The following is a 72,089-nucleotide window of genomic DNA, read 5'->3' as shown; positions in this document are numbered from 1 at the left end:
CGTAGGTTGCTCTGTTTTGATTTCGACTGCGAGTACGTACCTAAGTAGCAAGTACGTACCTAAGTAGCGTCGAGCTGCTTATTATTAATGAATTAATCTGGATTCTTCTGCTACAAATTCATGAATGCGTTGTTCCGAAAAAGCCCTGTTGGAGTGGTCAAAAGTTCTCCCTCAACCAGTCTCCTGATCTGGCCCACCATGCGTTTGGTGGACAGACGCGTCGCTCGCCAAGATCCGGATAAACCTCATCCCATGAACCCGGCAAGCCCTGTTAAGTCACCAAACGAACTGCTTGAGGTGACCTATGACAGATGTGTCGGTTATCCAATAAATGGTTCCGGAGCGGCGGTACCCATACCCGCCTCCCTAATTGAAATCCCTGCTTATTTCTTAGTTCTGTTCTGCACGATATCAGCCTTATAAATTTAATTTTATAGCAATGTAAATTATACTATTTTTAATTTAATCCTTTCAGGTGCGAGTATTCTGTGTACAATTCTCTCCCACTGGTCAGAGCTTCTCAGTGGCTACAACAGAAGGATTGATGCAGTATTCCCTGAACACAGGTGGAGTGTTCCAGCCGTTTGAACTTCAGCTCAATGCCACTCCTCAGATGGTGAAGGAGGCCCTCAATAAGCAGGAGTGGACGGAGGCCTTGATGGCCGCTCTGCAGCTGAATGAGATGAAAATCATTCAGGAGGCTGTTGAACGAGTATCTATCAGTGATAGTAAGTTTGCACAAACAGTTAATACTTTTGTATACCTATGGCTGCAAACCATCCCAAAATAAATCGAATCATTACAATAAATCAGTAACAATAGTAGAATTACATAGTGCTGTCGCTGTCACTTCCGTCTACTCTTATGTCGAGTCTAACTCGACATTTTAAAATATTTAAAAATGTTTAAATCTGATTTATTATATCCGAATTCTTTGTAACACAATCTAAAAACGTCAAATTCTTCATTAATTATTAATTATGAATTGGTGGCAGATAAATCAATAGTAATTAAGGACAAGCAAAGGGTTACATAAATAAAATTACACTGTTTCACATTACTTAGTATTTTCCATGCTCTGGAACAGATCTTTCCTGTTTGTTTCTTAAAAACCATCTATAAATGGAATATCACTAAATTATTATACAGGGTGTCCAGGGGTAAAGTGCGCTGACTTCGGTAGGTGATTATTTTACATGATGGTACAAGTAAAATGTATAAATAAGTTTTTTTAAATTCCAACTTTTTTTCCCATAATATTTTTCTGTAGAAGATTATTTATTTTCCCATATAAACAATTCAACTTTTCCCGCAGACACCTTGTTGTAACATCGAACTTGCAACCGATTTAGTTTTTAATACAAATAAATTAATTATTGTTTATTTATTAGTTTTTTTAATTTATTTCAGTCCAGCTTACTATTGCAAGTCTTCCCGATGAATACTTGCACCGGCTTCTCAAAGCGATTTCCACTTTGTTTGAGGACAGCCGCCACATAGAGTTATACCTGCATTGGATCAGCTATGCGACAACAATACACAATTCTCGTCTGCAGGGAATGTTCGCTATGCCCACACTTCTGGCTTTAGAAAAAACACTTTCTAGAAAATATCAACAGCTGTCTGAAATGTGAGTTCTTCCCGCACAATTAAACAGATAATATTTTGTTATTACTTGCTGACTCGATGATTGAATGCTTGTCTGTCGAATGGAGGCATCAAATGTTCATTTTTCTGAAATTGTGAAACTGGTGAAATTGACATTTGAACCCCAGATCTTAATTACAAATTTGTCTTTTTTTTTACAGCTGCGATTTTAACAAGTATACAATGCAATACATTCAGGATCTCGGGAAACGCAATCGACAGAATGAAGAACAAATGGAAGTAGATGAGCACCATTCGGGAAGTGAATCTAGTGGAAGAGGAACTGCTGATTCGGAGAGTGAAGAAGATGATGTTGATGAAGAATCTACTTGAATAGGCTACTTGCATCTTAATTAAAAAAATATATGAAAAGGCATTATGTATTGTGTAAAAAACTAAACATAAATTATATATTTTTTTACTTCTCAATCTCTATCTAGTATTTTTATTAATTTTATTAACCTGTTGTGTTTTTATTTTAAATTTTTTTACCATAATTATATCCAGGTACAACCTGGGTGAGCTTTATTGAAGGGAATTTGCTCCTCTGAGAATATTCTTAAATATAAAATACTAGGTGTGATATCTTAGATAGTAGTTTAAGAGGTTACTTATAGATGGCATTGGTAACAATAAGGCCATTCATACAAGGAGATACTTACAAGCGACTCGAGTTTGTCGTGTAGCATACATGCTGCTCGTGAGTGTCCTTCATACTATTTTGCTAGTGTTCGCACACAATGTTACGCATTGACTATTGGTTTGACGTCACTTGCACGCTGCTGATAGTACTGGTAGCACACTACACGTCTTGCATTCGCATCTACTACTCGTTTGTCAGAGATGATGTTCGAACACGATTTGAATGTTAAATTCATTCTGGAGGTAGGAAAATATCCATGTTTATATAACTATAATTTACCAGAATACATGTTGTGGATTGAGGTTCGAAAGAAAAGTCAATTTGACATCATTCTCATGTAGTTCCTTGGTGGCGACAAATGTCCTCCAATTAACATTTATTTCGTTGTTTGGATGAACCTTAAATCATCTTTATATCGTTTTTTATGCTTGTAAATATGTATGAAGACGAACAATATTATTGTCTTCGTCGCTAGAGTCCCTTGACATTGTATTAATTCCATGACTGCACTTAAAGAATGATCAAGTTCAGTATAATTCAGGCAGTGCCGTGTAAAGAAACCAGCTTTAAAGAGTAGCATATATTGGTAGGTTGCGTAACAGTCTTGTAAAAATCTTTGCGTACGAAGAACCAAAAGCTGTCTATAATGCAGGGATTGAGAGGTAAATACCATTGGAAATTATTAGATGTTGATTATTTAAAAAAATTTGCGAGACAACCCATAGATAACACTAAAAACGAATTGTTTCACAGAATTGGAAAATTCATCAAATTTCAATGTTAAAATACAAGTCATGGGGCGGTTGTTACGCCGTTTTTTATTTATTTTTATTTCAAAGAAAATTTGCATTGGATGATACATTTTGAATATTATTTCAACCGCCATGTGATGGATGCCTCTGTTATGGCGAGTGAATTTTACAGATTGAAGATTTTAATATTATTCATAATTATAGTGAGTTATACAATTCCGATTCAGTTAATATTTTATGTGATAAATAATTAATTAAACATTGACAAAATTGACTTCGATAAAAACAGAACGTAAATAGGAAACTTATAAATTTGATGAATTTTTCAAATTCTGTGAAACAACCCATCCTTGTCTAATACATAACTAATGATATCCACATAAAAAGCAATATTCTAGATAGTTATATGAATGTTTCCAATTAGTAGCATTATTTAAAGTAGGGTGATGAAGTTTACATGGGCTAAGTCTGTGTACTTAATTCGATTACAAGGCTGTCCGCTGGGAAACCTTAGAAAAACACTTCAATGTTTGTATCGATGAATATCCACTGTCATTTGTGCAGCTAACCTACAAACATCCAAAATGGTTGAAGGTATGGAAAATTTTCATTAACTTTCTTTGCAAATATTTAAAATTGAATAGTTATAAGCATTCAGATGGTGAAATAAAATACATTCTGAAGATTTTTTCATAAATTTATTGTGGTGTGTGTTGTTACATTAATTTACTTTATTAAAAAGATAAAAATCAGACGGTACTAGGTAGTAGCTCATATTAACTAATAATCTTCAATTGATTGTTAGTGTAAACTTCTGATTAGTGAAGACGTTCACTTCATACTTACATTTATCTAACGGCTTCCGTGGCCGAGTGGTTACAATCCTCGGCTACGAATTCGGAGGTCGCAAGTAAATTTTCTTTGATTACTTTTTTTCATTTTACAATTTATCAATTAAAAATAATATATTTTTACTATATTTAAAATATGTAAAACCACCGTTCAGAATTAAAATGTTGCTTCAAATAGCTTTGTTTGGTGACCAGGTCTGAATAGCCAGGTAGGTACTTCCCAACCTTCTTCTTCCCCATCACCTTCCCTTCCCCACTACCTTCCACCTCACAAAATACGCCAATTGCATATGCCGTAGTCTCACTGGCTCCAAACGGTTGAGATAGTTGAATAGTGACGTGTTTATGTATATAAATCTGTTTGGCAGTGATGGATCCAGGAGTGGCAAAGACAGGGGCCTATAAATACGAGGATACGACTCGCTATATCGGGGAATGGAACTCCCGAGGACAGAAGCACGGGATGGGACACCTGGTGTTGCCAGACGGTACTAGGTACGACGGAGCCTTTACTAATGGACTGTCTTCCGGCTTGGGTGTTATGACATTCCCCGATGGTGCCAAGTAAGTTTTAAAGTTTCTCGTACTAATAAACTGCCCTTAAACTTGCGTAGATTTCACATTTGTTTTTCATACAATAATTATTCGTTATTGATGACTTGTTAACAGATCACAACTGCTTTTGTTATCAGATTGTTTTACTGTGTGTGCATATTTTCGTTATGTCAATGTTTCTGTTTCATATTATGATTCTTAAACCTTAGTATTAAGGTATGTCAAAAAGCAGGAACCTGCCAGTGGTAGTTTAAAGGAGTTGACTGTAAATAAATTTCGTGTTATCGAGATGGGAAGTTTAGGTTAATAAATCCACCTACCCGAAGTTGGATCTGGTGATGCTAGTCCGCGTCCCACACTTTTTTTTGGTTTATGTGCTCGTTGTACGGAACGGCTATGGGAACTTTTACTTCTGTCATACTAACGAAGTGTGTTGAACAGCCAACAGCACTTGTAACTTTAAAAAAGAACTACGGTCCAAGTGAATATTTTTCACATCAACGTAAAACGGGGTTTAGAAATTAGTGCCACTTTCTAAAAGGAAATAATCCTACATCATATTCTAACTACCTCATTGTTTTATATTAGCGTGTAGAATGGCCATTGCATGGAAGTTTTTTTTTGATGTAGGTACATAATGAATTTATCAATGAAGCAATTTTAAGATGTTTAACTTCTCAAGCGCCAAAAGTACCCATTGGATAAAAAAATTGTATCCCTTGAGCGCTGGCGTATCCATATGGATTAGTTGACAGGAGCTCGGCATTCCGAAGTTCAATATAAATTAATTAAATTGAGTGGAAGAAACACACAGCATTAGCAAAAAAAAAAAAATTATGATAATTTTCCTGTAAATGTCAATTATCAAATTCTGGAGTCAAGCATAACCTCACACTGAATGTTCTAAAATTTTTTCCAAATCGGTGTTACTCAGTGTTGCCACAGTAACGTAAAATTTTAATGCCATTTTATTAAAATTCTAGACTTTCTTGGAAGACTTTATGTTGGAAAACGACTCAAGGACTTTATTTAGTCCTGGTGCGGTCACGTATTGTTGTTCCAAATAAAGGCAAACAGTCAGTGACAATAGAGTTTGAGGGGAAATGTGACACTATTAATAATTGGCCCAACCACCAGCTGATTGTAATCATGTTGTGTTTGTTTGATTAGATTTGAAGGCGAGTTCATGCAGGGGTGGTTCCACGGCCACGGGGTGTTTTGGAGAGCAGATGGAATGAAGTACGAAGGGGAATTCAGAGGAGGGAGGATTTGGGGTCTTGGTAATATTGTCTTTCTTATTTTAAATCTGATAGTTAATCCTTGAAAATTAATCCACATTTAAATCTGACATTGATGTCCAAATTGATAATAATTTACTTATCTATAAAGGATATTATAATCTATCTGTCTGAAATTTGCATAGTGTTTTTGCTGTGATAATTTCTAAGGTTCATTAGGAACTTTCAGCCCGCAAGATCATTCAATCCCAATATAAGCTGTGTAGCTGAGAAATAACCGTTTAAATAAAAAATAAGATGAGACATTATATTTTATATTATTATTCAATATTTTTTCACTGTGCAGTAAGAAAGTATTATGAAAAAGTAGGTTTTAAAACTCCGGCAAAGCCAGGTATCAAATTATTGTTATAAAAATGATTGTTAAGGTCTAAATTAACACATTAAATCTTTTGGATTGCAGGCATAGTCACATTCAGTGACGGAAGCAATGGATTCCCTAGAAACGAAGGTTTCTTCCAAGACTGTCGACTCATGAGAAAGAAACGATGTGCAGAAATAATTCAGCGTGCACAGAAAGTAGCATACATGGCCAGAGCGCAATGCCAACCTATTTAACAAACAAACATCGTATTATTTATATCTGGGATTCGTAAATCATTCCTAACTTATATAAGGTAGTTATAAATTGTTCGTCTGTTCACAAAAAGTATACCCAATTTAAGATACAAAACAAAAATATTAATTAACTATTGTATTGTTAACGAACTTATACCATGGTCTGTTACATTAAAATTTCGTAATAGTATCACCAGGCTTACCTTGCCAGGGCTCCTACCACATAGCAACTTGACGGACGTAAATATCTCGCTAACGAGGATAAAGAGAATCCGACGTACCGGCCCATAATACAGAAAAAAATGGCGAATATTATAGACCTGATGGCCCGGAACAAAGGTATTTTTTGCAATTGTCAAGGGCGTATAGCTGTAGCATTCACGTGGGAGGGTTGTTGGATTAATTTTTGTTGTGTTTTTCAGGAATGTAATCTACGAGCACTATTTTTTTTGCCTCTATATTATTTACTATACTTACTTGGTAATAGTATAACTAGGCTAATGACTTCTACGGGAGAGCACCTCGACGGGCAATATGAATCTTAGCTAGCCAGAGCAACTGACATACCGGCCCATAATAAACGCAAAAACAAGCAGAATATTTTCAGTTGCATAATATGTGATTGTTATACTAAAATCAGAAACAGTACTTGTTTTGAATGTCAGTATTTTATTTAGAAGTATTTTCAAAACATTTCTCTGGAATCGAATGTACCTAAAGCGAGAATGTTTTTTCAATATTTCTGACAGTTTACATATTTATTTATTTTCGAGTTAGCTTTATTTTTTATTTTTCACATCTTCGTGTGTGCTTTTATAAACATATACACAGCATTTTATAAACAATTTATAAACATATACACAGGTAGATTGTTTGGCAAACATAATCTTTCTTTAAATATTTCAATAAAGTGACAAAAAAGAAACATTAATAATTAATGTTTTATTCCACAGCAAATTCCGGCCTAAAGAAATATGTTTTTGAATATTCTTATTTCATTACTTATAATTGCAGCACTTTTCAAAATTATTCAAAAGGTTATAGAATTTAATAAAAATAAAAATAAAAAAACTGAAATATTGAGAAAGAATGCATCAAAAATGATCAGAACCATTGGTGTAAGTAAATCGTTTTGTAACAAGTTTATCGATTTATTTATACATGTTATCGTTTTAATTTTTTGTTACTACTATTGTTTTCAGCTATCTTTCCACAACCATGATCAAAAAGAACACTGTTTATACCACATTGGAACATGTCCAGAGACAATTAATTTTAAAATCGGAGGCAGCACGCCATTCCTGGTAAAAAAATAATATTTATTTTACAAAATTTAATAATATTTAGATATGTTGTGTTACTCATTTGCCACATCCTAGGACTAATTGATTATTATTTTGTTTTATTTGTTTACTGACATGTTATTTTTCAGAAAGCATGCGCCTCCGGGTGCAAAGAAATAGTGCTGTTAATGCTTAAAAAAGGTAAAGGAATAAAAATTTCTTATCTGGTATTTAAAAATATTTCCCTTGTGAAAATATTTTGCAGAGTTTCACAATAAGTTCTAATAGGTACGTAAATGTTGTGCTTAGATGCAGGCAATGTTTATCACTTAAATATATTTAGGTGCGGATATAAATACCACGACATCGAGAGGAGACACGCCATTATATCTTGCTGCGTGTGCCGTGATGACCAAAAATTTGATCGATTTTTCCATTTTGGATTTTCTGGTTGTAGCCGGTTAGTACTTATATTTACTTAACGTTAATTATAATTTACCGACTTGCAAACTTATCTGAGGGCATTTTAGGTCCACGGTGTAAGCTCAAGGTTCGAAAGAATATTAAACAAGGTTCGCTCATACATGGTGTAGATCGCTGATTGGTTAGAAAGTCGTAGCTTGAAGTCCGCATTTTACCGGGAGATTTGAATTGACTGCTGTATGACTTATTTATGTATTTACTAACTTACGGGAAGTTAATTGCAAGGAGAAATGTTACAATACAGCATAGGGCACCAAAACACTTATAATAATTAAAGAGAATGTCAAGTGAAGGTTTTGATGGATATGAGTCAATCATACTGTTAATAATTTACAAAATGCAGATGAGATCAAAGTCCGTCCTAAGTTTTTTCTGAAGAAGAAATAATTAATTTTACTACAAGTTCATCGTAAGAGTAATCGCCTCCTTCTAGGCCTAATTTCCATGCAATTCCCGTTAAGAAGCTATGCGGATTGTAATGATTTAGCAAACTATTTCAATATTTACCAAACTATAATGATCTGGATATGAGACAGGGAAAGTAATTTTATTCGTACGAAGAGTCTCAAAAGATGGTAGATAGAAAACGAATTTTATAAAATATATTATGATAAAACTATACTAACAGACCGAGCGATTAGTCATAATAGACCCGATATATTAAAATAGAAAATAAAACATTTTTTAACTTATTTCCACTTGTTTATTTTACCAGTACCGGTTTCATCCTATTATGGACATCTTCAGGCTGGCAATTGAAATTCTTTTGTTACAGAATTTATACAAAATTAGGTACACAATGTCAAGGTAGGTACATATGATTGGGTTATTAAATTACAATGGTTCTTTAAGGTTAATATGTCATAAATAAGAAATAATAATATAACAATGGTCACTTTCAAAAATAATAAAAAATGCTATAATTAATAATAAGTTTTCAAATGAAGCTCATACAATAAAATCAATTAAAAATAAAATTAAAGACAATAATTTAATTATCTCAAAAGCTGATAAAGGGAATAGCACAGTAATTCTACCAAAAAATATTTATATTGAAAAAGTGCAAAATGTACTAAACTCTAGTGATGTAATTTTATTGAATAAAGATCCAACCCCAAAATTTACCGCAGAAATAAATTCAATTCTTAGTACATGCAAAACACTTGTTAAAGATAAATTCCAAAAATCCTACCTCACTGTCATGAACCCCCAATGTCCACGATTGTATGGACAACCTAAAGTTCACAAATTAGATATACCAGTGAGACCCGTCGTAGCTTATAACTCAGCACCAGCCTACAAACTAGCAAAATACGCCAATAGAATCATTAAAAATACTTTAAATTTCAAACCAAAATATGGTATTAAAAATTGTTTACAACTAATACACCTGATAAAAGATATAAATATACCAAACAACGCCTCTCTAGTGTCATTTGACGTTGTTAGTCTATTCACAAGTGTACCTACAGATGAATTAAAAATAATAATCAATAACTACATGGAGAAATCCAACATAAATATTATAAAAAAGAGAGAAATTAATCAAATAATAAATGTGTGCATAAAACAAAACTTTTTTAGATTTGATAATAAATTCTATTTACAATCGAAAGGGTTGGCAATGGGTAGCCCAATCTCTCCAATTTTAGCAGAGATCATGATGGACCACTTAGAAGAGACCATTGAGAGGTTAGTGTCCTTTAAGAATGTTGTTTTCTATCGGAGATACGTGGATGACATTTTGATCGTATGGACTGGTACACAGAGGCAGCTGGATATCTTCATCAAGGAGATAAATCAAATCAATAGGTCGATTCAATTCACTATGGAGATAGGAGGAGATAGAATCAACTTTTTAGATGTAGGAATTAGGATTGTTAATAACAAGTTGGAATTTTCAATATACAGGAAGCCTACATATAGTGATAATATCATCCACAGCTCTTCGAGACATCACATCTCACACAAAATGTCGATATTCCATTGTCTAATCCATAGACTGTTACATGTACCATTGAATGATATAGATTACAATAATGAATTGAATGTTATCAAAGCTATTGCGGTGAATAATGGTTACGATAGCGGAATAATAGATAATTTAATAAAAAAGAAAAATAAAAAACTCACTATAACTTCAATTACATATGGCCTTACACCAGAAAATGAAATTGAAACAAAACAATGGTGTAAAATACCATACCTTGGGAAAGTATCAAATAAAGTTTCGAAATTGATAGACAGTGACAAGAAGTGTAAGACATCTTTTTGTAGCGTGAATTCTTTGGGTAAGATATTAATAAACAATAAGGATAAGAGAGATAAATTGGAGAACTCTGGAATTTACCAAGTGAATTGCTCGAATTGCCCTGCATGTTACGTGGGACAGACAGGAAGAGCAGTATCGACCCGTATAAAGGAGCATTTCGCATGTTGGGTAAATCGAAAGGGAGATTTATCGAACGTAGCCTTGCATTTGCTAGAGAACCAACATACTTTTGACAAGGATAGAGATGTCAAGGTTCTTCACGTTTGTGAAAAGGGACAGAAATTAGACAGATTAGAATTACTAGAAATTAATCGCCTAACGAAGAAAATTGATCGTAAATATGTCATGAATAAACAGTTGGAACATGGTGCTCAGTCACCATTAATATATCCATTGTAATTAATTTTAATAATGTTACCTTAGACTCTGAGGTAACATTTTATTCTAAGTAATTTGCGATGTATGTATTGATGATTATTGAACATTTTGATATTCATGACTTATTTACCTTAAATAACAGTTGTGTAATTTAATTATGTAATCTTCTGATCCTTTGTTACAAACGTTAAGAGTTTTGACATCTCTATCTTGATAGAAATAATTTTTGTTTTCTGGTAAATGCAAAATTATGTTCAATAGATCATAATCCCCCCCCCCCACTTTTTGATTTGCTCAACTAAGGAGGTGTTCTTTTGTACAGTTTGATTCTTCTCTTCCGGATTGTCCTGCATGGTATGCAGGAAAATTCATTATTTTATTTACTAAATTATCGATTATTCTGCTATAGTGACCATTGTTATATTATTATTTCTTAAAATTAAACAGTAACTTTGTGTTTACAAAGTTACTGTTTAATTTTAAATTATAATGTCACATCACAAAGTAACAGCTTCATATGAAGAAATATTATTTCTTATTTATGACATATTAACCTTAAAGAACCATTGTAATTTAATAACCCAATCATATGTACCTACCTTGACATTGTGTACCTAATTTTGTATAAATTCTGTAACAAAAGAATTTCAATTGCCAGCCTGAAGATGTCCATAATAGGATGAAACCGGTAGTGGTAAAATAAACAAGTGGAAATAAGTTAAAAAATGTTTTATTTTCTATTTTAATAATATATAATTCCACCAAGTATAACAGTATAATAAATAAAGTCATAAAAGACCCGATATAGTTTTACATGACAAAATTAAAAAAATAACTTATATCATTGATGTCGCTATACCAAATTCCTGTAATATTCAAAAATCTGTTAGCGAAAAATTAAGAAAATACACAGATTTAGGAAATGAAATAAAAAGAATTTGGCATTCTCAGACTATAAAAATATTACCATTCGTTATTTCGGCTACTGGCATTATACCTAGCTCTCTAATTAAAAATTTAGGCGTATTAGATCTTTCAAAAAATTATATATAAAGATGCAAAAGTCGGTCATTTTGAATACATGTAGGATAACAAAAGATTTTTTAAATATTTATGTTGAGGGATCAGTAGGATTTATAGGCCCTGTTAGAATTTCTACCGAGCCGAACCCTCTGATATGAAAATATCTGGAGTCGGTGAATTATTTTCCCATTTGATCTCTTGTGAGTTGACGTGTTGTTCTTGTATTTATTTTGCTTATATAATGCACTTACATAATGTTGATTGACTAGATCAGGGCTGTCCAAACCACGGCCCGCGGGCCGCGGTTTAGATTATTGCGGCCCATTGAACCTTTTTTTAACCGACTTCAAAAAAAAGTCCGGTTCGGTTACACCGACTACAAAGAGGTCTGTAGGTGTACCCACTGCATATAATAATACTTTATTAACTTCACTTGTATGTATGTTTGTTTGCTTGCTTGCTTGCTTGTTTGCTTGCTTGTATGTAACTCTCCTGCTGCCTTCCTCGGCCCTAGTGGTAGCCGTTTCTCAGGCTCCCTCTCCGGAATAAAAGTTACCTGTTAGAACCATAGTCGGTAATAAAGAAACTACCATTAAATAAATATAGTTTAAAGAAACTAAAAAAACACGCTTTTGTAGCATACGAAACTAAAAAGTGAAAAATAAATATAGTTTAAAAAAACTAAAAAACACGCTTTTAAATAATATCGAACTAAAAACTTCAAAATTATTTTTAAAATAAGCTTAAAGCAATAATGAATGAAAAATGATAGTATTATTGTGAAAAAGCGTCGGGCGCACGATATACGAAAAATATGGCACAAAGCGCCCACGCTTTTTAACAATAATACTATCATTTTTCATTCATTATTGCTTTAAGCTTATTTTAAAAATTATTTTGAAGTTTTTAGTTCGATATTATTTAAAAGCGTGTTTTTTAGTTTTTTTAAACTATATTTATTTTAATTAATAATTGCTTTAACTTAGTCCTTTATTTATTTCGGTAATTTTTGGATAGGGCCTGACATGCTTATTACGAATATTTTTTAGAAAAAAACTTTATATTCGCCTTAATTACTATAAAAGAACACTTTTTGCATTTCGGGCGGCGGAAAATTATGAATTTAAATTTTCAATTGCGTTAACCAAAATTCACTTCGCGAATCGATGCAGCGGCAATCAGCTGCCATTAGGTACGTCACTGTTATGTTGGTATCCCTGATACATTGATTTGTATCACAAACCATGTTACACAAACCTAGCGTAGCCGGTAAACTAGTTGAAAACTGGGATGTTTTTCTTGCCTTGACGCGAGCAGGCGTTATTAAGGGGCACTTTCCTTTGTATCACAAACCATATTGAAGATAGCAACGGTCGTATTTAGCTCTTGAATGCATCAGTGATACCAACATAACAGTGCGTTCCTAATGGCGTCGCGTTGTCGCCACATCGATTCGCGAAGTGAATTTTGGTTTTATGCAATTGAAAATCAAAATGCATAATTTTCCGCCGCCCGAAATGCAAAAAGTGTTCTTTTATAGTAATTAAGGCGAATATAAAGTTTTTTTCTAAAAATTATTCGTAATAAGCGTGTCAGGCCCTATCCAAAATTTACCTTTATTTCTTGTCACATTTTGTATGAAAGCAATTATTATTCAGATTTTAGTTCATTATCTTCTTTGTTCGAAGTTTTAAATACATTAATGAGCAAACTATTTTTCTCGCGACGAAATTCAAACGTTTTGGGTATGTTCGATCACGTCGCTCACATCACTATTGACTCGAGAATTCGGGGAATTCCCCGAACTCAAAATAGGTACCTACCGCGCATCGTTCATTGGGCATTTGTTTGTCACTTGTCATTCAACGCAATGAAAGTTTTGATTGCGCAAGGTTACTCTCAGGTTATTAAAGACTTTTACATTATTTTAAAGTTTGGTATTACGTTGTTCGCTTTGTGTTTGAGTATATTGAACTTTTCATCATGTCTACAAAGAAGAGGAAGTTAAGTGAAGAAAATCGTACATTCAATGCGAAATGGGAGTTAGACTACTTTATCTCCAACAATAACAATAAAATTCAGTGTTTGATTTGTATGCAAGTTTTATCTGTAAGTAAAGAATATAATGTTAAGCGACACTATACTTCTTTACATGAAGAAAAGTATAAAAAACATGTCGGTGAAGCAAGAAAAGTTATGGTGGCTGAGTACAAAAAAAAACTAATACAGCAAACAAGTATGTTTTCAAAAGTAAGTACTGAGAATGAACAAAGCTTGGCTGCCTCATATGAAGTTTCATTACAATTAGCCAGAGCAAAAAAACCATTTAGTGATGGAGTTTTAATAAAAAAATGCGCAGTTGAAATGGCTAAACGCTTTATGCAGCCGAAATTAGCGGAAAAGTTTGAATCTGTTGCATTATCTCATCAAACGGTGGCGCGACGAATAGAGGACATGGGTAATTATATTACAAAAAAAATATGTGATTACTTTGTAGATTGCGAATACTATTCAATATGTTTGGATGAAAGTACCGACCAGACCGATGTCAGTCAATTAATAATCTTTATACGTTGCATTTCCAAAGATTTTACAATCACGGAAGAAATGCTGGATTTAATACCATTTCATGGAACAACTAAAGGCAGTGATATATTTGAAGCGGTTAACAAAACTATAGTAGAATATGGAGGATTTCGTAAGTGTTCTTGTATTGTGACCGATGGGGCAAAAGCTATGACCGGGACAGTGACAGGATTCGCGGGACTTCTAACACAAAATGGCATTGATTGCCCGTTGTTGCATTGTATTATACATCAGGAAGCCTTGTGTGGAAAATCTTTGCGTCAAATGAATGCTATGAAAGTTGTTATAAGGATAACCAATTTGATTAGAGGTGGAAACAGGGCATTGACACATAGAAAATTTAGAGACTTTTTAAGTGAAATCGATGCAAACTATGGAGATTTACTATTGCATTCGGAAATCAGATGGCTAAGTGCTGGCCAGTGCTTGCAACGCTTTTTCGCCTTAAGAAAAGAAATACCTTTATTTCTAAAAAATGAGATATCATCTGACACTTCTGAACTACAAGATAAAATGCAAGATCCTCAGTTTCTGGCTGATCTTGCGTTTTTAACTGATATGACGCAACACTTGAATGAATTTAATTTAAAATTGCAAGGTAAAAACCTCAATATAGCCAACATGTACGGAAATGTGAATGGATTCAGAAGTAAACTGAAATTGTTCAAAACGTCTCTACAACAGCCGGCCAACTACCGCCCCATAGCGATCACATCAGTTCTGTCCAAAGTGATGGAACGTGTGATCAACGACAAACTGCTCACATACCTCGAGAAGAACAAAATTATCAACGACCGTCAATACGGATTCCGGCGGAACCGCTCGTGCGGTGATCTTCTCGCGTATGTGACGCATGTTTGGGGGCGGTGCCTGGAACGTCACGGTGAGACCCAAACGGTCGCACTAGACATATCCAAGGCCTTTGACCGGGTCTGGCACCGAGGACTTGTCAACAAATTGCATTCTTACGGACTTCCCGCATCCCTGTGTACGTGGATTGCTGACTTTTTAAGGGATAGGTCGATTCAGGCGGTTGCTGACGGTTTCACCTCTTCCTCGCACTCCATAAATGCTGGCGTCCCACAGGGATCGGTTCTGTCTCCGACTTTGTTTTTGTTGCACATCAATGACCTTTTGACATGTGCACCGATTCATTGTTACGCGGATGACAGTACAGTTCATGATAGCTTTTTGTTTGACAAGCCCCCAAAGGGCACACAAACTCCAACGGCTCGGAGGGCTTTGAAGCAGAGAATGGACGGTTATCTCGAGAGTATTTCCTCCTGGGGTAAAAATAATCTCGTCGAATTTAATGTTTCAAAGACCCAATCCTGTCTGATTACGTCTAAAAGGGATCCAAATGATAATCTAGTCTCCTTCAACGGAAGCAATCTTCCGAACAGGCCTTCCATTGATATGCTTGGTGTAACTATAAGTGACCAGCTCAGGTACGGGGGCTCCATCGAAGCCAGAGTAAAGTTGGCCTCTCAGAAGCTGGGCGTACTGTACAGGGCCCGCAGATACTTTAATAGTACACAACTGCTCACCCTGTACAAATCGCAAGTGCGCCCTACTGTCGAATTTGGCAGCCATCTCTGGTCTGGAGCCCCAAAATACCTGAAAAAAACCCTTGACTCTGTGCAGAAACGGGCGGTCCGTTTGATAGATTCCCCAATCTTAACAAACGGACTCTTTAGAGCACAGGCGTCAGGTAGGTATGCTGTCCTTGTTCTATCGGTATTACAATGGAAGATGCTCTGAGGAACTAGCGTCATTGATCCCTTCGGCACCGGTGCGTAGCCGGGATACACGCCAAACGCGCGCCCAACATTTGTACACAGTTGACACTTGTCACATGAGAACGGGTCGCTTCTACGATTCGTTCTTAAGTTCAACAGCTCGGCTGTGGAACGAACTGCCGGCCTCTGTGTTTCCTCCCTCCTACAACATGGGACTCTTCAAGACCCATGTTCACTCCTTCCTCTCCACAAAAAGACCCTCCACACAGCATCCCCAAAGATGACATAGGCCCTGAGGGAAATTATTTTCTTCAGGGCCTCCTGTGTGGAGTAAATATAAAAAAAAAAAAAAAAAAAAAAAAAAAAAAATGATTTTTCTTTTTTTTCAAGTTGTAAAGAACATTATTTAGAGATGAAAAATTTTGAAGAATGTAATTTTTTGGACCACCTCAAATACATGGACGAAATAATCGTCGAATTTGAGCGGCGTTTTGCAGATTTTAAAAAAATTGAGAGTGATATAGCTCTCTTTACTCATCCATTAACGATCGCAGTTGCGAGTGTGAAGATTGATTATCAATTGGAACTGTGTGATCTGCAATCAGACCCCTTTTACAAGGGCAGAACAGAAACAGGAATTGATTTTTTTAAGCTCCTCGCTGAACGTTTCCCGAAACTGACGAATTTCGGGCAAAAAATGGGCTCGATGATGGGCAGTACCTACCTTTGTGAAAGTGCATATTCAACAATGAAGTTTATTAAATCGAAATACAGGTCTTCATTGACAGATACTTCACAACCTGTTGAATGCCCGGAAATTCCAAGCTTTTTTGAAAAAAGCCGCGCGCAAATTACTCTCCTGCCTTTTGGTCAAACATCCGTTTAAAAACAAAGAAATTGTTTATTTTGCGATTGTTTTCTGTTTATCAGATAATGTATCTTATTATTCATATATATTACATGATAATATTGTTACAAGTTTTCCCAGAATAGCTAACTTTAACAAAAAAAAAGTGTAAAAATTTTCCCATTCGGCAAACAAATGTAAAAAAAATATATTCATAAGAAAATTAACTGATTTTTTTATTTCTACACAAACCTGAATAAACCCCTCGTGAAAAAAAATAATCCAAAGGTTTTTTCGAAGAAGTAATGCCATTGACACTTCTTTGAAAATGTAAAATATTTTCATTTATTCAAAAAAAAAATCAAACGTCAAGTGTCCACTTAAAAATTTTTTGTGTCGTATTTTATAAGTATATGATAACAATTCTTCCAGATTTCGGTAGTTTATACAACTGTTGTTACTAATAATATTATTTTGTACAAGAAACCTGTAAATAAATAATGCTAATAATAAAATTATTCATTAGGACGTAAAAATTTTGACATTTCTTACGAAGTAAATTTTCATCACTTTTCTTGGGTGAAATATTATAAAAATTACATCAAAATAATGTAGATAAAACTATCTTTCTGATGATACCTCAAATCTATTATTTCCACAATCAATTTATATAAAAAATAATGAAAGAAGTAAGAGGTTACCTTATAAAAATTCGCGACGTTTCTGCATTGTTGTCAATTCGCCCGCTATAAATGGCCGCCGGCATCCGTGTACAGATGTGTTCGAAAGAACAGGGTGACAAAAAAATCATGACTCGAGGAATAAAAATAAAATTTGCTAATATTTTTTTATTAATATTTATTTATTTATTTAAATACGTTTTTTTTTAAATTCAGATACTGTGTGGTTCAAAATAAATAAGAAAAAAAAATCATCATATTTATTTCAGTTTTAGAACAGGTACATGAAACACGTTTTTTTAATCTTTGGTCGAGAGACTGCGAAAAAAATCATTTTTCACATACATAAATTTATTATTATAATATTCAAATTTTTAGACACTGTTTCTGTCCTCCTCAAAAGTGGAAGATACAATGAATGGAAACGAAAATTCAAACAATGCAAAGATGCACAATGCACTTGTTTCAGTAAACATTTTTATTCAAATAATGCACAAATACACCCATTCAATAAATATTTAAAACCATAAATAACAACAACCAGTACCAAATTACAATCACAGATAACAAAATCCAAGTAACAAATGATAACACACATTCAACAAATAACAACCGCAACCAACATTCAAAGAACAATAACATTATAACAAACAATAACATTATGACAAACAATAACATTATAACAAACAATAACATTATAACAAACAATAACATTATAACAAACAACAACACTAATGCAAGAAATAGCGATACAATTCCTGAACTGTAATTATGGGACTGCCACTATTAGGTATGATGAATTTCCTCTTCATGGCAATTTTTAAAATTTTGTATAAAAAAAAGAATCTAAATGGAAAAAAACGATTTGAAAAAATAAATTATAAATGTTCTAGAGTGTGGTATTGTTTAAAACACCCCCCAATGCAAAGGAAAACATCGCACGCTACGCAAATCGTAGAAACATCCTTGCGTATTTTACGATGTGAACATAGTAAGCACCTTCTGCGAATGCGTCGATTCTTACTGTCCATCTTTGGGGTTTCATCTGGAAAATGGTCAAGAGAACGATTTAATCTAAGAGTGGCTCCGACGATGGAAGCGCTCGGTGCGGGTTTAATCAAAGAGGGATAGTGTCGCTCTACAAGCTCAGATGCCAATTTCATCCTGAATGCGCGGTGCAATATTGGCTTCCCTGGGTCTTCTTGGTGAAGCTGCCTAAATATCACCATGCTATTCAGGATGCTGACATTGAGCAGGCGACGAAATACCTTAATGTACCATTTGTAACCCCGCGTTCTCTCCATGCGGTAAGTGGATAACAGCGAATCTTTGGTATCCACTCCCCCCATGAAGCGATTGTACTGGACCACAGATAGAGGCATTTGGTATTTCTCTTACCCTCTTTTACCCTCAACCGTGTCGCTGTTGTGGTAGGTAGACACCATGGTGACAATTTTAATGTCATTCCAGGCAACGACTGACATGTCACCATAGTGTCTACCAATGATAGTAAGCCGTGGCACACTCTTCTTCATGCTTTTAATGATTTGAGGTACCATCTTTCGGCGGCGATTGAGGGTACCGATAAGATCGGTATTCCTTTGTTTCAGGTACCTAGTCAATGGCATGCTATTATAAAAATTGTCCATGTAGAGGCAGTACCCTTTGTCAAAGAGCCCCTCCATGAGTTTGAGTACAACTTTTGAAGTTTTACCCGAAAACCCAAGATGGTTCTCTTCGACTTCTGTATTCTTCCCCGCATACATAATAAAGCGGTACAAGTACCCTGTTGACGATTCGCACAGCTCATAGGTTTTAATGCCGAACCGAGCCGCCTTAGTGCGAATGCACTGCTTGAAACCTAGGCGACCCTTCCAGAGCAACAGGGACTCGTCTATGCTAATATCTTCGTAGGGAGTATACAGACTGGAAAACTTTTCATTCATTATATCCAATAGTGGTTTAACTTTTGCAAGCTTGTTTTGGTAACCGACTTTAGAAATTGTGTTATTGTCAACAAAGTGTAGGAACCGAATTATCAGAAGAAACCTATTACGCGACATTAGAGTCCTAAATTTAGGCATCTCTAAAATGTCTGTTGTCCAGTATTCTGATAACTGAGCTCTGTAACAAATGGACATGTATATAAGCATCGCGAAGAATACATACAGTTCAGCGACTGTAACATCTTGCCAGTCCTTCAGCCTGGAATAAGTTGTTAAATCCAACAGTCCATCCTCAGTGTTCACCTCGTCCAGTGCGCTCCATGCTTGCCTATTGGTCTCCTCCACGATATAGGACATTGTTTCCAAGTCCCATATTTTGGAGAAGATGTCATATGGAGATGTAGCGACTGTCGGAGGGAACACGTCGGGTGATGGGCCAGGTTGAAGGACGGCAAAATGCTCACGCTGACCCGTGAAGGTGGAGAAATCCTCGGACCAGGTGAAGGTCTGCTCCTCTGGATTCTCCTCCTCCCCCTCCTCCAAAGGCTCCAACTCATCCTCAGGAACATCCATATCCACCATTGACGGAAGTTCTACATCACCGGCGAGGGATTCATCCTCGCTATCAGTGAATCCGTAGAACTCCGCAACGATGTGGTCGGTTTCCTATAGACAGAAAGAAAAGAAAAAATATATATATACAGCTATGTAAAGCGTCCTTGAGGTAATACAAGACAAAAATGGCGCTGTAAAAGTTAGCCAAGTGTTATTATAATTACCTGAGTATTTGGAGCCCGATGCGTAGAGGAGGTTGATGGTCTCGGGTCAGCCTGCCATCCCGGAATCTGAAACTGTAAACATTAATTGTTACACGAATGTCTTTCAATTTTGGAAAGGATGAAGCGTACAACCACTATAGAACTACTACTAATACACAACATACCGTCGCAATGACTGCAAATCTTTCTTCTGTAGTGTCTTCCTCCGTTGACACGCTTGGAATCTCCATTCTATAACAATAGAAACAATCATGTATATCATTATATAATATAATCATCAATACGCCTGTATTTATAAATATTTTATACCTAAACAAAAAAAAGTTTGTTAGTACTTTTTTGCACACCCTATATAACTGATCTAATTTTGTGATATTTATCACTATTTTTATAAATAAAAAATAATATTTCTAATAAAAATTATTCGAAATAAATATTTCTAATAAATCATGTATTTTTTAAGAACCCTGTACGTCCCATACAAAATTTGAATTTGTAAAAAACGTTGATATCTGCGCGCGCAGCTAGGCGCACGCGCAAATGTCATTTCAAGATGGCCTCTCACACATACATATAAACAGTTCACGTGTATTTGTGCAGGTTTCCGATGTCTCGTATTTATTTAATTAAAAAATATTAACTAAATATTGACGAAACTAGGGCTTTTATACACAATCTCAATAGTTTTCGTTACATAATAATGTACAATCCTTATTAGATTATGCAATATTTACGTAAATATCGATAGAGAAACATAAAAATATTTGTTGGCAGATTTTTAGCGGTCGGAGACATCGGAATATCATTTTTAGTAAAATATTTACTAAATATGGACAAATCGAAGGCTGTGTTATATGTTCTCAATTGATTTATCTGCAAAATGAGATACGAAACAAAGCAAATCACACAATATATGATCCAACATAGCTAGAAATAAAACGAACATTTTTATCACGAAAACATGGCTTATACTTTGACGTAATATTTTGTCGGTTATTTTGAGTTTTCGTATTTTAAATTTACCGAAACACATGCCGTGAACAATAAACTATGTATAAAAAAAACATTACTTACGTTTTATTGATCAATTACTTCGTTTTGGCACTTTAAAATAGAACCGCGATGCGACACCTGCGACCATAAATATACCACTCTCTAGATCGATATCTTCCGGCTTTTTGTATCCAACAGAATTATACAGTACTTAACCACAGATATACAAGCAGTACCTACCGTGCGGAGCAAAACAGTAGACAAGGTAGAGGAAACTCAAGGCCATTTAAAAAAAGATGCGACCATAGACAACATAATTGCTCTCAGCCTACTCTATTCATTCACTAGCCCAAAAAAACTATTATAAAAATAAAAATGTCCTTGAAGCAGAAAAATGTCGAAATGTTTTCCAAGGGCAAGGTTCATCTGACTAAGAAAATAAACTTTTACAATGCATTTCCTTAAGATGAAACTTGTTAATCTGAGAAGAAGAAACCCAAAATGACAAGAAATTTGCAAAAACACTGAAGAAAATTTCCAAAATATGATTGTCCGACAGTACGACGAAAAATTCCGACATTTTTCAGCCTCATGAACTCATGGTTACATATGTTTAAAAATCTTTAATTTCACCAAAACAATAAGATAATACAGGATAACACTAATCAATAACATGAATAAGTTTATCGATATAATAAATAACATTTATACGTTGTGGAGGAAGACATAATGTCAAGTATGAAGCATTGTTCAAAAAACCGAACGAATAACCTAAAACTGTTAATTCACTTTAAACTTGAACTTACGTAGGTAGGTTGAATATAATATGTTTGTAACTCGCTAACACTATACTGGCTTATATTGTATTTTTATCACGAACAACTTTAACACGCAATATTTTCGACGGAAATGATAGTATTTCGGCAGAAAATGACAACCCGCGTGTATAAATAAACCACTGTCATTTTGTTTGAATGAACTGTCAAACGTCAAAATTCCGTCATCTCTTTCTGTTACACGAGTCATTATGGTAGAGAGCGAGAGATCAAACCAATCCTTCTGTTCTCACCAATGAGATCTGAGCTTTTAGCCATATTATTCGTTTTCTATAAGAATTTTGAGGTGGGCGTGGCGGTTTCAAATGAGTTTCGAGGCCAAAGCTTAGTTAAATGCCCCTGCCTGCGACAGTTATTATTTGTTGAGTGGCATCCCATAGAAAATTTAAAATGTAGATGTCGAAGGAGCTACAAGTGTTTCCAGAATATGATGCTTAAAGAACGAGAATAGCCCAAGCGATTGAGACCTTGTTTTCCATACAAATTCTTTGTACATAAGGGTTAAAATCGCATATAATTTTTTTTTTTTTTTTTTTTTAAGTTGTATGGGCCGCGCATATGCGGTCCCGGCATACGAGGTACATGCACTGCGCCTAGCTACCACTAGTATTGAGGTTGATGTTGACAGAATTGTAAAAGACAAATTAATGAAAAAGTAGATAATAAAATAACGATATTACGTATTATTACCAGTATTTTATTTTTATAAATATTTTGCGGCCCACCAATGTATTTAGTCTTTTTTATTGGCCCTGGGTCCCATCTAGTTTGGACACCCCTGGACTAGATGATCATTTGTGGAAAAGTGAGTGGAAGGGTTTAGTTTTTCCTATGGGGAAGATTTAACCCGGACAACAAAATCGGAAGCATAAAAAAAATAAACCTTAACTAATTATTATATACTGTTCCTGTTTATAAATGATATTGTAAATATATTTGATGAAGATATTATTGCGTTACTTTTCGCAGATGATCTAAAAATATTTAAAATAATCAAAAGCGCTGAAGATTGTATCTGTCTACAAAATAATTTGAACAGGTTAATTAATTGGTGTTCTCTTAACAAACTTCATCTGAACATAAATAAGTGTTATTCAATAATATTTTACAGAATAAATCAACCACAGACATAGGAATTAATAGACGAGAAGATAATGGCGAGGGGTAAAATCAACTGTTGAAGAACGAAGGGGGTAAAGCTGACTGTGATTCGTCAATAAATCAATCTGACAGTAAATAGGCATCTCGCATTATAATATCACCATTTAGTTCTTAAAATTAAAATCTGCTTTTGAATGAATAGACATTTTTACATGGGAGCGCAAATTACTCGCCACGTTATGAACAAATTTGCGAAGTCCAAATTCGGCAAAAAATTTCTTCTATTTTCAGAGTCGAATATTTCGTTTAAGTATTTAGTTAAGACACTTTTATAAATGTTCATAATTTACTTCTCAGCAACCAACCAGCTTTGTGTTTCGCGTCCAGACGTTTCTCGATGTGATAGTATATGTTTCTACAACTGATCCATATTATACGATGTGAATATGCTTAAAATAAAGTAAAATAATGCTTATATATGGAATGTAATACGACAATTGGGTTTATTCTCTTTTTCACATCTATTTTTACAAGTTTTCATATCACAAGTCAACATTTTGCCGTGTTATTTCGTAAAATGAACCGATGATGCCTCGACCATAGTTCGCACAAGAATGATGACGTCACGTTTTCAAATTTCACTTGAGGCCATACGCGAGCACAGCCGGCTCCAATGGAACCGGTATGGGGAGTGGGGATAATACGCTTTTAATCACTTAGGGCAGGTCTACTAATATTCATATGTCTATGAAATCAACCAATTATTCATTCATATAAACTCAATAACTCAATCCTTAACTCTGTCGAACAAATTAACGACCTGGGGATAACTTTCGACTCTAAATTAAACTTAATATCGCATATAAATAATATTAATAATAAAGGAATGAAAATGCTAGGCTTCATTCTTCGAAATTCCAGAGGTTTCAAGAATATTTCAACATTAAAAATTTTGTATACATCCCTGGTTCGTAGTCAAGTCGAATATAACTCCTCGATCTGGTCCCCCCACTACAAATTACATTCAGATTCAATCGAAAAAAATCAACATAAATTCCTAAGACACATTAATTTTAAACTCGGTATTCTCATTGAAAAATTGATGAAAAATCTAAATTTATTAAAACTCTCAGATCGAAGAATTATATCCGACTTAATATTTATGTTCAAAATTGTAAATGGTAGTATAGACAGTCCTGATTTAATTAACCTCATTGAATTTCATATACCCACGAGAGCTACTCGTTCTAAAATTTTGTTTAAATGCAACAATATCAGGACTGAGTATTCCAAACACTCGCTTGTACCTAGGTTGCATGAAGTTAGTAATAGATACGCAGATGTGGCAGATCTATTTAACTGCACGCAGGATGGAATCATATGGTTGCAGCCAAATTTGCAGCATCGAGACGCGACTTTCTTTCATGGCTCGAGGCCGGAAAACCCACTCTCAGGGCCGGCTGCCGAAGGCAGGAAGAAGTACCGATCGATTTTCAAAGTAGCTCTGAAAAAATGCCAACAAAGAGAAATTTAACAGCGAATGGATGGTATTGCCACCTCACTAATAAATAAAGATTTCTATAAATTTTGGCAAAAAACCTCTTCGAATCAATGAATTTCGTAACTTCCCCTCCATGGCAGGTGAAGAAGTAGCAGAAAAATCTCTGAATGTAAATTTTAGTTTGAAAACCGAAGGTAATATTACCACTAACAGCATTACTCCACATATGGTAGAAAGAGCTGTAAGAGAAATGGCTGCAGGAAAAGCCACAGGACATGACTCAATAGCTCTTGAGCACATTAAGTATGCTGGGCCAGCGATACATATTATCCTAGCAAAACTATTTTCAAATATTATGCGTTATAGGTACATCCCGAACGAAATGACAAAAACGGTAATTATACCCATAATTAAATCTAATAAACTTGATCCATCCGTTATCAATAACTACCGACCGATTTCACTCTCGACCGCACTGGCAAGAATATTTGAAAAAATTTTATCGACGGTCGTAACAGACCATCTAAAGACAGAGGATAACCAGTTCGGATTTAAATCTGCACTGTCAACATCTATGGCAATATATTCCAAGAAACCATCAGCTATTATAAACAAAGGAAAAAGCCAATCTATACCTGCTTTCTAGATCTAAGCAAAGCGTTTGGTCGTGTTTGTCACAATAAACTCTGGGAAAAACTCAGGAAACGAGCAGTTTCGGAAGATATAATAGCGATTCTTTCAATTTGTCACACGCAGCAAGAAAATGTGGTGAAATGGTCTGGCGAATTATCCAACCCATTTTATTTGAAAAGTGGCGTAATGCAAGGAGGAAGCATGTCTCCAACACTGTTTAATATATATACTGATGAATTAATTCAAAGACAGTAAGATAGGTTGCCATGTTCAAGGAGTATGTGTAAACAATATTAATTACGCAGATGATATGGTTATTCTAGCACCGTCACTTAGGGCAGTGTTCCGCAAACTTTTTATGTTCACGGTACACCTAACTAATCAAGAAATTTTAACGGTACACCAAAGAAAAAAAAACAAGGTTAATTTTGGATAGGATTGGCTAGGCTTATTACGAATTACGGCGAACTTTGAGGTTAAACTACGAAAGCTGCATGTCATCATAATTTAAAAAAACATCCCAGGTTTTGAATGGTTTGTTTGGCAAAGCAGGGTTTGTCTAGCCGGGTTTGTGTAATTATGATTGATGTTTATCACATAACAGTGACAGAATGACCGCGAACTGTCACCGAATCGGTTCGAGAAGTGAATTTTAATTTTACGCAATTGATAATTAAAATGCATCTTTTTCCGCCGCCACCAAGCCAAAAAGTTTCCTTTTATAGTAATTACGGCATATCTAATTTTTTTTTCTAAAAATTATTCGTAATTAACGTGGCCACTCCGAACCAAAATTTACCAAAAAAAATATTTTATTAATATTTATTATTAAAATCAATATAACATGAAAAGATGTTTAATGCGAAATGTGAGCCTGTTTAACTGAACACAGACGATCAAAATTTGGAACAATCGTTGATAAAGCTGCTCGCATCTCTTCGTCGATCGTCCTCAGGCGTTCTCTTTTTTTTTACTTTATCGTTGTGAGAGTTGAAAACCCCAATTCGCATAAATAGGTCGTGGCAAATGGTAATAGAATTGCAATAGCTCGCTTTGACAGCAGTGGATACTCATTTTTTACGTGGAGCCAAAAATGTGCTAACTCTGTTTCAGAAAATTTTAATTTTAGTGTCCGATCAGTTTTAAGCTCCATGAATTCTTCCTGCTCGTTTATTGGTAAATGTCCAAGGGAAATGTTTTCCGAAAATGGATTTCTTTTCCAGTCCATAGGTTGCAGGTCACACTCTCTATCAAAGCCTGCACTTTTTTTTCTGAATCGGCAGCCATGACATTTGGAAACATTTCGTTACTACCATTGGTAGCGTGGCTGATCCATAGCAGCTAAAATGTTACAATTTCTTCCTTGCATTTTTTTGTTCAGCTCATTTAATTGAGCGAATATGTCCGCCAGATATGCAAGTTTTGCTACCCATTCTTCTTTTTTAAATAGAGAAGCAAAGTCTGAACCCTGGGTTTCTTGAAATGTCTGGGTCTCATTTTTCAGCTCGTAAATCCGAGAAAGCACTTTTCCGCGAGTAAGCCATCGTACTTCTGTATGAAACAGAAGTGACTGATGATCTGCTCCCATTTCCTGACACAATGCATTAAACAGACGAGAGTTAAGCGGTCGTGACTTGATGTAATTGACAATTTTGATGACTTCTTGTAAGACAGACAACAATTCATCAGGCAGAGACTTCGTCATCAGTGCCTCTCTATGTAAAAAGCAATGTAAATTTTTAATATTAGGATTTTTTCAAAAGCCCTGGTTATAAATCCCCTATTTTTTCCTGTATAGCTGCTGCTCCGTCTGTGCAAATGCTTAAGCAGTTGCGCCATTCCAAATTATGTTCACTGAAGTACTGGTTTGTTACTCTGAATATTTCTTCTCCGGTGGTATAACCAGGTAGTGGCAGACAAAAAAAACTCCTCTTTTATTTCATATCCATCCGTGTACCTCACATTTGTGATGAGATGCGCGTAACCACTGATATCAGTAGACTCGTCGACTTGTAGCGCGAAAACTCCACTTAGCCTTAATTTTTCAATTAACGTTGATTGAATGTCGGTGGATATTTCATTAATGCGACGTGAGATCGTATCTGCTGACGCAGGTATTTTTTCGATTTTGTTAGCGGCTTCTTTGCTAATCATAATTTTGACAATTTCTTTGCAGACAGGTAAAATTAAAGTATCAGCGAGAGAATGAGGTTTCTTCGATTTAACCAGCATATTAGCGATCACGTAGCTTGCTTTTTGCGCTTTGCTTGATGTATTGAAAGACGAACTCATGAGAGTTACCCGTTTCTTAGACTGGTCTTTCATACGTTGAAAGAAGGCTTTATCTTTGTGAGCCACCGATGGGTGTTTAGTTGTTAAATGTCGTGAAAGTTTACTTGGCACCATCGAATTATTAGCCAAAGTTTCTCCACAAACAAGACATTTTGGGATTGGGCACGATTCGCCACCGCAATATATAAAGCCATAACGCACATAGCTCTCATCGTATTTCCGATCAAAAAGCTTAGGTTTTTTCTTTTTTCACTCTGCTTCTTCTTGGGAATCATTAGTTTCACTTGACAAACTTGCGGTACGTTTAACGAATTTATCCATTATAAACACGTAATATGGGATATTTTTTTGCAATTAAAAAATTCATTAAAGTTCGCGACGACACAACCAAACACTAGCATTAACGAATGACTACTAAACAAGCGGGCGTAACGTTGCCGTCGTAATTCGTAATGTTATGTTGTCACGCGCATGCACCCCGATAGCTCGTGCGCAATCACGTGATAATGTAGCAATAGCACCCCATTTATGTAGTGTAGCACACGTGATAATGTAGCGTAGCGGCGTAGCACACGGCCACTTCGCAGCGATCGAGTCCCACCCACGTCACCTCCGGCCGCCGCGCCGCACAGAAAAGTATAGACCGATTTACAGAGCACTTTGTGAGAAGTGACGCGGGACTCGCGGCACACTTACAAATGGCCACCGCACACCAGTGTGCCGCGGAGCACACTTTGCGGAACACTGACTTAGGGCACTGATGAAACTACTCCAAATGTGCGAAGATTTTCCATAAAATCATAACCTGGTATATAATACGTCCAAATCAATAGTTATGGTTTTCAAATGCAAAAACGAAAACATGCTAACACCTTCAGTATGGCTAGATGGAAGGAAAATGGATGTTAGTCGTAGCGTCAAATACCTGGGACATGTTATCACAGACGACCTGAAAGACATCGAGGATATGGAAAGGCAAAGAAGAGCGATATCCGTTAGAGCAGGTATGCTGTCAAGGTGTTTTCACTTTTGCAGTACAAACGTGAAAAATATACTTTTCAACGCATTTTGCACTTCGTTGTACACGTCAGAACTGTGGGTGGATTTCACTGCATCCCAATGGCATAAGCTAAAAGTCGCCTACAATAATGCTTATCGCCAACTATTCAGCCTACCGAGATACTGCAGCGCCACGGAAATGTTCCTGGAGGGACGAGTACACTCTTTCAGAGCGCTTCTCCGCCATCAAATGGGAAGCTTATGGCACAGACTACGCCAATCAAGTAACAGAATCATCACTGCCATGGTTGCCTGTATGGAGTCCCCTCTGATGGCCCTCTTTAGACGGGATATGTGCAAATATCCCCCATAAACGGCTGTTCACACTCATTTTTGTGTTTATATTTTTTCACTTAAATTCCGCATTTTGTGCCTGTCTGAATCACCTATGTTATTACCTCCCTTATTATTATTTTTATTACTTATTTTGTATATTATTTCAAATATGGAATGTATTGCATTGCACTACCCCTGCATACATTCTGGAATAAATTCTTATTATTATTAAATGTGTTCAGTTATCATGGAACCATTGTTTTATGTTTGTAGTAATTCAAATTATTTTCCATACCCTTTAGTTTGTTATCTTTTGAAGGTTGTAAAGTAAACGAGCAACATAACATAGACTACTCCACTCTGCACCTCGCCGCCCGCGCTGGCAACCACCGGCTGGTGCAGTGGTTACTAGAGCATGGGGCAGACCCAAATCCCAGGTCCTGTTCTGTCTCCCCCTACATCCTGGCCAGAAGGAATGGTAACATTCATTTTCATATCAGCTCTCCTAACCTAACCTAACCCAACCTTAGTTCCTTGCCCGTCTCCCCCATATGCTGGTCAACTGGAATGAATTTTCATACCATGTTTTCTGAATTCGGCTTATCAAAAATTATTATAAACAAAAAAAATTAATGTAAAATTTTGCGCTTCCATTTATTCATCGCTGTTGGTAAGTAAAAATGCAGTACTTTTTTTTTCTATAAGTAAAAACATAGTTTCTTAAAATTTAATGTGCCGTGTTGTTATCTATCATCTTCTCTATTTCTATATTTAAGCGATTAAATATGGACTTAAAAAGCCCTGGCCAGAGCATTATAATTATTATTAAAAAAGTTTTTTATTTGATCTTTCCAAATGCTAAAGAATATTACACTGTAAAATGTCACTGGAGACAAAATGCAATACACATTTTTTGGTTATACCGTATAACTCGTCAAAATGACAATTTAACAAACCTTTATTGAAAAGTGAAAAAAAATTAGTTAAGGTTTATGTTAGTTTTTTTCATCGCTTGACTTTATATCACTTAAGGTGTGTTGAGTTGTAAATGATAATATTATTATATATAATATATATGTAAAAGCACCCAATGACAAACTACTTTAAAGTAGTTTATTGGGACTTTTTGATTTTTGTATATTATTTTGATATTTAATAAAAAAAAATTTAGAAAACGAATTATTATTATTTTTATTATTTATTTTTAGAAAACGAATTTTATAAAATATATTATGATAAAATTTTTAGAAAACGAATTTTATAAAATATATTATGATAAAACTATACTAACAGACCGAGCGATATGAAAATATCTGGAGTCGGTGAATTATTTTGCCATTTGATCTCTTGTGAGTTGACGTGTTGTTCTTGTATTGTTTTGTATTTATTTTGCTTATATAATGCACTTACATAATGTTGATTGACTAGATGATCATTTGTGGAAAAGTGAGTGGAAGGGTTTAGTTTTTCCTATGGGGAAGATTTAACCCCGTCAACAAAATCGGAAGCATAAAAAAAAATAAACCTTAACTAATTATTATATACTATTCTTACTGTTTATAAATGATATTGTAAATATATTTGATGAAGATATTATTGCGTTACTTTTCGCAGATGATCTAAAAATATTTAAAATAATCAAAAGCGCTGAAGATTGTATCTGTCTACAAAATAATTTGAACAGGTTAATTAATTGGTGTTCTCTTAACAAACTTCATCTGAACATAAATGTGTTATTCAATAATATTTTACAGAATAAATCAACCACAGACATAGGAATTAATATGTGCTTTTTATTGACTCTTCTTGGCTCTCCTAATCTCTTCCTGCATCTTCTTGCGTCGTCCTGCCCTATATTTGTATTTCTTGATTATATGCATGTAAATATCTACAAAATATATTTTTTCCAGAAAAATAAATAAATCATGCATTTAAGGGTTAAGCGCCCGCATTCCCATTTTCTATCGATATATAACAAGTTTCCAATTTATAACTCTTTAAGTTATAATTTAAATATATGTTATTTTTTAATATATGTAATATCTATACATTTGTTATACTGAAACGTTAATTATATGAAATTCCCTCGATAGAGAAAAATCGCAAAGTAAGCTCTGAAAACTATTAAAAACACATTTTGTTTTCTTATTTAATATGTTATAGGCCTGAAAAAATTTACTGAAACTAAAGCATTTGTCGAGAAATTTTGGCAACGAGTCGTGCTTTCATATGTTTACCATTTTTGCTTAATTGTTTTAATTTTTTTTATATTAGCGGGGTCCCAATAAAATTCGTATTTACATATCTCCCTTTCAAACCGTTTCAGGTCATGAAGAAGTTGCTGCTCTGCTCGCCGTTTTTAATACAGTGGAATGAATTTTTTATCGTTCCAAAATTTTTATTTATATTTATTATATAATAAATTTATTTCTATTCAAAAAAATTATTTTTTTCTTTATTTAATTTTATCCTAATTGTTTGGATAAAAAATTGGCCTTCACATCCGAAGACTTTAGACGATACTTTTTTCATACCGATTCCCAAATCAGGACCTATTCGGGAAATTTTCGCTTTACACCATAAATAAATTACTCACTTTACACGATGACCATTTTCGTATTTTAGAATTTCATGGATAAATAGTAAAAGAATTTTTTGTACAAGTATATATTTTATTACATTATACACAATACAATTATTTTCAATATTTGTATTATAATATATGGATAGGAACATTGGAGGGGACCCACCATACAAATTCCGAGTCCATAAAAATAAAGAAACAAAACACAGGTTACATAAAATGTTACAAAAGTAGGTAACATAGAATATAAATTATTAAGTAAGCAAAATAGATCAACTGCTATATCTTTCAAATCAACAATAATATTGATAAAAAATAAAGATGAACACTAAGGACGGGTTGTTTCGGAGAATTTGAACAATTCATCAAATTTCAACGTTCATTTTCAAGTTTTGTGAAAGATTTTTTCAAGTTCTGTATTTATTTCAGTTTTGTCAAACAACTAGCCTACAAAGATATAATAACAGAACTTGAATAGGACTTTCACAGAACCCGAAAATGAACGTTGAAATTTGATGAATTGTTCAAATTCTCCGAAACAACCCGTCCTAACTATAATATTAACTAATTACAATATGTTATAAGTTTTCTTGTATTACTTTTTTTATTTGAAGAGATACGATTGTTTTGCATTTTTAATTAATCTGTAACATGTAGGAGACCTCGAGTAAATCATGAAAGCAAAGATTAAAGTGGTAGTACCATATCGTCTCCTTTTTGATGTTAATAAACTAACCTGATCTAAAAGTAGTTCTAAAGAGTTTTTAAATTCATATTCAAGACTACTGGCAGCGTCTAGTGCGGACTTTAAATAAATATGAGCTTTTAATAAATGATTATTTACAGTATTCTGACTCTTGTCTTCATAATTAACATTGTCATCTATATTAATATTATGATATCGTACCAACAAATTTTCTAATTGTGACCATAAACTCAATATCATAGTTTTGGGGAATAATCACTTCAATTCACTATGAGAAAGTTCATTTGTTCCGACAAATACTTTGATATTCAGATTATGGTCAACTACAACTTGAGAACTTAAATATAAATGTTTATCTACATTATCAAAGTTTGTGGCGTATAAATATGTTATGTCATTTATAGTTTTTACATTCCACTCACCGAGTTTAATTTTTATTTGCATATTTATAACAAAATCACTATAATTCACTATTGTGTCACTTTGAAAGAAAAGTTCAACTTCTTCCTCGTGTCGGTGTTTTATTTTTAACTTCATATTTTCGGGATTCACTCTATCCAGTGCCTTTTTCTTTGTTAAATAACTTGGCAAACCTTTAAAAATACTTGGTGTAGATCCGATGGCCAATTTTGGTTTTTTAGGGTGCGATATAATATCCTTTTTGTCAAAATGATTGATGCAAATGGCAGCGAAAGCACCTGGAATCCAATGTTTGCGAGGAATGGCCCTGATCCATGACTGTCTGCGTTCTTCCTCTGCTGGAAATTTGAAGATGGTAACCGCTCCTTCCTTCTTCAGAGAACTGGTGTAATTTGCTTTGCATCCGGGAACACAGCACTTATGAGGCATCTGAAAATAATATCCATTAGTAAATATATTACGTATTTTCAAAACAAATCAAATTTCACTTTGAAAACAAATCAACAATCGAGTTGAAACGAAGTATCATTTCCAAGTGCCTACTAAAAACGTGGCGGCTTATGAATTGCCCTATTATTCTCTCAGAAAGCTCTACACATGTTATTACATAGTACTATTATGTAGATTATATTATATTATCTAGTAAATTACACCATTTCTAATGATAATCTGTACAGATCCAAAGCTAAGCGTCATCCGCCATTATGAAAGTTATTGAAAACATCATTTACTACGTTCAAATTGTAAATATATTTAAAATGTCTTACCTTGACGATCGTATATAACCACCAACGTATTGTTTTACAAAAATGAAGTATAAATATTGCAGAAACGTGATGTAAAATGTAAAATAACTACTTCAATCAGTTCCAGTTGCACACACTTTCCAGACGCCTACAAAATCCATACTGGCGCATAGAAAAAAGCTACCACGAAGTCCCAAAAACAGGACTCTTTGAATGTCAGTTGGTTTTCTACAGCACGGCCTTCTATAGAGATGGCAGTGCTCGAACCGATTTTGTTAATCAAGATGGCGTCAAGCGAAGTTATTGCTGCGCGCGTCCCTATGATTTCGGACCTTTTACGGAACGAACTTTAGAATATGAAAAAGCACAAAAACCTTCTTATGTGGGCTAAAAAATGGAATATAAGGATTTAATTATACGGCGTTAGAAGATACCGAAGGCTATCGCAATCATTTACGAACTTTGGAAGAACAATTTGATGTACTGTTGTCTAAGATTCAAGAAAATATCCAAAAACAGGACACAGGCGCGCGGCTGTCCCAGCAAAAACTAAGTTACAAATTCAACGGGGGATTCTTCTTCAGGTCTGATGTATGCACGGAGTTCCAAAAAATACGATATGATTGTTTATAAAAGAAGTGTTCGTTGCAGTAGTTGATGCCCTAAAATTTGTTATGAAGGTAAAAAAAATATAATTTTTTGAAACATTCAGATATTTGTTATTTAATAATAATAACTACTAAGTTACAGTGACATTACAAAAATAATATTATTAATTGGAGTGTCACGGGCATTCTTATTTTTGTAAAATTCTTGCTATTGATCCCAAATACAGGGATGGCTTTGATATAGATCGATAAATCTAAACATCATGTCATCCGACCACTTAATACATTTTTTCATGACCGGAAGGGAAATAAAAATCGCAAGCGACTTGAAACATATGTTCACACGTTTCGATTCGGCGGGAAAATCGAACGATGACTCATACTTGAACAACAAAAGTAGACGGGCTTTCAATTTTTGTCGTGCAACTAAAAACTTGATCAACTCTGATAAAAGGCTGTTCACACTTGTCGATTAGCTTTCAAGTGTCATTCAACTCCGACTTGATCAACTAAAATCGCCCTGAGAGAAAGGGGTATTAGACAAACTGGATGAAAAAAGGTGTGGTCTAAAACGATCATAAGGCACGATTAATTTTTATTAAAAAAAAACGATTTATTAGATAACAATGAGAAACAAGTTTTTCAGTAACCGAAAATGGAAAATAATAAATTTCAATAGCTATTATGTTAAAAAAACGCATAACCTGATCTTCTGTCTTTTCTCTGCGCCATGTTTTGACATAACAATTTTAAATAGAGGTTGTTAATTAAAAAAAAAAAAACAAATGAAAAAGCAATTTTTAATTCTAAGATTTATGTTTTTGGTTAAATAAGCGAAGAAATAATACTAACCTTAAAACATTCCCAGCAATAACAATGGCCGCCAAGTGCACAATCGTAAACATTAAAATGCCTTGTTTTCCATTCCCGGAAACTGAAATACTTACTTCTCATAATTATCTAACTGAGACAAAGTATTTTTTTCAATGTGCTTATTAACCATGTACCATACCTTTTTCGTATGACAATATATTTTTTTGCAAAAATAGTACCTAAAAAAAAAAAAACTTTCACCTGAAAGGGGTACCTGCTTACCGGAGTAAATTATAATACTTCTATATAAGGCAACTATTTTGATCTTATTTTGATCATTTTCATTTTAGCTTGACAGTTGGAATTCTATGATGATTTTGTGTGGCTTTTCAATTTGCGCTGGACATGTGTAAAAAATATTTACGGAAACTATAACCACCGTTTAAAGTGGCATTTTTGTCTAATCGGAAGTGCGGCATATATGGAATAACATTTTTTCATCCGTTTATGAAGGAAAATGTATAATTGGGTGTTACATGTTACAGCTACATTCTGAAAACGATTATGGCCTCTGGAGGGAGCGATCGCCAAACAGGCACGGTGCCTAAAACAAAGGCTCGAAATAATTCCAATGTTCCTCAAGAAGTTGTCACACCTACCCGTAGAGATATTCACTCTACAAATATTATGACGGTAAGCAAAATATTTGTAGACACTTTAGAATCATCAAAATTGCATACTGAACTTGCAGTGGTGGCATTTCGTATAATTGTGTGCAATTCATATTCCACCGGTGCAATTTGTATATCAGATTGAAAAGGCGGTAACTGTTTGAATTTTGCTGACTTAATGCCAAACTCTCTTACACGCTTTTGCCACACGAGACTTCTAAATTTAGATAAGTTTGCTTACGATGTTCCAAAATTAGTAGGCAGTGCATAGAACACAGTGTAACTATGGCCAGGTTCTAGAATTCGAAGTTACCATTTTGATATAAAAAGGACCTTCTTGAAGGTACGGTATTTGATAAAATGTTGTTAAAAAGAAGCCTTAGATATGGTGGATTTCACAATGACAGTAATTTATAAATACTCCCAACTTGTATTTTTAACAAAATTGCTCACCCTGAGATATGTTCTCAGTGTTAAGTTCTGTTCTTATTCGTGTTAGCAATTTGTTTGACAAATTACAATTACGTGTCTTCCTACGTGTTAAAATATTTTGTGAATGTTGTTATTAATAGGTATATCAAGTGTCTCGCCATAACACATTTACATAAATTCACATGAATGATTCACATTCTGCTCTCAGCAACATTGTGTTTATAATTGGGTGTTTAATAACATTGTATTTCCAATAACAGACATCTGTGGATTGGCTGTCAGTATCCGAACATAATACGAGATCATCACAGAACAAATCCCGCAAGCCGACCAACATACCAACAGACAATGATTTCGCTGAATTAGGTTGGTATTCAAGTCTATATAATATTTCCCATGATTACTCAATTAATGTTATCACATGTATAAAATAGTGTATTAGTATTACATTTTGTATTACAACCATATTATGTTAACTGAATTATTTACAAGTAGATTGTACTTGGAATAATTTTGAATAAAGTTTCCGAATTCCGCCTCACGCTTATTATGCAAAAAAATTAATAACAGCACTTGGTTTCAACTTAGTTTATGTCTGGGGAGATGGTAAAAGATGCATTGCATTCCATTTTTTCTCAATCGAAGTTATGTTTGAAGGTTAGGAAATACGCATAAATTATTAAAATAACCAAAAAATTTACAACCTAAAAACCTTTTTTGTTGTTTGTTTTTGGGGTGTTATGCCGTGTTGCGCTAACTCCTTCTTTAGCCGACGTTTCGGACAGCGTTGCAGTGTCCATCATCAGGGCAGATCCGGTAGATCCGAAGATGTGTGATGTGACACATCTTCGGATCTACCGGATCTGCCCTGATGATGGACACTGCAACGCTGTCCGAAACGTCGGCTAAAGAAGGAGTTAGCGCAACACAGCATAACACCCCAAAAACAAACAACAAAAATGCTTTTGGCCGTGAGAATCTAAAAACTAACCAACCTAAAAACCTATTTTGTTTATGTTTTACATCTCCACTGACTTAAATAGTTATTCCCAGTAGTAAGTAAGTTGAAATCTAGTGTTATTTTTTTTTTAATTGCATGTTGAGGCGGAATTCAGCAACTTACCTAATTTTGTATTGAACGTTGCAGTTCTCTTTGTCTACTTTAAATTTGTTTATTGTTAATTGACACTGCATGGAAAAAATATTGATAGACTGTGAATTGATTATTAATTAAGTAGGTAGGTATTTAAGTACCTACTTACAAATATTATGATTTTACAGGAAATTTTGCTTTCGATTTATATAAGAGAAGACTAGAAACATAATTTGGACATGAGGTCCGGTTCTTTGAACTGCCTGTAACCAGTGAGAATATGGCATCCCCAGTTGTAGTGTGTTGTGGGGCTGAAAGTACTGGGGAGGGGAAGGAGTGAGGAAGAAAAAGCTTTAAAAAAAGTTTTCAAAATGTTTCTTTAAATTGGTATGAAATTTTTTGAAGACATGACTCATGTGCAGTATTCACATAAAAAAAAACTTTAAATATTTATGCAGAGTGGATGCTATGCCCAGTATTGCCCTGGAGAAAGACCACCAATCAGAATAGATACTTTGCTTGAACTGGCTTTTGGCCTTGTTTGGTGACTAAATCTGAATAGCCAAGTACTTTCCCACCTTCCTCTACCCTTCTCCTTCCTCTGCTCACTATCCATTGGGATGCTGTAATTCCACTGTCTCCAGATGGTTGGGAGCAGTGTGGACTGTTGTGCTGTATTCACATAACAAAATGATGCATGCATTATGTTGACGTGTCTCCACCTATTATTGTGGTCTAATCAATGTATCCACCTAGATTCTTCCACGACTCACGAAGGCGGCAGCAGGTTCGTGCCAGTCCGCCCGCAGCCCCGCACTCTGGTGCTCCGCCAGCGCGACCTGCTGGACAGTGCCGAGGAAAGCGCCCCCTACGGCAGCATCCTAGGGGGACACAGCCCCCACACCAGTCACACGGCTATCATGATAGTGAACCCCACCACGCCAAACTCTAATCAGAATATGGTATGAGCAAGATCAACATTCCCAGATCACAAATAACCTGAAAATATTTGAAAAACTCCTACTACCATCATTACAAGAGGAAGATGTGGCTTGTACAATGATGGAGGACTTAGGTAGCGGCGGAATTGAACCCACCACACCTGCGTGGGAACCTGATCCATTTTTTTACTCGGCTACTTATAACTGGTCAATTGTTTGTTATATTTTTTTTATTTTTTTTATTTATTATTTAACATTATAAATGATTACAATATGCAGACTTATAAATAATTTTTTCGTTATTATTCTATTTCTCCATAAGTTGAGCTCCAGGAGCTCGTGTTTATGGGAGGAGTCTTTACATTTAGTTCTAATGATTTTTTAAACAATAATCAAAAACTTTTGAAATAAATACAAACATAATATTAACATGGGTACACAAATTAGAAAATTGTTTTTTTAAAGATAATTAAAATAATACATCTTTTTACAGATTAAGTAAGCGTGAGGAAATTAAGGGTACAATATATCAAGAAAATTTTTGAAAAATAGTTTTTTTTTAAAGACAATCAAATTAATATATATTTTTTACAGATTGAGTAAGTGTAAGAAAATTAGGGGTACAATATATCATTATCCAATTTGAGGGACTTAATTAACTTTTTGAATTGTTCATAATTCACAGTTTCGGTTACACTAATTTTATTTTTGGACAATAATATATTGTACCATCTCACACCTAAATATGAATAGTGGTGCTGAGCCGTGGTCGTTCTAAGCATAGGAATGGCTATTAAGCCATTAGTTTTGAATCTATTGCTTATGCTATCTGAGGGGTGCATTTTATAAATAAAATATTCTTTATAAATTTGATATAAAGCGATTCTCTTATACAATTCTGTTATAGATGGTACATTGAATTCCTGAAATATCTCTAAAGTAGGGAGTCATATGGTTTTCTAAGGATGATTTTTATAATTATTCTTTGAATTGTAATTATTGGCTGTAAAGAAGCCTTAAAAGCCCCTCCCCACCCAATAATCCCGTACTGCAATAAGGACTGAATTAATGCATAATAAACAATTTTGATAGTTTTCTTATTTAAAATATTTTGTATATTATAGAAAATATAGATAAGTTTTCTTATTCTTTCAACAGTGAGATTAATATGGTCTTTCCATTTAACATTTTTATCTAGATACCAAGATATTTTATATTGGATTTATGATTTAGTTTCGCGCAGTCCGTATTACATGTACCGTCATTTACACAATTTTTAGAATGAATTGTTATGTTAATTAGGTTATTTGGCACATCTTCTTGTAGAGTGAAAGGAATACAATATGTTTTTTCTGTGTTAAGTGATAATAAATTGCCATCGAACCAATTTTTTATAACCTTCATATCCTGATTCGCTGCATTGGTAATTTCGATCCATGTCTTTTTTTCGATAATTATTGCAGTGTCGTCAGCAAAGGATATAAGTTTACCATTAAGTGATAATTTAAACATATGGTTAACGTAAATTATAAATAAAATTGGTCCAATAACAGTCCCTTGGGGAATTCCAAATTCTAAAGTTTCATCTACGCTAAGTGAGTTATTTAATTTTACTTTTTGGTTTCTTTTACTTTTTTTCTTAGATGGCTTTGCAGCCAATACCTTACCTTACCAATAATACCGATATCATTTAATTTATTAATTAGTTTTGTATGGGAGATACTATCAAAAGCCTTACGTAAATCAATGAAAATGCCAAGGCATTTATTTTTTTTATCTAATGCACGGTATATAGTTGAAGTTAGTTCTGCAATGGCATCATGAGTGCCTAGTTTCTCTCTAAATCCAAATTGGCTAGGACTAATTATTTTATTGTTTTCAATATAGTATAAAAGTTGCTTTTTTACGATCTTTTCGAAAATTTTTGCAATGTTTGAGACAACAGATATGGGTCGATAATTTGATATTTCTTCAGGGCTGCCAGATTTAAAAACGGGTGTTACAATAGATTTTTTATAAACGGAGGGGAATATTCCACTATTTAAACTAATATTTATAATGTGTGTAATTGGAATGCTTAATAATTCATTATAATTTTTCAATATTTCTACTGTGACTCCATCAAACCCTGGTGCAGATGCACCTTTTAATTCACTAATAATATTTTTTATGTCATCTGTTGTTACCGGTTTGAAAACTGACAGATTATTTTGTTTGTGACAGTCCTTTTCGAAATTATCTATTTTATAATTTTCATCGATTCGTGTAGCTAAATTTTGTCCGACGTTAGCGAAATATTTATTGAAGGCATTAGCACATTTTGTCGGTTCCATTAGGGCATTAATAGAATTTTTTCCGATATTAATTTTTTTAATTTGAGTTTTTTTGTTTTTTCTACTATTTATTTCATTTATTGTTTTCCATATATGTTTTACATTTTGTTTAGCCACATAAATTTCATTTTTGTAAAAGTTCTCTTTAGTTGTTTTTAGTAAACAGGTTAATTTGTTCCTAAATTTTTTATAATCTGTGTATATTTTTTTATCTAAATGAAATTTCTTTGTCAAGCGATATAACTCTTCTTTTTTTCTAATAGACACGATTAAGCCATGTGAAATCCATGGTTTTATTTTTTTGAATTTTGATTTAATTTTTATGGTTTTAATATCTGTTGATGCTGTAATATAATTGCATAGTATATTATCAAAAATATTTGCGCATGTTTCAGCACATGTTGATTCTAATACGGAACGCCATGTTTCTGTTTTTATTTTTAGGTTTAATTTATGATGGTTTAGTGAATTTTTTGTAAAAGTATTGCATTTTAAATCAATATGATTATTAATATTAAGTTTTTGTATATAGATGCAAGTGTGATGATCAGTAATATTATTTTTTAATATTATCGTGTGTAATTTGTCGGTATCTTTAGTGTTACTCCATATGTGATCGATACAAGATGGACGTTGACCCGTAATTTCTCTAGTATATTTATTATGTCATTCTCGAATTGAATATGGAATCATAGGATGGGGATCTGCTACACATACGTACCTACACAACCTGAATACGATTCAAAAAGGAATCATAAAGACCATATTGAAAGTACCAATTAGAACGCCTTCAATTGAAATATTCAATTCCTTTGACGTACCAAATGTACAGCAAATATATGCCAAAAATATATTATTGAAGCTCTTCAAAAATAACAAATCCTCTACTAGACTGTGTATGCATAACACTAGATCGAACAAAAATGATATAAAAAATATTCCAAGTTATAAAACCACATTCGGACAAAGAAACTATACATACTTTGCAACAAAACTCCATAACATCCTTCCCCAAGACATAAAACTAATAAAAAATCCTAATGAATACAAATCATTAATAAAAATATGGCTGAAAGAGGTCAATGAAAAAACCCTAATGAAAACACTAAAAACGATATAGAAGACACTAAAAACGACATAGAAGACACTAAAAACGACATAGAAGACAAATAAACCATATTTAAATAACTTTAGTCCGCCTCGGCACAGGACCCCCTAGTGAGGAGGACTAAGAAATACAATATTTTATACTTAATTTCACCATTATATTTTGTATGTAACAATTATCTTATATAGTCGCTAAAATTAAAAAAAAAAAAAAAAAAAATTTATACACAATATGAAATTCATTTCCGTCATATAATTGATAAATTCAGTTTTTATTCTGTTACTATTTTCGTTTGAAACATCTATGTTGAAATCGCCGATTATTGTTATGTTCTGTTTATTTTTTTTTGATAAGATAATGCTTCTCAATTCATCCATAAATGTGTACTCGTTTGATCCGTGTGTTCGGTAAATTGCAATAATATTAAAACACATTTTATTTACATTTAGATTAATATCTAAGCAATTAACTCGCTGCATAGGTACTTCTTCCACTGCGATGTTTGAATGGCAAAATTTAACAAATACAACAATACCACTATTTCTATTAATAGCACAAGATGTTGCGAAGTAGGTATATTCTGGTATGCAAAATTTATTGTATACGTTGGTGAATGCTTCAGTTAAAACTATAACGTCCGGTTTATGATTTAGTAAATTAATTGAGAGTAAAAATTCATTGAAATTTTGTTTCATTGATCTGATATTTAAATGGAGTACAGAGAATGAATTTGTTATTTTATCCACGATTTTATTACAATCTTTTAAAGTATGACAAATATATTCCGAAATATTAAGCGTTTTATCTAATTCCTCAGTGAAGAAATTATTCATTTTTAAAGAAATAAGGAAATAATATTGTTATAACTAATTGTCAAAAATGAATTTGATTTTGATGACAAACTATAAATTAGCAGCATATGTTCACGGATAATATCAAGGTTGACTTGAAATAGATTTGGTGACAATATTGAACAACTTAGCATTATATTACTAGTGATGATATTATAAAGATGATACATACTATGTAGTATATTAATTTTGTTTTGTATAAATAATATTTTACAAACATTAACACTTTGAGAGTAGGCTAATATTTTAATGCTTTGTTTTTGTCTTAAAATTTTACAGAAATAGTTAATTAAATATTTTTTGGATATTACTGATAAATCGTTATCTCTTCGATGGTAGATTAATAACATTGAAATGTTTCTCAATTGTTTTAAAGTTTTAGTATTAATAGCTAAATTGTGCGAAAAGTCAGAAAAGTGTGAAAAGTCAGAAAACAAGCGTATTTGAAACAAAAATATAAATTTTGGTATTGAGTTTTTAATCTCGTTAAGAATTTTAAAGTTAGTTATTAAGAATGTTAAAGTAGGTACATACCTATTCATAATTTATACGCCCTTGGGCAATAGTCATCATTTTTTTTAAATACATACAATTTTTGCTATTTGCTTTATGATTTGTATCGTTTGTTGACTTGAAAGTGTTGTTTTGGAAATCACAATTTTTGCATTTCTCTTCTTTGTTTTTATTGGGACAGTCTTTCCAAGGATGGTCCATGGCGCAGTGCAGGCACGAAGCATTCTTGTCCTTATTAAAACAGTTGACAGCTGAATTTCCAAATCTCAGGCAATGGAAGCATTGCATTATTGGATTAGCATCCTCCACCCGCACTCTGTGGTATCCAATATTAATTTTCTCTTTAGAAATGAGATATTTCCTAAGTTTTCCACTTGTTTCGACTATATAGTTTGTAAGATTGTTTTGTCCTTTTGGTTTAAGCATTTTTACTAATTTTACTGAGTTTTTCGGATTTTCATCCATGATGATTTTAATTCCATCATTTTGGGTTTTTAATGATTCTATTATTTCTTCTTCTGATAGGTCGATAGGTAGGTTTCTGATGAATAGTTTAGGATTTTTTTTTTCTAATTCTTTCGCGATCAAATTATTTTTGAAGACTATATTTATTTCTTCTGTTAGTTTTTTTGCGTGATCATTTTTGGGGCAAGAGATGATTAGTTTCTTATTTGATGCTTTTTGTACTCCATTTACTGCAATCCCCAAATGCGATGTTTTAATTTTTTTAACTATCATGTCTCGAATATCATCAGAAGTTGTATTAGTATTTTCACTTGCAATTATTAATGAGTATTTGGCCTCTGGTATAGGTATTGAGAGGGTTGACTTGTTGTACGTTGTATTAATTGATTCCTTTTTTTCCTTAAATAATTTTCAATTTTTTCTGAATGTTTTTCTTCATTTAATATAAGTTTATTTTGTAGCTCAATTATTTTTTCTTGTAGTTGAAGTTTTTCCTTGCACCATATTTCCTCTAGCTGGTGTATATCTTGTTCTATGTTACTTCTTTGTTTTGCCTCTTTGACAGATGAGCATTTTCCAATTTCAATTTTAATTGAGTCAATTAATGATTGGACACTTCGGTCCATAATGAGTTATTTTTTTGCGGGCTGTCTGGTGACTAAACGCAGCCAGCCTGCTTTATTTTTGCAACAACAATATGTTAAACTGGGTATCACTGTGGTTTGTGGTTACTGAGTTTATCGAAATTTCTGTCCGTGCGAGCTGCACGGCAGCAGAAACTAGACTGAGTTAGTAACTTATGTATATAGTTAGCTATTATTCATGTATTATGTTACACTTACACACATAAATTGTCAATTTCCTTTGTAAAAGCCTGATAGGGCGCCAATGAATAATAAATAAATAAATATTAATCCTTGGTGTGCGCAGACTCGAATTTGAATCCTGGATTGTGTACTTTTTAATAAACACAACTTTCATAAACAATAGCTCTGTATAATAATACTAGGTTATCCATGTCTATTTCTCTTTATGTACGTAATATAAATATTCATAAATTCTTATTTTATTGAAGCACTATAGACAGCGCCGCAATTAGCTTGCGTACACCAAGGGTTAAAGGATTTAAGAAACTAAAATACATTTAGCCCTTTTTGATACAGTTTGATATAGGCTTTGAACTCTGAAACAACTTTCACAAGTCACAATAATAAACTCCTCCCAACCGTCTGGAGCCAGTGAGACTATGGTATCCCCAATTGAGTTATGTTGTGATGCTGAAGGTAGTGGGAAGATGAAGGAGATGGGAAGAGGAAGGTGGGGAAGTACCTTAATTCCAGGGAGATACTGAAAGTATCTACCGCCTTGGAACGTGCCGCTAACATACTATGTATTATTTTTAAATTAATAAATTATTATGAAATAACCCTAAATAAGTTAATTTGAATGAATTTACTTCGTATCCACTCAACCACAGAGGCCATCAAATAGCCAACAAATGGATGATAATTATTAAATTACAAGACATTTACAAATAAATATTTTATCTTATATTAATTATAGTCTAAATTGTATATTTCGTCATTCAGAATAGTTCGGGTTCGGGCGCGAGGAACAACGTGCGGGGCTCCTCGTCGAGCCGCGAGGGCTCCTACAGTAACACAGCCCCCGTGTGTCCCCACCCGGCCGGCGGCGGCCCAAAGCCCACCAACACCGCCCACGATCCCCATGATTCTGTCTACCAGAATGGCGGCAACGGCCAGACACACGGCAATGAGAATATGGTGCAGAATCAACAGGAACATAACATGGTATAATATTTTAACTTTTTGTGAAAATTTAGACAAAGAGCGTTGTCAAATGTGGTGGATAACAATGATATTGATGAGCTTGTGGAAGAGCACACTCAAGAGCTGACCACAGAAGAGCTTATGGAGTTGCATTGGTTTCACACCAAGAAGTTATGGAGGTGAGTTTGTTAGTGGAGGAGGAGGAAGTAGCAGAGCAACAGTTTTCTGGCGCAATAAGAGAAATGCTAAAAGCATGGGAAACTGTTGCAACGTAATTATTTAAATAAATGTAAAAAAAATTGGGTATTTTTGGCATGGAATGCATTATAGTATTTTACATCTCTAAATAGTATAAACAAAGTCACTATCCGCTTCTCTGTTTGTGAGCTTAGTCCTTCTAAACTATGCAACGGAGTGTGATAGGGTTTTTAGTATCATTTAGAGTTTTAGAGAATTTCTTCCGGAAGGTTTATATATATAATACAAGGATATTTTATTTATTGAAAGTAGAGAAAAGTCGAGCATCACCGACTACATGTCAGCTAGTTGATTTATATGGGAAAAATTGTTTGGTTTAATGAGTGTTTCACATAACGAACGAATGAAGCTCATTATGAGAGGTTCTACTGTATATCATCACTTTAATTTGACAAGGTTGTAACTGAACATTACCTTATTCTGAGTTATGGGGTTCCAAACATTACAATGTCAATTTCTCATAACAATTGCTAAATTTATGGTTTGATCTAATGTGTTAATAGTATTTTAGTTCTTCACTACAAACAAAGAAAATAAATGTACAAATTGGATGTATATTTTTATTCTTGAACATACCTACTTGTGAAGTTAGAACCAAGTTCGACCAGCAAGGACACAATACGAGGGTGGTCTGAAAAGTTTCCGACCTAACAATGAAACAAGAATTTTTTTCTTTATTTTTCTACATGGTCTCCTTGTAACTCTACACACTTCTCCCAGCGATTCTCCTATCTCTCTAACCCGTCCAAATAGTAGTCGGCGTTTTTCTCTGCAAAATAATTGTTCACAAAGGTGATTGCCTCCTCATCTGGCGTATAATGGTGTATCCAAGTTTCATCTACAGTAATTAATCGGCACCAAAACTCGGATTTATTGCGCCTAAACTGCGCCAACAGAGCGTTGGAAATGTTCATTCGAACACGTTTTTGGTCTAACGTGAACAAACTCGGCACCCAACAGCTTTCTGTACAGCTTTCTCATGTCTAAATCTTGATTTAATATGTGACAGACATGTTCTTTGGACATTTTCATAACCTCTGCTATCTCTCTCACTTTAATTCGGCGGTTGTCTAACACTATTTGGTGAAGTTTAGCAATGTTATCGTTAGTAGTTGCAGTTTTTGGACGTCCTGAACGTTCATCGTCTCCCATGCTCTTACGGCCACTTTTAAATTCAGCTTACTAAAATTTCACTGTGGTAAATGATGTCCCCATACACAGAGTCCAACTCATCTTTGATTTGCGTAGGCGTATTGCCTTCAAAAACAAAAATTTAATAACAGCTTTATACTCAATTTTTTCCATTTTCACGAAAACACACACATCGACTCACTCAAACGACTGTAAACTAAAAACTGCACGTCCAAAATGGCCGAAACTTTGGTGAGTAACTGTCAAAAGATGCACAACTACATTCACTAACTTTTATTGACGAGTACCGCCATCTTTGCGTTGAGGTCGGAAACTTTTCAGATCACCCTCGTATATAATTTTACAAGGTTATAACGTCCTTTTTGATCCTTGTTCAACTGACATTTTGTTCCTAACTCACAGTTAGAAACAAAATGGTTTGTTTCAAAGTTTTGTTGTGTCTTTATTTTCATTATTATTAACCCTTCAGGCATCTGACATATTGCCCGTTATATTTCTTAAAGATGATGTCAGAAAGTTGGAGAACAGATCTTTGTCAAAATAAATTAAAAATAAAAGTCTGATATTAGAACTCTGGCACATTACTAACTTTGTTAATACTCAACAGAATTACTTTTGGACATAGATATGAGCTAAAGAAACGGTTTCCCATTCAAAGGTTATTTTGGTCCAAATTGTCAGTTAGAACCTTGTCAAACCATAGTGACGATGTGTATTTATTAATGTTATTTGCATAGAATTAATATTAAAATTGTATGATACCAATTTAAGTCGGCAGATTTCCAAAATAATTGGATTGCCACAACTAATAAAATCAAATTGTCAACAATTCCAATGATAATGAGTTCTTTCTGCAATATTTTCGGGAACCGGATAAAACAGAACGATGGCAAAACAGAACAGATAAAATAATAGAACAGAACAAACAGAATATGAACAGAACAGATAAAATGACCGGTCAGTGGTTGAGTGGGCATAGCGCTTGGGTCTCACCCGAGCGTCGCGTGTTCGATTCCTCGGCTGGCTAAGTCCTCCATCACAACACAAGCAACATTTTCGGCTTTCTGTGGTGGTAGTAGGAGATTTTCAAACATTGTTGGGTTATTCGTAACCCGGGAATGTTTGTCTTTCTTTAAAAAAAAAAAAAAAATAGGTTAGGGGTTAAATTAGTTTAGTTAGGTATTTTTTTTTCACTTCTCCTAACTTTTCTGTTTTTTGATGGAATCGATATTTTCAACGAGATGTTTTCCATGATCAGCTCCCGCGGACGGAGGCTGCGCGTTCCACCGGAGACAGCATGGTGGCCGCCTGCCCTGACACGGCTCGTGTGGAGCAGCGTCTCGGACAGATCCGAGAGTACATCCGTGTCACCTCCACCCTCGTGGACAGCATGAGGAACTCGGAGGATGAGGTGAGCCATTCCCCCATCAGATTTACTGAAGCTCATCCGTGCAGATTGCCCAACAAACTTATAGTAGCGTGCAGGGGGGCTTTATTCAAACTTAAAGTATTACTTTGAAGAGATGCGCCAGTGCCATATCTTGCCATGAATTCTCAAGAATGTTATGAGTCGGATTGGGTTATCTAACTAACTAACCATCACACTGTTTCTCTGCAAGGGAGGCAGAGAGGAAGGACCGCCAAACAACTCGGTCTTGGCACACACTCCTTGCCCCATTCACATTCTTTCTCTTCTATTATTCTGACTCTTGACATGGCCCAACTCAAGTATCTGGGCGTCCCTGACTTCTTCTACCATTCACATTTGAGTCATATATTCTCCTTACACTCCTTTCTTCGTTTATTCCCTCTACATGCCCAAACTAGTGATGCAACGGAAGTGTCTGAACGGAAGCAGAAACGGAAACAGATGTCAAAAGTAAATCTTAGTGGAAGCGGAAGCGGAAGTGAAAAACTTGCGGAACTTCTGCAGAAGCGGAAGCAGAGCTCTGTTGCATCACTAGCCCAAACCATCTGAATGTCCCTTTCTTAATCTTACTCATTTCTCACACTATCATACGTGGTTTTACCACACATACACCTCTGCCAGTTCCATGCCTCACTGCCATACATCAGGGTAGGTACCCACACTCCATTGTTGTTCAGTCCTCTATTAATGGAGTTATGTACCTACTCTTACCCTTCTTTCATTATCACTATCAGCCTTTCCACTTCTTCTCTCCAAATACACAAACCCTTTCGCCTGCTCCATGTATTCATCATTCACAACTTCTCAATATAAATATAAAATAAGCATAAAAAGCCAACTACTGAAATACTAGAGCTATGGCTACCAAAATTGTTATTATATTATATTACTAACCTGACCCAAGTTATTGTATTCTTATCACTACCTAACCCCGATAATTCGAACCCCAGTGATTCGAAAAAATGCGTAATTGAAATTTTCGCCAGAAAATTATTTTAATACATAATGTTTTTTAAATTCGAAGTACGACTTTTTTTTAAATTTCGATTTATGATCAAATATATTGTATTTTTACGATTTTACTTTGAAAATTTGAATCTGCGAAAAACTGGATATATTTCGTTTTAGTATGAATTTACTTTGAATAACTGAACTTGAAGGGCCGACCGCGACGGAAATCAGTTGCGAATATTCGATTTACACGGGAATAAGTCGTATTATTACGAATTTACACCAAAGAACCTATTCCGAATTTAAAGAGACGGCCGCGAAACTTGGTTTTCGCCACTTTTTTTGTTTTCTTAAAATTTCAAATTACATGAAAATTCATTAAGTCTCCTGGATTTCGAATTAACGGGGTTCTACTGTAATAGGAAATATTATCATGTTATTATAATGTTATCTATAGAATTAAACAACTTCCTTACTTCAACCAGTTGAATAATGTACGTCGTGAAATAAATTTGATGTTGTACAGTTACGAACAAGACTGATCTCGTTGAGGCGCTGTAACGATTTGCTAATGGGGACGGTTGGGAGTGTTTGCCAGGAGCCTGAAAGAGGTGAAAGGGAAGAGGTCGACAGCGACGTCGCAGACCTGATGGCAACCCTGAGCCACCTCAAAGACAGCGAGAAAAAGCTGGAAGACATACTAACAGCATATGGTGATAAATGGTCAGACGATGAAGATGAAGGCATCCTGGAGACTAAGGCTGTATGCCACGAACCTGAAACAGCAAAGACTTCGGAGTCTTCTCAAAATCAAGATTCTGAAGTGTCCATTCTGAAGGATTGGACTCCTGTGAGGTCCAACGATAGTGTGACTATCACCGATGTAACGGAAGCCAGTGAATCTAGCTTGAAAGACCAGGTGAATTATTGATGGAGCTGTACTCAAAGCTTGGACAATTCCCGCTACCGATGTTTGATTTGTTTTGCTGTTTGGTTGCTGTGTTTTTGCATGATACAATGATACAATAACCCTTATAAATGCGCAAACATTACTTTTGGATAGTTAAGGTTTCATTTGTAGGTGTTTTTAGATTCACTAATTCAAGTTAGAGGTATGTTGATCTTTAACCGTAACCGTTGTTAGCACAAAAAATAATTGTTCTTCAATGACCAACAATATTGACTGAAAAGTCAGAAGGAAAGTAGCCTCACGTAAATCACCTTCTTGGTATTCTGACAAAAGGAAATACGCATTATATAAGTGATAGTGATAAATTAAAAAAATATTTAATTTCACCTTAATTTTAAAATCTTATCAAGGTAGATGTAACTGGATGTGCCGGGTGACATTTAAATGCTAGAAATCATTTTCAAGGTGCATTTAACAACAAAAGAGCAAGGACACCTACCAATTTGTTTATGACTTATTTATAATGCAATGAAGAGAGAACAAGCCGAATATCTTAAGTTAAGAGTCCATTCGATTTTAACAGATTAATTAACATATTATAATCCTTATTCTCTTTATAAAAAGTGTTACATATTCCCTTCTGCCCTTTTACAGTTGGTATATAATGTGCTATATTATTGTCATAGATACTAAAAACAAATTGATATTATTTGAAATAACAAATGTAATTTGATTTTCTTATCATTATCAACGCTTAATAGATATCACTTCTGCATTACTGAAATGTTTGATAATTTCATTGCTATACCAATGCAGGCTGACATGTTCAACAAAGCAAAGATGTTCTTGTCAGCTGTTTTATTCTAAAATATTTGTGTATAATTGTTTTCTTAACCTTGATGTCTTGCAAACCTAACGTTTTGGCCTCTTTTTGAAAGTGTATATACAAATAATGTTGGTTTTACACAAGATGTGTGTTTTCGTGTCACCAATTGTGTGATGACCTGATTGTATGATTGGATTGGATTAAATCTTTTTAACATACTCAAATAACACGCAAGATAAAACATTGAATGTATTTTTGATATAAGTTTGGTGCCATGTTCGACAAACAATACAATGTACAGTCTCAGTTTTAAATATATAGTACTTTAATTAGTTCAGATTTATAATTCGCAGAGAGATGCAAGAAATTCAGAGACGGTGTTGATGTATTTTGTTTGTGTTGGGACATGTTCAATGTTGTGAAACCCTATCCTTTCTTCCTATCAAACTGGAATCAGTGTTGACCCCTTTATTGTGATAATTATATTTGTGGTAACCCTGACGTTGCATGCCTTATAGGAGGCTATCCCTCGCCCCCCCTCCGCTCAGAGCAGCGTGTCGGCGTACAGCGACAATGACCTGTGGCAGAACGAACTAAAGGCGAACATGGAGATATCGCAACTGCGGCTGGCAGCTGCTTTACAAGAGCAGAAGAGACTGCTTAAGTATCAGGTATGTGTTCTTATATATTTCGTGTAAGTATAATACTGTAAAAAAATTTTCAGGCAGGAAAAATACTATCTTGGGATATTTGCGCTCTTGCTTGCTTATGTACTGGGGATGGTTCATTTGTGTTTTGACTTTAAGAGTACAAGCAGCCTATTGGTCAATTTAAAAAATTGAAAGCACCAATCAATGCGGCTTGTGCTGTTCAACTAAAAATGCCAAAAAAAACGTATTTTGAAATTATTGGCTCATACGCTGTATTTATTTATTTATTGCATATCACTATACATAAAACACTTTTTTTTTCTCATAAAAATCAACAATATTGAACTTACAACTTATCCAGCTCTCTGTCCCAACAGCTAATCAGGTTGTGAGCATTTTTTTTTGTTTTTTATGTACCACCCCCCCCCTGTAATTACACAGCATTTATTATGTTCTTCTTTATTCTACGTTTAATTACAATGAATTTATCCTTCCAGGCCGATGCTAAGGAGCAACTTGCTGAGATGCATCTCTCCCGCAACGGCCATCAGGAGCATCACGCGGGGTCCTCGGGGGGTGACCTGCACGAGCATCAACAGCACCAGGGCTCCTCGGGACCTTCCAACTACCATCACCAGCCCCTAGCCCATCAAGGTCAGGCTGCCAGGGTTTACGGCTCTAACCAGATCGGAGTGGCAACCACGCTGCCTCACGTGACCGATGGAAATCAGCACAACAATAATGTAACCATTATTTCATTTTAAAGCTAGATGATCACAAATTTCCTACTATTTAATATGAAATTTTTCCCATAAAAATCTATGTAAAATACGATAATGCATTCCACGGCAAAAAATACTCAATTTTCTTTGTTTTTATGTTTATTCAAATAAAACTACATACTTATAAATTGTTAAGGAGCAACCTGGAATTCAATGTCGATTTGCAAAAACAATTAAAAAAATCGTATTAATATTCAACATAAATAATTTACCATTGTTTTTGCCGACGCTTCAAACTTTGGTGAAAATGTGACATAGCATTATAATTGAATAAATTTGCCACCTCCTGGCCAAAGTTTCATCCAAGCCGAAGTGAGGGTCCTCTTGGTAACCCCTTCCCACGCCTTGTCAATCATCTTGAGACAAGTAACGATGTGAAAGTAATCTTTCCAAAACTCTCTGACAGTGAGTTTTTTTTGTCTTGATTGACTTGTCCCAGTCATCTCAAAACAACGCTCGAACAACAGCAAGTTGATACTATGTATACAGACTTCTCTGAGGCTTTCGATCGCGTAATACACTCAATTCTTTTAAAAAAGCTCGTCCTACTTGGTATACACAGTGACCTGCTTAGATGGATTAAATCTTACATTAGTAACCGTAATCAGGTAATCTTAATCAACGGTGTCTTCTCAAAATCTATCGAGGTAAAATCTGGTGTCCCCCAAGGGTCCTACCTAGGTCCGCTAATGTTCAACATTTATATAAATTACATTGAACTATATGCCGATGACATGAAAATATTCAAAGTTATTCGATCTCTTTCGGACTGCGAAGCGTTACAAAGTGTCTAGATATCAATGTTTCTAAATATCACACTATGACATTCACCAGAAATAAACACGTAATTAAGTACTCATATTCACTCAACAATGAACCTGTCATCTCTAAAACGGAATGTAAAGACCTCGGCGTTTACCTTGATAGCAAACTTATATATAATAAGCACATTGACTATATCGTTAATAGGTCGTATAAATATATTATGTACCTACAAATTCAACAATAACTTTGAGTGTACATCTGAAACTTTGCAGCAAAGACGAGTGGTAGCCGACTCAAAATTTATACACAGATTTATAAACAATGACATCGACTGTACCGAACTTCTGTCCCTTATTAACTTCAACATACCTTTGAGACGTACACGACATACAGTGCTATTCCACACGCTTAATTATAAAACAAATGCAGCATCTAATTCGCCAATTAACCGAGCTCTTCATACTCTAAATAATATTTGTCTAAACTCTAACATTGACATTGTTTCGGATTCACTGCCCAAATTCAAATGTGGCATCATGTCGATAATTTAAACTGTTCAATGCGCATACATACAGACACACACACACACACACACACACACACACACACACACACACACACACACACACACAAACACTCACACATACATTACACACACTCCTATATACTACACACGTCAGCTGGTAATTAAGGAATAAACATACCACTTATCAAACATTACAAGGAAACATATCATAGGTACTCAACATGAAGTATCTTATTCCTGTATATTGTTTCATCTCTGTAAATCATGTACTGTTTGTTTCTATAATATAAAAAAAATAACATTAATTATGATAATGAAGAGCATTCAAAACATCCAAAAGTATTCCGAAGAAGGTTTTGAACAGGATAGTAATGTTCCTTGTGTAAAAAGCAACAAGGAATCAACAGGTATACGGTTATGGGATTCAGGGAACCATTACATTAATTATGACATTAATTTTTTTAAACGATCAAATTTGATCTTTTGGTGGGAAGGAGCTTATTAAAAAATTCCTGATTTTAATACAAGGGTGATTTGAGGTCTTCGCTCAGCAAAAAGACAGACGAAATGATCTTCTCTATTACAGTAGAACCTCGTTAATTCGAAATCCACGGGACAAGAAAATCAAATTTCGAAATAACAAATTCCCATGTAATTCGAAATTTTATAAAACATATTAAAAAAGACGCCAAAAATCGATTTCCTCAGCCTCCCCTTCAAATTCGGGTAGTATCTTTCGAGTAAATTCGTATTAATATGAATTATTTCCGTGTAAATCGAATTTTCGCAGCCGAAAACAGCAGCGGCTCAGTTATTTAAAGCAAATTCGTAAAAATACCACACATTTTTGATAAATCAAATTTTCACACCCTTTAAATTCATAAAAATACTATAGTATGTATCGCGAAATCTCTATTTCCGTGTAAATAGAGATTTCGCAACCAAACCCTTTAAATTCTGATATTTGGTGTAAAATTGTAAAAAATACGAAATTTTTCCGCGTAAAACGAATTTTCTCGGCCCTTCAAACTCAGATAATCTAAATAATTTCTAAAAATATGACATTCCAGTGTAAATTGATTCAGATCTACAAAATAACAATACTAATTAGGATGATGTAAAACCACTTAAAAATAAATTTTTCGGCATTTTACCGCCACGGCTGTCTTTCAAATTCAGACTTACGAAATTTTATGATTTATTTTCGCAAAAATCGAATTTTTTCGAATGACGGACAAAAATAAATTAACAAAAATTATTATTAGTTACTACGTTACCACTTTATGAATGCTCAGTGAACCATATTATTGTGTTCAATTCAAACTGAAGAATTAATCAGATAGTTAGATCAGTTAGGTTAGATTGGGTTGGGTTGGGTTGGGTTGGGTTGGGTTGGGTTGGGTTGGGTTGGGTTGGGTTGGGTTGGGTTGGGTTGGGTTGGGTTGGGTTGGGTTGGGTTGGGTTGGGTTGGGTTGGGTTGGGTTAGGTTAGGTTAGGTTAGGTTAGGTTAGGTTAAGAAAATAGGTTTTTATTTAAATTTGAATGATGTGTCCATATAACAAGTACCCTATAATTCTATAATATATTTCCCCAGTATAATTGGAACAACCAGGGAGCCCGCAAACGAGCATCGAGTTCTCGAGAGCGTGAGCTGAATGAGCGAACTCTCTCCACTGTGCGCGAACCCTCGGAGGGTCGCAGCAGTAAAGGCGGGGTGGCTGTGGCGGTGGTGTCCTCGGACCAGGCGGAGATTGACATGCTGCGGGACCTGCAGATGAGGCGACAGCATCTGGAGAGCCAGGTATGCACACTTGAGAATACTCTTCACATATGAGTACTAATGATTTAAGTCATATACTGCTGATATTTCCGTTGAAACGCCTCCATTTTTCTAATAAAAGCATGTATCGGAAAGTAAGGTTACAAACCTTTTAACGGCAGGACCATTGTTATCACGACTCATTATAAATAAATTAATATCTTTCGTTGGTAATTCAATATTTTAAATTTTGGAAAATAACTGATATTTATTTGTATTTGGTTTATACCCCCATCAGTACATTAGCAACATTATCCGCTTATAGTGATGGTAGTAGGAGTTTTTCTAAATATTTTCAAGTTATTCGTTACTCGGGAATCTTTGTCTTTTTTGTTAGAAAATGTAATGATATATTTTGTATTCTTATCCTGACACGATTCTAACTAGTTTCAGAGTTCGCAGGTGGCAAAAATCCAGAATCTTCACGCGGCGACTTCTTCACTGGCTGACGCCGTCTCTATGCCCCAGACCATAGACAACGTTGGGGCCCTGGGTGGACAGGGGGGACGTGGGGAGGGGGGTAGCCAGGAGGGTGGCCGCGGAGGGTGGGGGGGCTCCGAAGCCAGCGAGGAGGAGGGGGGCACAATTGAGAACATCATCAGACACAAGGTGGCCGCCGTCAATGTGATGAAAGTGGAACTGGAAAGACTGAAAAGTGAGTAAATTAAAGTAATTCACGACGTAGAATCATTCCTATTAGTGTTTAAAAATGCTTGTTCAAGGCATGAAGTCCATAGAGATTATGGTTAATCTGTGGTAGCCTTAAGTAATTAAAAAAAAGTGTTTTCTTAAAATTTTATGTGTACATGGCAAAATGCCGTAGCTTCACTACTATATGCTCCACTTCAAAAACAGAATTGTATTATTAATGGTTTATTTATTTTATGTGTACATGGCAAAATCCCGTAGCTTCACTATTAAATGCTCCACTTCAAAAACAGAATTATATTTTTAATGGTTAATTAATTTTAATTCTTTTTCAGATATGCTAAGGACTGTGGATTCTATCCAAAACAATTTCGGAATCAATTCAACTTTTGATGAAGAACATGTGTTTCACAATACTCCTCATATTCCTCAAGAAAACCATAATAGAAATCAAAATAGGTACATATTTATCCATTACTCGTGACTGCCGAGATTTTGTTTACCTCTTTCATAAAAATACAATTTAAACACACATTTCCTAGTGGAGACAGGCAACCATTGTTTTGACAAGACAACCTCAGGTGTCCCTATCTTGCTCTACTTTGGCGGCCTCAGTCCATCACTGGCCCAGTCTCTCCTCGCACAGCTTCTGCATCTAAAAAGAGTTTTTTTTTTCCAGAGTTTCTGAATCATCCGTGAACAATGCTCCTCTCTGCAGAACAGACTCATCTTCATCTTCTAAAATAATGAAAGACGGCCAGTCGGGGGCCCAGAACAGTGGCGCCAACTCCAAGAGTCAGAACACTCCTCTGGGATTGTCCAGACTTCAGAATTGCATATCGTCAGGATCCAATAAGTGCACCAATGTCAGTGAGCAAAACCAAACTACAGGCACTGGTGACAGTGTTGGTTCTGGTCTGGCAGTCATCCAGCAGTTGACCCACGAGCTGAAGCAGGCAGCCCAGGGACTGAGCGAAGAGAGAAGGCGCCTGAAACACGCCACCAACAGAGGTACTAATCATTACTATCAGCACAGAAACCTGCATTGCTTTTAAACCATCCCATCTGAAATTATTTACACTGAAACTGACCACAGCAACTGAATTAATTGTTGTAAGAACTTTTACTGAATTTATTGATGTAGTAAAAATAACATAACTCTTTGTTTTTGTATTTATTTAATATAAATTAATTTTTTTTATAAATTTTTATAATATAAAAATAAATGCTTAAGATTTTTGTTGTTTGTTTTTGGGGTGTTATGCCGTGTTGCGCTAACTCCTTCTTTAGCCGACGTTTCGGACAGCGTTGCAGTGTCCATCATCATCTTCGGATCTACCGGATCTGCCCTGATGATGGACACTGCAACGCTGTCCGAAACGTCGGCTAAAGAAGGAGTTAGCGCAACACGGCATAACACCCCAAAAACAAACAACAAAAATGCTTTTGGCCGTGAAAATCTAAAAACTTAATTGTGGCGGTTCGGACAAAATGGATTAACCTTTGATATGCCGTGCTCCAGCTCAAAATCCCACTCACAGAAAGTATTGTTTTCAGATTAACAATTACCAGTTCTCAAAATTTTACAAATTATTTGTATCCGATCCTGCGCAGGGTTCGCAGCATTCGGTTTATGTTGATTGCTTACTGACTCGTGGGACGATGGGCTAAAACTTTTCATGTGCAGTAATGGGGAACTGCACTCTTTTAATTTATTTTTATCAATGATCTTCTAACTTAAATACCATAGAGAAGGAGACTTAAATACCATAGATAAGACTTATATACCAAGGGGAAGAGTTTGTCAAGACAGCAGACTTGTTTATACAAAACATATTAAAAACTTTTCTAATCGTCTTAAACTAACAACAAATATAGGTAGAGTTAATGTCTTGTCATAAAATGGGAGTGGGAAGTAGTATGAGGGGAAGGGTTTGCCAAGACTGCAGACTTGTTATACAAAACATATTAAAAACTCTTCTAATCGTCTTAAACTAACAACAAACATAGGTAGAGTTAATGTCTTGTCAAAAAATAAAAGGGTCTTTTTACAGGTATACACATGATTCTATTCAGCTGTATACATTACCCATTTACGATTGGTTGTGCTTTTTGCTCTGTTTTTCATACATAACAATTTAACATAACACATTCATTTTATTTGAATATTTTTACTGGGCAATAAATATTCTCACTCCATCAGAGACCAGGCCAATGGGAACCTCCATATTTTAAGAAAAGGTTCCAAGCGGGACTGTGTGGTCTGCTCGAAAAGGGAAGTAAAAGGCGGCAGACGGGAAACCAGTGAGTACTGTGACACGTGTCCTAACAAGCCACGTATGCATTTGGGCTACTGATTTCTAAAATACCACATGTTGAAAAATTATAAAGATTAGAATATGAAAATTTTTCTTTTATTAACAATCTTATATGATAATAAATATATATTTCTTAACATAACTATATCATTTTATTTGCTGCCTTACCAAAAAACATTTCTTTCTAATTTTTTAAAGATATTGTAATTTTTACTCATATTTTTACATTACACTCTATGGAGTAGCTGGTATACCATATAAAAAATATTAGTAGTACAAAGGGTTAAAAAACATTTTCAAGACAGAATGGAGATATTTCTTTAAGTATGTACCGAATGTATTTTAAATGAATGAAAAATAATTTCCAGACACATGTATGTCCAGTGGCTCCTCCATCAAGTCGGAGGACAAGAAGCGCACCAATAGTCTGAGCGGGGGCAACACCTCCTCCAACACGGTGGTGGGCTACCCGCCCTATGGGGGCCCGGTGGAGCGTCGCCAGCTGGCGCTTAAGGCTGAGCTGGAGGCCAAAAAGAAACAGCTGGAGCGCCTCATGAGCAAGGATGTAAGTCACCCGCACAGATTATAAAACAACAGATTTGGTCTTTATCTACAGTGTTGACTGTCACAGTGTTGAGAACACTTTATACTGAATGTTAAATAATTAAATTAATTGTTGCCTTATGTTAATTGACCAGCATACATCACTCATTCTTTTTTAGTTTCAAATGATCTGTGTGGTAACAATTTCATCATGAAATTCATGTCAAGGGTTCTTAAATATGTAATAATTTTGAAAAGTTAACTCTGTTCAGGAATGGGTTGTGGGTATTGAGGAGACACAAGTTATTAACAATTATTATTAAAACATACACAAAGGAATTTATTATGTCGCCTCACAAGAGCGGCCCTGTCTGTTCTGTACAGTGTAAAGGCAGGGGAACTATGTCGCTACCCGGTTGCTCAGCGTTTTGAGGCCGGTGAATATATATTACAACTTCTTCATTTAGATAGATTGATTTAGATCCATTGCCAATTTTAGTAAGAATAGAAGCAAATATACCGCACAGAGTTTTGGCCGTCGGGCGGAAAGAGCCGACGAGTCATGAGGCTAGCCGAATGAAGCGTCGGTCCATGCTAGTGCGTTGTCCTGTCTTAACGTACTGTGCTACGCAATAGTCAGTTTTACCTCCCCTAGGAGTGCCAAAAGATGTTTCAAATAAAATAAAAACAAAAGCTAACTGGTTATTGTGGAACTTTGCTATTGATAAGGATTCATAAAAACAACCCATTCTCATTTGGCAAATGTCAACACTTTTATCAATGTATGTTACTTGGGGCAATGACCCCATACAACAACAATCCACCTCCTCCCATAGGGGTTTTTATTAGCAACTGGAGCGCCAAGATGTTTACGATAAAATGCATTGAGCGCTGGAGATTTTCATATGTGTGGATTTGAATTTACCTGTGTTCATCAAAAAAATCATATCTCCAAATACTGATCTGTTAACTGTCGTTTAAAGCCAATGAATTTACCTATATTTCTATATTTATCTTAAGTTTGTAGGTTTCATTAAAAAAAAATCATCAAGTTCATAAACGCGTGAATTTCGTCTGATTGTTAACAAAAATGGTTCAAAACTGTACTTCTTACAGCATGTTTGTAAATGTATGTTTACAGTTTAATAATAAAAAAATAATTTTTCAAAAGAAGCAAACACATTGTGACTTGACATTTTAAATAATAAAAAGGGAAACACTTTGTTTACAGTCACTTTATTGAAATTTTTAACGTCTACCGGTTTCGGTACCTCCGTACCATCATCAGGACAGTTATAAAAATACTAACAAATACAGAATAATACACATATATATAAACAAATAGTTGAGAGAGAAAGAGATAAAAAACAGAGAGAGACAGTATCAGTTGTGGGCGGGAAGTGGGGGAGGGGAGTTAGGGATAACAGGAAACATATTTATTATAGGGCTGAACGTTAAATTTAGTTGATTATTGATAATTTCAGCCTTTGAATTGACTGATTTTTTTATTTCCAACGCTTCCAAGTTGTTAAGTCGTAAACCTATCTCATTTTTGTGAAGGACTTTAATACCCGTGTCACGGTTGAAAGTATGATCTTTATTAATTAGATGTTCTGCAAATTCTGAAAATCCCGAACTGGTTAGACATCTTAGGTGTTCTTTTATTCTAGTTTCTATATTGCGTGATGTTTGCCCTATGTAGAATGCTGGGCAATCATTACAACTAATTTTATATACGCCTGAGTGGCTAAGAACATCTTCTTTATCTTTGGCATTAATTAAAAATTTTCCTAGATTATTATTAGTATAATACGCTGGTTTAATTTCTGGGGGGAATTTAACTGTACATGTAGAGGAAAGGTTATTAATATACAAAATTCTTCTCCACTGCTGGTTGGAGTTATTATTGTTGAGAGTTGGTGGACTACTGTAGACGTATTTATTTATGGCAATACATCTTAATTTTTTTGTAAGGATTCTATCAATAAGGCCTATTTCATATCCATTATTAAGTGCTATTAGTTTAATTGTACTTAACTCATTAGCGTAATTAACATTTGATAAAGGAGTAGTGACTAAACGGTGGATCATAGAGTGGAATGCCGAATGTTTGTGGGAAATAGGGTGGTTAGACGTATTATGGATTGTAGTGTCTGTGAAGGTAGGTTTTCTAAAAATATTAAACTGAATTTTATTATCAATAATCGATAATGTGAGATCTAAAAAGTTGAGTGTCGAATTTATGCCTACTTCTAGTGTGAATTGGATCTGTTTATGTAAGGAGTTGAGGAGTAATAGGAAGGAATTAACTTAAAACTAAACGAAAACTAACTTACAACTTAAAACTAACTTACAACTTAAAACTAGGAATTTAGCTGACGCTCTGTACCCGCCCAAATACATATGATATCGTCTACATAGCGTCTCCATAGTAAAATATTTTTTAACAAAGGTGTTTTAAGTTCAAAAATATTGTTTTCAAAATTATTCATAAAAATATCGGCAATAAGTGGACTTGTGGGAGACCCCATCGGTAATCCATCTCGTTGACGGTACATTATATTATTATATTTAAAACTGTTTTGGTTCAAGCAAACATCGATAAGTTGGTTAATATCTTTTGTAAAATCCTTATGTAAGTTAGAACTATTGACTAAATTGCTTATAATATTTTTACATTCTACTACCGGAATACTGGGAAACAAATTCACTACATCAAAAGAAATGAGTTTACAGTTGCTAGGGAGGGTTAAATCTTTCAAGTGGTTGATTAATTCATGGGAATTTTTAATTGTATATTTTGGTTGAAATATATTGGAATCTTTAATTACCTTAGTAAGAAAAGAAGCAATTTTATAATTAGGTGCATTACAACAAGTCACAACCGGCCTAATTGGCCTATTAGCTTTATGTATTTTGACAAACCCATATAACCTGGGGATTTTCGGGTTTTTAGTTAAGAATTTAACCTGGTGATAAGTATCATCTTTGAATATTGGGGTTTTACACTCGTTGAATGTACTTTTAAGGGTTCTCTGGTATTTATTAGTCGGATCTACTTTTAAAATTTCAAAGTTATCAGATTCTAGGAAGTCATTAATTTTATGATTATATTCTATCTTGTTCATAATTACAACTGTATTGCCTTTATCAGCTCTGGTTAATATTAAATCTTCTTTCTTCAGTTTTTCACGGATATTTTTGGCGTGTAAGTTTTCTTGATTCTGCTTCGGCTGGAATCTTGGGATAAGGTTTTGTAAGACCTCGGCACTTTTGTAGAGGTAAGGTTTCGGAGATTTATATAACGCTGTTTCCATGTCTACTGCAACGTTTTCCACAGCACTATTGTAATTTTTATTAGTATATTTTAGGTTATATTTTAAACCTTTGGAGAGTAATTCCATTTCTTGTTGGGTAAACTGTGCCGAGGAGAGATTCTGTACACGTTCGTAGAATTTTTGAGATGATGATGTCTCCGGGTTATTGATGTGGGTATTTGATTGGCACAATTTTTTGAGTTTATTTTCCAGGGTTATCCTCTTTTTATAAGCTTTCACTGACGCAAAACTTCTAATTTTGTCATCAAAAAGATCCCATTCTACTGGGTGGAGTTCATGGACTAATTCGGTATGCAATATTTTAATATTTAGTTTTAAGTTATTTCGTTGTAGGTTAGTTTTAAGTTGTAAGTTAGTTTTAAGTTGTAAGTTAGTTTTCGTTTAGTTTTAAGTTAATTCCTTCCTATTACTCCTCAACTCCTTACATAAACAGATCCAATTCACACTAGAAGTAGGTATAAATTCGACACTCAACTTTTTAGATCTCACATTATCGATTATTGATAATAAAATTCAGTTTAATATTTTTAGAAAACCTACCTTCACAGACACTACAATCCATAATACGTCTAACCACCCTATTTCCCACAAACATTCGGCATTCCACTCTATGATCCACCGTTTAGTCACTACTCCTTTATCAAATGTTAATTACGCTAATGAGTTAAGTACAATTAAACTAATAGCACTTAATAATGGATATGAAATAGGCCTTATTGATAGAATCCTTACAAAAAAATTAAGATGTATTGCCATAAATAAATACGTCTACAGTAGTCCACCAACTCTCAACAATAATAACTCCAACCAGCAGTGGAGAAGAATTTTGTATATTAATAACCTTTCCTCTACATGTACAGTTAAATTCCCCCCAGAAATTAAACCAGCGTATTATACTAATAATAATCTAGGAAAATTTTTAATTAATGCCAAAGATAAAGAAGATGTTCTTAGCCACTCAGGCGTATATAAAATTAGTTGTAATGATTGCCCAGCATTCTACATAGGGCAAACATCACGCAATATAGAAACTAGAATAAAAGAACACCTAAGATGTCTAACCAGTTCGGGATTTTCAGAATTTGCAGAACATCTAATTAATAAAGATCATACTTTCAACCGTGACACGGGTATTAAAGTCCTTCACAAAAATGAGATAGGTTTACGACTTAACAACTTGGAAGCGTTGGAAATAAAAAAATCAGTCAATTCAAAGGCTGAAATTATCAATAATCAACTAAATTTAACGTTCAGCCCTATAATAAATATGTTTCCTGTTATCCCTAACTCCCCTCCCCCACTTCCCGCCCACAACTGATACTGTCTCTCTCTGTTTTTTATCTCTTTCTCTCTCAACTATTTGTTTATATATATGTGTATTATTCTGTATTTGTTAGTATTTTTATAACTGTCCTGATGATGGTACGGAGGTACCGAAACCGGTAGACGTTAAAAATTTCAATAAAGTGACTGTAAACAAAGTGTTTCCCTTTTTATTATTAAATAAAAAAATATATATTTTAACAGTTTTTTTTTAGTATTATTTTTATTTAAATAAAATGTAGAATGTACTTACGAAAACTTCAAAAATTATTTGTTTTTCACTTGACATATTATTTTTCAAACATAATTTATCAGACCAAAGTTTATCCTAGAATAATAAAAATTCTCTATTATCTATTTCTATAATTTTAAATTGGATTAATAATCATATAATTTACAATATTACACCTTTTATTTAAGGACAATGCACATACTGCACCGAAAAAGTAAATTTTTTGTGCAAATTAAAACTCGCTTTCACATTTTTTAAAATTTTAAATAACTTTAAATAAGCAGAGAATTTAATAACAAATACATTGATACATGATACATAACAAAATTTGTGTAAAATAAACATTCACAGGAATTTTTAACGCGACAACATACCGTCAAAAAAAAAAACTCTTCACTGAGATAATTTGTTTAGCTTTATGTATTTACTGGTGACCAGATAACTCATCAAAATGACAATTCAACACACCTATAAAAAGTGTTTTAAAGTCATTAGTGATGAAACAAAAACTAGGTTAAATAGTTACACATATGTAAACTATTTAACCTAGTTTTTGTTTCATCACTTTTCATAACTTTATAACACTTTTTATCGGTGTGTTGAATTGTCATTTTGATGAGTTATCCATGGAACCGTATTTACTAGAGAAACGAGACATCTATTGATAATCTGTGAAACTACTAGCTGTGTAATACTGTTAGCTTTGTGAATATCCAAGTTGCAAACACGTGGGAACTTTTTAAATAATTCCTATAAATGTTTTAATATATCTCTTTAAATTGGCCTTAGGCTAGCGTGCGCTCGCGTGTGTTGCGAATTGGACAAAATATGGCCAAAAACACTCCAGTGGCTAAAAATATTGCCCGATTTGCATTGAGTTGATGGTATTTTTAATCCCAAACTAATATATATTAATTTGATTGGCAGGTGGACCACAGGACCAACCAGCAGTCCCTCGCCTTGGATCAATCCGCTGTGTCCAAGCCGACCCCTTCTGGGGCTGAGGAGGCAGCGTCCATGGGGCTCCCTGGGGGGGCGGGGCTCCCGGGGCCCCCCGCTGCTGAGGATGACTGCGCCTGCTCTGCGCTGACCATGCGAACCGACATTGATAATAGGTACTCGAGGTATGTGGCGTTTAAATACCGGCAATTTTAGCAATTTATGATCTCTGCAGAATTTCTTATGGGGCATGTAAGACTACCATTCAACTAGTATCTGGTAAGTATGTATGCATTCATCCAAAATACAACAACACTAGTTGCCCATCATAACAGAATAGGGGAGAAATAAGAATTTTTAGGTTTTGAAAAATTGTTGAATAATTTCCTGGGATTGATAAAAGTTCTTTCATAAGTTTAGTATCTCACATTTCTATAATTGTCTAAAATCACTTCAAATTTAGCATTAAACTTTTGTTTGTTGTGTCTTTCAACTAATATTCATCAGCGGTTGAGAACCATGCTTTATGGAACTCAGTAAATTTTTAAATTTTAGAAATTAACTCCTCAGGCTAATTTGTTTGCTTTTGGAAACAGCTCATATAAATCGTTTTGTCTCCCTTACTGTCATGGTGAGAAATATGATCTAAACAGTGTTAGAAAGAGAAAACACCTTGCTTTATTTTTAAATCTAGAAGTTAACCATAGAAAACTTAAAATGTGGACCTCAATGGAACCAAAGTTTCCGATCGCAATTCGAAAAAATGTATGAAACTTTGTGAATTTTTCATTCATTATTTTTATATGAACGAAAAAAAAAGTGAGGTGACTGTAACATATATAATACATTTTCCTAGGTGACCGGGTATCTCATCAAAATGACAGGTCAACATACCTACAAAAAGTGATATAAAGTCATGAAAAGTGATGAAACAAAAACTAGGTTACATAGGATAGGTAACTACAATAAGATGTGTTATTTTGATATTCAAAGAAACTTTTCCCGTAAAAGATCAATGGTTTCGTTGCTTGTGTGGCACGTAGCGCCGTCTTGTTGAAATTAAACGTTGTCCAGATCAATACCATCCAATTCCGGTCATAAAAAATCATTAATCATCTCTCGATAGCGCAATCCATTCACCGTAACTGTTGCTCCAGCCTCATTTTCGAAAAAGTAAGATCCAATGACTCCGCCGGACCATAAACCGCACCAAACAGTCACACATTGAGGATAGAGAGGCTTTTCAACAATAACTCTTGGGTTTTCCGAGCCCCAGATGCGACAATTTTGCTTGTTGACGAAGCCACCGAGGTGGAAATGGGCCTCATCACTCAAGATGATTTTTCGATGGAAATCTAATAATTAATAATAGTGAATTTTAATAATTTCAATGCGTTGTTGAAGCGTGTATCGTTCCATTTTTATTAATGGCGTAATTTCTACTTGTCAAATGTCAAAAAATAACAGCTTAAAAGTAACATCTACCGAAATAGCGTGCTATTCAAAATAACACCTCTTATTGGAAAACCCTATATTTAACCTACTTTTTGTTTTATCAATTTTTAAAGGTGTGTTTAATTGTCATTTTGATGAAATATCATGGAACCATTTTCATGTGTGTTTTTATTTTTAATCGTTAACAGTAATTTTAGTTATAAAAAACGTAAGGTGAGCCATTTTTAAAACTTTTTTACTTTTGCGTTATAAATTTTAATATTTCAAAAATTATGTTTGTTTCTAATAACAACATTTGTAAGTGTATTTAATCACCTTTCAAAAACAATATTTAGTTTCAGAAATATTCCATTTAATTGGATTTTATAGCAAAGCGATAATACTCTGACCTTCTGCCAAAATATACCAGAGGCCTGGGGGGTTAATTGTATTGTCATTTAAACTACATAAATTAATATATTCTTACGCTACTTATGTTTGCAGGCCATTAGTATATAAATCGCATTATTGAGTGATTTTAAGAAATCTTAAACAATAATAATTATAGGAATGTTGAGTTAAGTGCCTTTTCACTGAAGAATATGACATATAAGAAGGTTGAGGTATTAATACATATTATGTCATCTGTTAGTCATCCTTTAGCATTGGTATGATATATTTTAATTATAATTAATATGCACCATCATGAGATGTGCAAGTGCAGTTTAGTGGAATAAATGTACATCTTGTCCGTCTTAATCATCTTCTATTTGAAATGTGTTTTTACTAACTAAAATCTTAAGTTCTTTCTCCTTCTGAACTTTAATCTATTAAATCTGGTTTCTTTAGTTAAAAACTTATAAAGTTCAAATTTTTAGTATTTATTGGTTATTCAGTTTATATTTTTAATTCACGTGATGTACCAAGTATTTGCAAGTTGTAAGTTCCACTTTTAAAAATGCCCTGTAAAAGTAAGTCATTATAATGTATGCACATTTCAAATGTAGAAAAAAAACGATATTGTCTGCTTATAATATGTTATATTTTTGGGTTTACAATTGCTTGTCTGGTTTTGAAAAGATTCTTTTTTTTAATTTGTTGATTTCCTCAACACATCAGTTCCAATGTTGAAAAGTTCACTCTCTCCTGACTTACAAAAAAAAAATGTGTTGTTTAATTGACTGAGCGCAGTGAAGTCCTTTTTTAACTCGACCATTTGGCATTTAAAAAATTGTAAATTTGTTTGTTACATTCCGGTTCAAGATGGTTGCCATGCTAGTACTACCATAAAAAAACCACCCATTAGATTGATAACTCCATGCTTTATGCATGAAACAAATTGGCCCTCTATTTAACCATAGATATTCCAATATTTAGACACACTTTATGCGTGCAACTGTTCTATATCATACACCATCGGCGAGGATAGAGGAAACTCGAAAAAAAAGGTGCGGCCATAGACAATAAAATTCTCATTCCAAGCCTATCCTATTCAATAAATAGCCTTACATATTATTTTAAAAATAAAAATATTTGAATTTCAGAATGTTCCCTCACGACAACCAGACTCTATCTGACAAAGTACTGTCCTGCGAAAAAGAGCTTTAAATTATCTTTTTTTTATACCTCATTTACTTAGGACAATCAATCAAATTGTATCAAACCACTCAGCCTCCAACAGTTTTTCCATAGATTTTCAGAGTTGTTCATTGGTGGATGTGGTTAAATTATGTGATGTCACAAGCCATGGAGATTACTGTATCTTTTCTTCGATTCAAATTTTCTATCGGAGTTATACCCTTCTGGATACTGCATGATCGTGGTTCATTCTATGATTATGGTACCTACTTACCTGCCTGAAGAAAGTTGCTAAAAAGAATTGGTGACATTTCTTTGGAAAAATTGTATAATTCCTTATTTGAAATTTAAAAAATATATAAAATATCCATGGTTTGCAATTAAGTAGGTAGGTATTTAAGTATCTACTTACAAATCTTACCCCATTTCAGAGTAAATTTTGGATTTAATTTATAAAATAAACTAGTAAATTAAGTTTAAAAAATTTAGTTTGTTGAAAAGTTCGTCATTTGCAGTGACCAAGATGACGATGAAGCCTACTTGTCTTCATCCCGGAACCAGCTGAACATCAACCAGCTCAGCGGAGAACCTTCTCACAAGCTGCCATCCAGAGGTTCATCTATTGACAACTTCAAGGTACAGATATTGCCTTTTATACTTGATTGAAATTATCATATTGATTAAAACACCCAGTCGTAATAATTTTTATTACTTAATTTAAGTCAAATCGGTTAAAGTAACCAGTTTGGAATCGGTCAAATGTTATAAGAGGGCTGCTGTAAGAATATTATAAAACGATATTAGAATTGTAATATATTATAGTGTATGGCTTGTTTGTGTACTTGCTGTACTTGGGTGGTGCACCCGTCCACTATAAAAATGTATGGACAATTTAACATAAAGTAAGATAAAATTGAGCTTACTTTCTTTTCTAATTGGTTTACCTCTTCACTTATAAGCGGACAATATCGATTTACCAATCACGGTTCCGTCAAAAAACTATCATTAGGATCAGTGGCGGCCGCTGCCCTAAAAGGGTGGTGGTTCACTGACAATCCAAAATAAAAACAATATGACAAAAAGATTATGGGTAAAAATAATTATTCCACCTACCTTATTTGTAGATAAGGTCTATTCTACGTTGTTTGTGAAGAGCAAAAACTTCTATCACTTTCGAAGTGAAATTTGGGATTGTTTGCAAATTTTTTTTTTCAATACTAAGTACAGATAAAGCATTCAAACGGTCTTGACTCATCGTGTTTCGCAAGAATGATTTAATTCGTTTTAGGGTAGAAAAACACCTTTCGCTTTCCACAGATGTCATAGGTATTGTACATATTATTTTTAAAAGCTTCACACACTCCGAAAACGACTCGACTAAATTATTTTTATAAAAAAGTTGCAAGATTGCCACTGCACCATCGGCGTTAGAGAAATCATCTCTCCCGTATATAGCACATAGTTCATTTTTCAATTTAAATTTATCTAAAAAGATGTAGGTACGTGTTCACTGTTTCATTGAAATCACTTTGAGGAAAGTTTTCTTTATATTGAGTAAAGCGTTCACAATCAAATAATTTTGATGCTAATAAATGGTTAGTAAACTCGAATCTGTCTTTGATCTGTTGTAAGAGAATATCACATACTTCGATGCAAGTTGCATAGTTCACCGTTTTATTTCTTTTTGCTTTGGGCTCACCTGTTTGGTCTATGGAATCACGAACTGTCTGAATGCATTTTTCAAATTGATATATATATATTTCTTAATCATGATGGTATCCAAAGAGCGTGATTGTAATTGTTGAAACAAAATGTCACAATGGGGTAAAATCTTGTTGAAGAAACCTAACCAATATATAAACTGTTCATCCTTAAGATAATGCAATAACATACTGGCCTGGTTTATAGTATTCGAATCATTATTATTTTGGTCTAAAATAGTTTCCATACATTGTATCAACAATTCTGAGTACGCCGAAACAGTTCTCACAGTTTTTATGTTGAAATTCCATCTTGTTGGTGGGGCAGAAGGGATTTTCTTTTTCATTACATCGTTTAACACGTTCATTCGTTTAGGAGACCTCGAAAAAAATTGGAAATGCGTGAAGATGTGCGAAAAACGTTTTTATTACATTGCTTTGTGAAACACTTTTTTCGACTATCAAATTCAGCTGATGAGCATAGCAATGAACATAATTAGCAAATGGAAAATCAGCCTTAATTTTTGCTTGAACCCCTCCAACCCTTCCACTCATAACTGAGGCTCCATCAAAGCATTGAGCTATCAATTTATTTGAACTGATGTTCAAACCTTGAAGTTCTTCAGAGATGGCTTTATACAAACCGTCAGCGCAGTGCGAGGTTGGAATTAAATATTTCCAAAAGCGTTCATAAATATGGCCCTTCCATTCATATCCGATGATCAAAACCATTTGCGTCGTCGTAGAGACATCTGTAGTTTCATCTGCTTGAATCGCAATAAATTCACATTCCGTAATTTGTCGTTTCACTTCTGTGCTGTATACTTCCATTATAGAATCCAATATGTCATTTTGAAATAGTCTTTGATGTCCCTTTAAAAACAGTGGCACTATCTAAATGTTGTTTTAATACTGCATCTAATTCTGCTACGAAATCTATTAAGCCGCGAAATACACCAGGATTTATCGAATCAAGGGTTTCGTCGTGACCACGCAATGCCAATTCGAATGCTCCACAAAATATGACACAATCTATTAATTTAGACAATATATATCTATTTTTGTCAACCATTGCATTATGTTGTTAAGTTTGCTCACGGTATCCAGAATCCAACTGTTGACGAATGTCAACTGTACCTAAAACGGCTAAACTCATAACATTTTGTAAATGTAAAGTAGATGAATTGTGCTTTTTCAACTTCTCTGATAGATGCGTTAAATCATTAATCCCACTCAACGTCCAAGTTGAATCTCCACCAAACACAAGACACGGAAAACAAAAAAAGCGATTAACTTTGTCACAACCACACAACCAAAAAGCTTTATCATAAAGTTTTTTGTCAAACACTCGAGTAAAAGCTCTTGATTTGGATTTACAATCTTGCTTAATCACGAGCACTGGACGAGGTGGACCAGAATTTTTAATTAATAATTTATTTTCAAACAAACTGTTATTATTTCTTATATATTCGACACTGATTACACTCATTTTTATTTCTTATAAAGTTACAAATTAAAAGGATTAAGTTCTGTATTTAGCTTGATCAAATTACTCGATAAATCAATACCAAAACAATGACAATAATTACGTCACGGCTCGCGATAACGACGGTAAATTATGATCTGTGACATGTGACATGTGTCATCTGTGATCTATTGTCCAATATCGAGTTCGAAGTTCGACGAACTTCGGATGTCTCCGTGTAACCTCGGGTCAAGGCTCATAAATCGGTAATCTTCGGAAATGATCGGGTTATCTCGGCGCCGAGTGACACACGGGAATTAGCTAACTCCTGGTACAAATGGGTAGATTGAGGCGCTCGCAGTGTTTTAAAAAATACATACAAAAACGTATTTTCATCCGTTTGCAAATCTGTGTACACGGCGCGGCGGATTGGCGCCGCGCAGCGGCCATACTTTATACTTGGAGAGATTAAAATCGCTCTCCTTGATAATATTCATTGCATTGTATTGGTAAGTAATATTTTTAAATGATTTTTATAGATTTTATAGTCTTCAGTAAGATATTATAAATTAATTTTAGCCATTACAATTTAGATAGTGCTGCACACGAACGCACTATGCGACCAGCCGCCACTGATTAGGATCCCACATAAAGACATATAATAATGGTTTAAACCTACACATTTGAAAAGTTGATATAAATTTTTTCTTATATCCAGGACACCAGCTATTTCGGCGATTCCACACAGTCATTGGACGGATCCTTCACTTCCCAGAGCATGAAGCACATCAAGCCCGGCAGCAGCAAGCAGCACAATCGGGAGCCGGCCCTGGCCCGCACGCTGATGGACCTGTCCCAGGAGATGCAGGAGCAGCGGGTCAAGGGGCAGGGGGAGCCGCCGCCCCAACCCATGCCCGACTGCTTCCTGACGCTGCCCGTCAGTAACAACGGGGGCACAGGGAGGAACAAGGTGACGCTTGAGACCAATTCTTCTTTCTTCATTGCCGAGGATTGCGAACACTTCAAATTCCACGGTGGACAAGGCTCCTCCATGGAGCCAATACAGATACCACCAACATTCTGGTGGTATTTGATCATTCCTTGAGATTAATATGGAATACCTACATAATTAATTAATAATTTTCGGAAGTTTTTCTCTTTTTAGTCTTTTTGAGAGATATTTCTATAAAATTCATGCTATCTCATTTTGTTTTACGATGAGATATATGATTTACATGTGGTTAACCTTTCCTCATCTGTGGTGTGTATTTACTACACATTGCTTCTAATATCTTTAATAACTCTATAAATATAATAAATTCTGGGTTCAGATTTTAGGTATTCCTCCGTTATACATTTATGCACTGAATTAAAAAATAATATTTAACATAGTTTTCAAATTCAATTAAAAATCAGAG

At 34.5% G+C, this 72,089-nt stretch overlaps 3 protein-coding genes across 3 annotated transcripts in view; all 3 read left to right on the top strand.

Moving 5' to 3' along the window:
* Positions 1-1,980, top strand: part of LOC149412190 (periodic tryptophan protein 2 homolog) — a 2,944-nt gene extending 964 nt beyond the window's left edge. The window contains exons 3-5 of the mRNA XM_089645680.1: positions 476-728; positions 1,411-1,630; positions 1,809-1,980. Of these exons, the coding sequence (XP_089501806.1) occupies positions 476-728; positions 1,411-1,630; positions 1,809-1,980 (645 nt within the window). The remainder of the gene's footprint in view (positions 1-475; positions 729-1,410; positions 1,631-1,808) is intronic.
* A 2,283-nt stretch (positions 1,981-4,263) lies between these two features.
* LOC149412189 (MORN repeat-containing protein 4 homolog) lies at positions 4,264-6,304 on the top strand. The gene is made up of 3 exons (XM_089645975.1): positions 4,264-4,457; positions 5,619-5,728; positions 6,150-6,304. Exons 1-3 carry the CDS (start codon positions 4,264-4,266, stop codon positions 6,302-6,304), a joined length of 459 nt encoding a protein of 152 aa, XP_089502101.1.
* A 28,955-nt stretch (positions 6,305-35,259) lies between these two features.
* On the top strand, positions 35,260-71,776 carry LOC149412188 (uncharacterized). Its single transcript, XM_089645678.1, has 16 exons — positions 35,260-35,581; positions 36,252-36,357; positions 37,841-38,046; positions 44,885-45,106; positions 47,754-47,906; positions 49,402-49,794; positions 51,130-51,282; positions 51,759-52,004; positions 54,929-55,135; positions 55,556-55,808; positions 56,137-56,260; positions 56,481-56,812; positions 58,488-58,684; positions 64,483-64,679; positions 68,022-68,142; positions 71,390-71,776. Exons 1-16 carry the CDS (start codon positions 35,453-35,455, stop codon positions 71,774-71,776), a joined length of 3,426 nt encoding a protein of 1,141 aa, XP_089501804.1. The 5' UTR covers positions 35,260-35,452.
* The last annotated feature ends 313 nt before the right edge of the window (positions 71,777-72,089 follow it).

Source organism: Hesperophylax consimilis, chromosome 23, assembly GCF_061612785.1.
Source record: "Hesperophylax consimilis isolate HC1 chromosome 23, BYU_Hcon_1.0, whole genome shotgun sequence".
Taxonomy (NCBI): Eukaryota; Metazoa; Arthropoda; class Insecta; order Trichoptera; family Limnephilidae; genus Hesperophylax; species Hesperophylax consimilis.
Note: the sequence above shows the minus strand (reverse complement) of the source record. Positions and strands in the feature narration are given on the sequence as shown.

What these genes read in the sequence shown, in the direction of transcription:
- LOC149412189 (XM_089645975.1), top strand. Translation starts at nt 4,264, where the DNA reads ATGGATCCAGGAGTGGCAAAGACAGGGGCCTATAAATACGAGGATACG. An exon ending in ACATTCCCCGATGGTGCCAA is followed by an intron (nt 4,458 to 5,618) that starts GTAAGTTTTAAA and finishes TTGTTTGATTAG; the next exon opens with ATTTGAAGGCGAGTTCATGC. An exon ending in AGGGAGGATTTGGGGTCTTG is followed by an intron (nt 5,729 to 6,149) that starts GTAATATTGTCT and finishes TTTGGATTGCAG; the next exon opens with GCATAGTCACATTCAGTGAC.
- LOC149412188 (XM_089645678.1), top strand. Translation starts at nt 35,453, where the DNA reads ATGGCCTCTGGAGGGAGCGATCGCCAAACAGGCACGGTGCCTAAAACA. An exon ending in ACTCTACAAATATTATGACG is followed by an intron (nt 35,582 to 36,251) that starts GTAAGCAAAATA and finishes TTCCAATAACAG; the next exon opens with ACATCTGTGGATTGGCTGTC. An exon ending in GACAGCATCTGGAGAGCCAG is followed by an intron (nt 55,136 to 55,555) that starts GTATGCACACTT and finishes CAGAGTTCGCAG; the next exon opens with GTGGCAAAAATCCAGAATCT.